The sequence below is a fragment of the Mesoplodon mirus genome, assembly GCF_964341445.2.
Source record: "Mesoplodon mirus genome assembly, chromosome: 5".
NCBI lineage: Eukaryota > Metazoa > Chordata > Mammalia > Artiodactyla > Ziphiidae > Mesoplodon > Mesoplodon mirus.
The window spans coordinates 142064122-142136210 of NC_138980.1; the positions used below are offsets into that span (position 1 = coordinate 142064122).

General features: G+C 40.2%; 2 protein-coding genes across 4 annotated transcripts; one reads left to right on the forward strand and one right to left on the reverse strand.

Moving 5' to 3' along the window:
• Positions 1–11650: 11650 nt before the first annotated feature.
• On the reverse strand, positions 11651–19996 carry GZMK (granzyme K). Its single transcript, XM_082622951.1, has 5 exons — positions 19889–19996; positions 19443–19590; positions 14553–14703; positions 13513–13782; positions 11651–12096 (listed from the first exon to the last, which is right to left on the reverse strand). Exons 1-5 carry the CDS (start codon positions 19950–19952, stop codon positions 11935–11937), a joined length of 795 nt encoding a protein of 264 aa, XP_082479077.1. The 5' UTR covers positions 19953–19996; the 3' UTR covers positions 11651–11934.
• Positions 19997–44987: 24991 nt separating this feature from the next.
• Positions 44988–53955, forward strand: ESM1 (endothelial cell specific molecule 1). Of its 3 annotated transcripts, none has more exons than XM_082620322.1 (3): positions 44988–45721; positions 48855–49004; positions 50786–51048. In XM_082620322.1, exons 1-3 carry the CDS (start codon positions 45421–45423, stop codon positions 50812–50814), a joined length of 480 nt encoding a protein of 159 aa, XP_082476448.1. In that variant the 5' UTR covers positions 44988–45420; the 3' UTR covers positions 50815–51048. The 3 variants fall into 3 exon arrangements, with proteins under 3 accessions (XP_082476448.1, XP_082476449.1, XP_082476447.1); XM_082620323.1 differs by lacking the exon at positions 50786–51048 and adding an exon at positions 50496–50779 and having other exon boundaries at positions 44989–45721; XM_082620321.1 differs by lacking the exon at positions 50786–51048 and adding an exon at positions 52417–53955 and having other exon boundaries at positions 44993–45721.
• The last annotated feature ends 18134 nt before the right edge of the window (positions 53956–72089 follow it).

Consider the following 72089-nt stretch of genomic DNA (forward strand, 5'->3'; position numbering starts at 1 on the left):
CAGAAACTAACATACCATTGTAAAGCAATTATACTCCAATAAAGATGTTAAAAAAAATAGTTAGCATAATTGGCTGAAGGAAACTCCTTAGGGGGAGTTGTGACTCATGCTTAGTAGTGAAGAAAGCTGCGTATCAGAGCATGGGTTTGTACTTGCCAGATCCCAAGGAAGGAGTTTATAGGACAAGTGGTCTCTGGAGTCAGATAATCTGAGACTGAATCCATGCTCTACAGCTTTCTAGCTGTGTGACCTTATACAAGTTATCAATCTCTGTATTGAATCTATAAAATGAAGATAATTATAGCAACATCATGGTGTCATTGTGAAAACGTAATGAGGCAGTACAAGTAAAACTCTTAGACCAAAGCCTGGGGCTGTTCAGTCAGTGTTGGCCATGACCTAAGACTGGATGCAAGTAGCAGTCATTGGGCATAAACAACAGGACCTACATAGGAGATCATTAGGTATCTTGGTAATTGCAAATAGGGCCTGCTTGCTGAAACTACTTGTTAGGATATTAAAAGTCTCCTTCAATCTAGAGCTGATACAGTGCCTGAACGTCTCAGCCCTGGTGAATGAAGTTAAAGACTATGTTACAATCAATTGTTATCTAGAAGTAGTAAGTGTAATCACATAACTCATTAACACTTCATCATCAATTCACTCATCATCTGAGAGAGCTAGTCAGTTAGCCAAGCCTTTATGGTAGGAAGCACAGTCAAGAACAGTATTGAGGGGGTCTGATGAGTACCTCCATAGAAGTTATGGCAGACACTGTTGGTGCCCCTATCCCCCTTGCTTTCACCTCTGTATACACTGAAGGCTGCTTGCTCAGAAACCTTGAACTCTATCTCAGGATGCTTTATTTTCTAGCTGTGGGAGTATGTTCGGCCCATGAGCAGGGCAAGCTGAAAGTGCAGGAATGTTAATGACCCTGGAGTGACTCTCTATCAATGATGGTGGGGGAGTTGGTGGCTAATATCCCAGCTTCCTATCCCCTTAAGTGGAATAACTCTGAGGTGTGTTCTATACTGTCTCCCAGTTTCCCCATGGGATCGAGTTCCAGTGCCCATAGTGGTAACAAGCATGAAAAGTACCCTTTACTGGCTTTTCATTCTCTCCCTTCTTATTCCTCCACTCTCCTATTGGCTTCTCGGTGTGCCTCATAACTAGGCTACCTGCACACTAAAATTCTGGTATCAGTTTCAATGTGTGTATGTGGAGGTCTCCCCATACCACCAAGCAATTTTCTGGTACCAGCTGGGGTGTGCTACAATTTAACTCAATTCTGATAGTATCTACCTATCAGGGATAGCATCAGGTTCCACAGGTTAAGGGCTCAGTCCCATAAGACTGCCCCCATTTCAGATGCCAATTGAAAGTCTAGGTTGTTACCTGTGTTTTTGACCTACTGGCTATAAACCAGAGTTTCCCATGACTCCCCTTGATTAATTTGTGGGAGCGGCTCATAGAACTCAGGAAACCCTTTTACTCACTAAATTATGGATTTATTACAAAGGATACTAAAGGATACGAATCAACAGTCAGATGAAGAGATACAGGGCGAGGTCCCGAACAAAGAAGCTTCTGTCCCCATGGAGTTTGGGCCTGGAATGCTGGCATGTGGAAGGGCTCTGGTTCACCAACCTGGAAGATCCTGAACCCCCTCCTTTTGGGTTTTTATGGAGGCTTCATTACATAGGCATGATTGATTAAATCATTGGCCATTGGTGATTGATTCAACCTCTAGCCCCTCTCCCCTCCCCAGAAATCAGGGAGCAGAACTGAAAGTTCCAACCCTCTATTAATGGTTGGTTCCCCTGGCAACCAGACCCCAAACCTTTGGTACTTTCCAAAAGTCATCTCATTAACACAAACTCAGTTGTGGTGGAAAGGGGATTGTTATGAATAACAAGACACCCATTTCAGCTTTATGACTCAGAAGCAATTTCAGGAGCTGAAGACAGGAAACCAAATATTATAAAAAAAGGATGCTCCCATAGCTCTTATCACTCAGGAAATTCCAAGGCTTTGGGGAGCTGTGAGCCAGGAACTGTGGACAAAGACCAAACATATATGAGAAATATATATTTGGTCATCTGAGTGACCAAATATATATTTCTTATAAACCACAATATCTCACATTGAAATCTATATTGCAGGATCTTCTTTGGCAGAAGCCCAAACCAAGACAGCAGCCTTCAAGTATTTGGTTGGGGTCCCCCATGCCTCTTGTTCTTTCTGCCTCTCTATTCCCCACATCTCCAGCTGCAATTCTTACCCCCAAATTTAGGGGTTATCTTTCTGAGGTACCTACTAATATTTCTATGGCAATCTTCCTGAGGAAAGTAAGGAATAGGTATTCAGAATTAATAGTATCACAGAACCCTCCTGATATAAGTGAGCCACATAGAATGACACTTGGGAAGGGGAAAAATGTCAAAAAACCACTTCTCTGTAGAGCTCAGGACTTCAACCTTCTTTGACAACCAATTCCTAAATGAAATCAGGATATTCAGGTTTGGGTGGAGGCAAGTTATCTGACCTCTCTTGCATCAATACCACCATCAATAAGATTTGCAGGTTGTATCCATTCTCAGACTTACTGACCCAGATGGTGTTATAATGATTACATCAAGTTCATCAGGCTCCTTTGAAAGTATAGTTTTATACAGAATTGGAAAATACTAACATTTCTAAATCCTTTAAGTATATGATGAACTGAAGAGAACATGCATCTTATGAAAATTAATGAAATAATTTACCACTTAAAGTTCAATATTGCTAAAAGCTAAGTGGTATTTAGATAATGATGACAAGGCCAAAACAAGTAACTTTGAAAGTAATCTTTTTCAGACCAGGAATACTAATTATTTTTATAACCTTTTTTCCCTTATTACAAAGTAAGGACAGTGCTTACCAAGTCTTATATAAAGAATAGCTCAGTGAAATTTCAAATTAATAATAATATTCAATGTTTATATAGTATTTTTTTTACCATAGTGCTCCAAGAATTATCAAATAATCATGGAACTTTCTAAGTCACCTACTTTACTCCCAGTACCATTTTACCCCTTGCCTTTATAAAAAATTTTTAAAAATGACTTCAAGCATATGATAATTATATTCTTAAATGGTTCCAGAAGTAGAGATTTATTAATTCATCATTCATTTTTTCAATCAATCATCCATCAATATAATAAATTCTTCCATGTATCCATCCATTCATCCACCCACTCATCCCTCTATTTACAACTTTTTATTAAGCAACCACCACATGCGAGGTCCTATGGTAAGTTCTGGCTATACAGTGGTGACCAAAACAGATCTGGGTCCCAGCTCTTATGGAGCTAGTAGTCTAGTGAATTCTACAGCATAAATTCTAATAAGATTTCTGTGATTATACTGTTTCTATCTAAAATAATTTGTGAAATATGCTTTTCTTAATTAAGAGTCAGACAGTTAATTTGAGGTATAATACTTTCAACTACACAGATGTAAAGGTAAGAACACTTGGAAAGAGAATGGAGACCTCGTCTAAATACAGCTGAGTTCAACAAACCCAGACCTGTATTCTGTGCAGGTTAATGTGGTTAGATCACACTATGAGGTATGCCAGAGTCCCTTGCTTGGCAAAGCAAGGCAGTGACCCATGGAAATCAATATATTAGCCCACTTCGGCTTTAATGTTGTTTTGTTGAGTTGGTTTTTGTTTTTGTTTGTTTGTTTGTTTGTTTGTTTTTAATGATTAAGAGAACAGAGGTTGCAGGCAAGGCTAAAGTTTGTGATGGTTCTATCCTAGAATTCCCATGTCAAGTTGGGGTTCACAAAGTTTTCCTCTGTTCCCTGGTCATGGAAGCTTCTAAAAGGGCAGATAAATAATCATTCCTGACTGACAGGGCAAGCTGAATCATCTCTTGCTGAAATGGAACGTTTCTTCCAGAGATGTATTGGCTCACACTGCTTAGTCTTAGATGTCTCTATGGTTAGGTTAGGTCCTGAGAGAGCTGAGTTCTCAAAAAGAGCAAATGAGTTCACCTTTATTTTCATTGACATGAATTTACTACAGAAATTGCTGTAACGTTTGTTCTTTTTATCTGGTCAGAGGTGGGTAGTACAGATCTGGTGATCTACCTTGGGAAATTGTTGACAAACTACTAGTGAATCAGGCCTCATCTGTGCAGGATAAGAGTGTTAGAACAAATTGTCCTGCAAGGATTCTGAATGACCCACACTTGACTTAGCTTTCTGTTCCCATGTTCCTGTTTCCATTAGAACAATTTTTGTCTTATAGTTGTTTTATACCTGTCTCCATTATGACTATTCTATGCATGTCACCTTTATAATAATTTTTGGAGCATAGTATATTTGTTTATTTGCATGTTCCTGTTTGCTCGCTAGTCCATGGGTTCCTATAGGGCAGGAATTGTCTTTTCTTCTTGGTATTTCCAGGGACCAGCACAGTGCTCAGTAAATAGAGGTGCTTGATAAGTGCTTGTTATATGAATGAATAAATGAATGACTGACTGAATGAATGAGGGAATCTCTCTGGATGCTTAATAGTGAGGACTCAGAAGTCTATCTGGATTGGTTGTTAATGTGGTCACTCTTTACACTGTTGGCTGGTCTGACCACATGTGGGTCTGCTTTGGTTTTCTACAACATTGCTAATATTCAGGGTATTACTATATCCAGCGTTCTTCCAATGGAATTGCTTTTGTAGTTTGGATGGAAAAACTGCTATATTATTTCAAATGATTGTGAAATAATAAAACAAATAATAACCTCAAATGCCAGAGAACATTATTTTCATGGAACTTTACAAAAAACAGTTCTACAAGATCCACTTACAAAATATACACAAAAGGAGAAAATAGTGTTACAGGCTACTGAGTACCATGTATTATTTTTATAATAGGAACAAGAATGTTTGCCATGCAGCAGTATGTGGTTAAGATAAAAATATCTTTTCAAGTTAAGTGAGGGCATTTTCTCCATGTTAAGCCACAGGATGAAACAATGAGAAGGAAGTGATTTATTGATTATAACATTTAAATGTTACTTTTCTGAATCAACTCTTATTTAAATAGGGCTTGGTAGAAAGCTAAAACCATTTGGGATTTTGGAGGATCTGGGCATAAGGGCATAAAGACTTATGCTTGCCATTGTTTGGAGCATACACGAGGGACAGAAATTTTAGATTTCTGATTTTATCTATTAGGATTGGGCAGGGATGTATATAACAGAAAGTTCCAAATAATAATGGATTAAACATATAAATGTTTGTTTTCTCTCATATAGAAGAAGTTATCAAGTAAGAGTACAGGATTAGTATAGAGATTCCCCTCTGCTTCATTGTCACTAACACTTGGCTTCTATTCAAGTTTGCCACATGGTTCCAGCATTTTTGCTGGAGTTCTAGCCATCACATCTACAATCCAGGCAGTAGGAAGGAAGAAGGGGAAAAGGGCACTTCTTCCTGCTGAATCAGCTCTCTTTAAAGGAACTTCCTGGTTAAAAGTTTATCAATTTTATTTATCTTTTCTAAGAACCAGGTTTTAGTTTCATTGATCCTTTGTATTTTTATTTTAGTCTCTATTTCATTTATTTCTGCTCTGATCGTCATGATTTCTATCCTTCTACTAACTTTAGGTTTTGTTTGTTCTTTCTCTAGCTGGTTTAGGTGTAAGGTTGGGTTGTTTATTTGAGATTTTTCTTGCTTCCTGAGGTAAGCTTCTATCACTATAAACTTCCCACTTAGAACTGCTTTTGTTGTGTCCCGTGGGTTTTGGATGGAAAAGCTTCTGCACAGCAAAGGAAATCATAAACAAAATGAAAAGACAACCTACAGAATGGGAGAAAATATATGCAAACAATGCTATCGACAAGGGATTAATTTCCAAAATATACAAACAGCTTATACAGCTTAATATAAAAAAAAACCCAATCAAAAAATGGGTAGAAGACCTAAACAGACCTTTCTCCAAAGAAAACATAAAGATGGCCAACAGGCAAATGATACTCCTAATCAGTAATTATTAGAGAAATGCAAATCAAAACCACAATGAGGTATTACCTCACACCAGTCAGAGTGGCCATCATTAAAAAGTCTACAGTTAATAAGTGCTGGAGAAGGTGTGGAGAAAAAGGAACCCCCCTACACTATTGGTGGGATTGTAAATTGGTGCAGCCACTATGAAGAACAGTATGGCGGTTCCTCAAAAAACTAGACTTACCATATGATTGAGCAATTCTGCTCCTGGGCATATATCCAGAAAAGACAAAAACTCTAATTTGAAAAGATACAGGCACCCCAATGTTCATAGCAGCACTATTTACAATAGCCAAGACATGGAAGCAACCTAAATGTCCATCCACAGATGAATGGATAAAGAATATCTGGTATATATATACAATGGAATATTACTCAGCCATAAAAAAGAATGAAATAATGCCATTTGCAGCAACATGGTTGGATCTAAAGATTATCATGGTAAGTGAGGTAAGTCAGACAGAGAAAGACAAATATCATATGATATCACTTATATTTGGAATCTAAAAAAATGATACAAATGAACTTTTTTACAAACCAGAAATAGACTCACAGACACAGAAAACAAACTTATGGTAATCAAAGGGGAAAGGAAGGGAGGGATAAATTAGGAGTTTGGGATTAACAGATACACACTGCGATATATAAAATAGATAAACAACAAGGACCTACTGTATAGCACAGGGAACTATATTCAGCGTCTTGTAATAACCTATAATGGAAAAGAATCTGGAAAAAAATCTATATATATATGTGTGTGTGTGTGAGCACGTGCACGTATGTATGTATAACTCAATCACTTTGCTGTACACCTGAAACTAACACAAATTGTAAATCAACTATACTTCAGTTTTTAAAAATTTAAATAAAAAAATAATAAAGGAACTTCCTGGAAGCTCCCAGCCAATGATTTTCACTTACATCTCCTTGACCATTACTAGCAGTGAGAGAGGCTGGAAAAGACCACCTTTTAGCTGTGTACATTTCTGACTCCAAATAAAATGTGAGTTTTGTTAGCAGGGAAGACAGAGATGGCTGTTGAGTAGCAAACCAGCAGGCCCTGCTATGAAGGAAACAGATAAAACACAGCTAAAAAAACCATAATACTTCTTGGAGTTATTGGATGATCAGAGTACCAATGGGAATATGCATGTATAAATACTCCAGATATGAGCTTATTTTATGCCCGTGACCAGAGCAGGGATGGCAGAGTACTCTTTAGGGGAAAGGCAGGTTGTTGATCTGTTGAAAAGTCTCATGAGGTAGTTAAAATTCATTATGTTGGTGAATTTATCAAGGTTCAGAGTTGACCTTCATTACTGTAGAGATTGAAACTTGATTTTTTTTTTATCACACTAGAGTAGATTTGAGTCTTAAAGAGAAATTCAAATTTCCCCAACTTAAAGGTAAAGAAAAAAAATCACAGATGTAGAGAAGCAAAACGTTTATTATTTTGCAATGAGAAATAACCGTCAGGGGGAGCAAAATGCTCACCGAAGTTTGCTTGGTGAGCATGGAATTAGAAAAAGACCAGATAAATCATCTGAATGTCTAAGGGAATCAGGCTAAAGGCAGGATGGGCTTGCTGTGGGACCAGAAGGCAGGTTTAAGGGCTCACTTCCCCTCTTTCCCTGTCAGCTCTTGTTGGACCTCTGCCTGTGTTGTCTCCTCTTCCTTGTATCCACAGATGTCCTCCCCGCCTTCTGACTGGGACACTCTTGAGAGTTGTTAACTTTCAAGCAGATTACAGCCTATCTTGTAAGCTTGGGAACTTCACTGTCTCTACCCCAATATGTATGGAGTTTAAATTTTAACTCTCAGAGGGTAGTTTAATTCTACTTACTTCTAGGTTCTCAGGAGATGTCTCAGTATAAGCCCTATAGACTGCCTCTAATAAGCTGTTATATAGACATTTATGGTTAAAACCAGAAAATGAACATGACCCTTTCATGGTAGAGGATAAAAGGTGATGAGGAGGGTTTGTAAATCTGGAGTTGACTGATATGACTTAGCAAAAAGACTGAAGAAGTTAACATTTGTAAACAGGAAGTCAGTGTGTGAAAGCCTGAAACCAGGGTTGAATCATCCAAGACTCAAGGAACCCAACTGTTCAGCCAGCATGACTTGGTACTCAAAGAACTCTTAAGACAGCGTATGGGCAGCTTTCATGTGTGTCTCAGTAAACTTGTGGTGTCTCAGTAATCTGTGGAAGTGTAAGCTTTTTGAGAGATCTGAGTACATTGTCCTTGGACAGTCTGCTTTCTCCCTCATCACGTGTGTGTCCTTTCCCAAACGGAGAGCTTAGTCAAAGAGGAAGAGGGGCCCTGATTGATTGAGAGCAGTTCTTTAGTGAGACACTTTCTGAAACAATCAAGCTCTGAAGCACTGTTGTTCTGATCATTTCAGGGTGAGCTGGGATTTATTTTGTGTAAAAACTATGAGAGAGACTAACTCTGCTACCTAGTTCTAGGCTGGTTTAGTTGCTCACCTGAATTAATATTGATCTATTTCAGGCATTATATTTGGACCTAATTGTTTTCAGTGCTGTCACGTTTTATTAAAACTGGATGGACGTAAAACATGGAGCCTTTTTCTGTGTCTGTGAGGAAGGAAAATATGCTCTGTCTACAGTCATGAAGAAGGGAGGAGGTGGGATAATTCAGAATGACAACAGTTCCCCTAAAACTTTGGAGCAGTTAAAAAAATTTTTTTAATTAAAAAAAATTTAAATTGAAGTATAGGAGCAGTTTTAAAATCTGGATATTTGCCTCATTTTTGACTCTCAACTTGTCTTTGAGGCCACAGATGGAATCAAATAAGCTCTCATAGACAGAACTCCCCAAACTAAAATGCTATATTATTTTAGGCTATTTTGGAAAGATTTTGGTATGTTTAATAAAATAGTACTTCCCTGAAAGGATCAGGGATAGTTTTCAATTTCAGCCTCCATCATCAGCTGCTTTTCAAAATAAACTGTTTATCTTCCAGTTTCAGAGTCACCAGACCTTCCATAGCTGTTGACAGAAGCTTCCTCTTTGGCAATCTGATCTGGTTGGACTATTGGATGTGAACAGCATGGAGTCTAAAATCAAAACACAACTCTCAGGTTTTAGTGACAAATTTTCAGGATACTCACCAACTGCAATCTGAAGAAATCTCAACAGTCCTTTTGTTACATTAAAGAGACTTGCAACAATATGTTCCATGGATTTGAAATTTAGATGAGATAATTATTTTTTTAATGGTGAGTCCAGAGTTTCTACAATTCCTCCCACCCCTTTTTTTCTTATGAAGTATAGTCTTGGATTTCTTGGTCATAATCAGTATATTTTTAATGAATCAAAATGACACAAAATGGAATATTTAAAGAAACTTTTATATTACTTTATTCTCAAAGCAGTTCTATACTTTTAATTAGGTTTTTTTTCTTTTTGTGTGTGGTACGTGGGCCTCTCACTGTTGTGGCCTCTCCCGTTGCGGAGCACAGGCTCTGGATGTGCAGGCTCAGTGGCCATGGCTCACGGGCCCAGCCGCTCCGCGGCATGTGGGATCTTCCCGGACCGGGGCACGAACCCGTGTCCCCTGCATCGGCAGGCAGACTCTCAACCACTGTGCCACCAGGGAAGCCCTAATTAGGTTGCTTTTTAACGCAGTGCTTCCATTTGGCTAAGTATTCATAGTAGAGTAGTGTTGGTTAATGGTTTCTAAAAGCCATGACAACAAACAAACAGACATAAAAGAATCCTTTTCTATATGAATGTAACAAAACTCAATGGTGGTACTTGGAAATAAGTGCTATTTTTCTCCTGAAACCCAAATTAAATATAAAGGCTGAGATGAACCTTTTGGTTTCTGACCATTGAAGGAGAAGCCTGAAATGATGCTCCCATCCTCCACCACCACCCACTCAAATTAGAAAGAGTTACCAATCTAATCACTGGGCCACCACAGTCAAGGACAGCTGAGACCCTCAAGTGCCCCTACTGAATTGCACTTTGGTCTTCTGTTGTCAGTTGACATTGAAGGATTTATAAAAAACAATGCCAAGAACTTACTGTTCATTTTTGTAATATGTTATTAAGGATGTTCATTATCAGTGGCTTTTGGATTTGAGTGTTTATCAGAATCAACTGTATTGCTTTTAAGCAATGCAGGTTTCCAGGCCCACCTCAAGCCTATTCAATCTGAATTTCTAGGCAAAGACTCAGAACAATCTATATTCCAGACAGTCTTCTCAGGTGATCCTGATGCTTTTGGTAGGGACATAGGAACCATGGCACAGTGTCCTTCTTAAGAGGATCATGGAAGAAAGTTCTGTTTAGTTTTAGTTCTAGCACCAGTGGCCCTACTTCTGGGAAAATAGTTTATTTTTATTTCCTGGATACTGTAACTCATGTAACTGATTCTGTTGATCTTTTTGCATTGTCTCATGTGAAGTAAAGAGCCAAATATGGCTCCTTCTAGCAAAAGTGTAGGGAGAAAATTATGGCACTTTAGGTATTAACAACATTCCTATCTTCATCTAATCTTTCTTACTCTCATTTCCTCCTTGCCTCAATTTCTTCACCAAATTATTATTTATTTTAATTAATTAGTTAATTAATTAAATGTATTTATTCATTTATTTGCCGTTTGACCCTCTTCACCCATTTTTTTTTTTTTTTTTCGGTACGCGGGCCTCTCACTCTTGTGGCCTCTCCCGTTGCGGAGCACAGGCTCCGGACGCGCAGGCTCAGCGGCCATGGCTCACGGGCCCAGCTGCTCCACGCCATGTGGAATCTTCCCGGACCGGGGCACGAACCCGTGCATCGGCAGGCGGACTCTCAACCACTGCGCCACCAGGGAAGCCCATCTTCACCCATTTTTCTCACTCCTCATCCCCCACCTCTGGCAACCACCAATCTAATCTGTTCTCTGTATCTAAGAGCTTTTTTCTTTTTTTTTAAAGACTCCACATATAAGAGAGATCATTTGGTATTTGTCCTTCTCTGTCTGACTTATTTCACTTAGCATAATGCCCTTGAGGTCCATCTATGTTTTTTGCAAATGGCAAGATTTCATTCTTTTTTGTGGTTGAATAATGTTCCTGTATGTGTGTGAGTGTGTGTGTGTGTGTATACACCAGTTTCTTTATTCATCATCCATCAATAGACACTTAAGTTGTTTCCATATCTTGGCTATTGTAAATAGTTCTGCATGAACATGGGGGTGCATATATCTTTTTGAGTTAGTGTTTTCATTTTCTTCAGACAAATATCCAGAAGTGAAATTGCTGGATCACGTTGTATTTCTGTCAATTTTTTGAGGAAAAATTGTTTTTAATTTCATATTTTGTTTTATTGCAGTTATTTTTGTATGTTGCTTTAAATCCTGTTTGGAACAAAATGTGACATAAAAAAATAATAAATACTATCTAAATATTTCTATAAACCTTGATGATTTTTTCTTAACTTGAGTTGGGGTGTTTGAATTTAGTGTTTCTTGTTTTAAAAATACAGCTTAGGATGATCCAGCAGAAATCACAACATAAACCTGATTAAAGGTGATGCCATTACTGTCTTGTTTAATCACCTTTTTGGGGGAGTGTGCGTGGAGTTGGGGGATATATCATTCCCTGTATCTTATTTCCATACAAGACAAGCAGATAGTCTTCTAAATTTTATTCAGAATAAGATCAGCAGAGTAGAAATACATCAGTGGTACATGTGAAAAAGAATTTGATTCCTTAACAAAATCAGTCCGAATGGGTCAGGAGTGCACCCTAACTGTGCTCCACTTTAGCTACATTCAACTACCTCTGAAGATAAGGTGGCCTGTGGAACATATTAAGAAACAAAAACGAAAACAAGCAACTGGTAGAGCCAAGAAAATCATGTGTAGTCTTAGTTTGCATGAGATGGGTCCAAGTTGCTTTTGATCCAAGCCTGGTATTTCCTGGTTAATAGGATGTAGATTCCAGGTTTCTTGGCATCACCACATTTACGACCTCCAGAGACTAGGGCATGGAAGGCACCTTTGCAGATCAAGGGGCCCCCTGAGTCACCCTGGAAAGAAGAAAACGGGCAGATACTTGGTAAGAAGCTGTTGAACTTTTCAACCATCAGCTGTTAGTTACTCAAAGGATTATTATCTGGGTCCTTGGTTTCTTTGTGTCCTGCAGAGTGCCTGATACAGCCCCTGATGCAGTATAGTTTCTCTGTGTCTCTGTCTCCATCCAGGAGCATGGTTCTGTCCATCTGTCTGTCAGCCTCTCTTTGTCCATGTCCCTGTCTCTGTCTAAGACTATGTATATTTACATCCTTTGGTAATCAGTGACTGCTGAACTTTATTCATGAAGAAATGGGTAGACATAAAGTTTGAAATAACCCACTGAAATAAAAGAAATTTTCAAAATTATGAATTCCATTTTGGTGCTCATGGATTTGAAATCAAGTTGCTTTTGAGACTGGTAGAAAAAAGCAATGTATTAAAGTAAATGTCTTGGTGGCAGGTACTCTATCTTCTCTATTATTTTTTTCTATCATCATATGATTGAACGTGGGGCTCTGCACATACCCAACACTTAGTAAATACTTGCTCAATGAACTGATTCTCGAGGACTCACTCTGACAACAAAACAATAGACAAAAATTCTGTCAAGGAAAGTGACAAGGTGATAGAGGGGGAAGCCTGGCCTTTCAGATAAGGAGCTAGCTTTCAAATCTAAAGAGCACTCTTTGCCTCTGCTGCCAATCACATCAAAAACTGCAGTACTTTGTGCTTGGTTGGCTGTGAAAATAGAGGCTGAGGGGCATGATGATCTTGGGGCACCGCAGTCACACATGATCTTTGTCATCATCATACCCTCCCCTTGATAATGCTTAATATAGTATAATGTGAATATTATATTTTTTAAAAAATTAGTAATCCATCTGTGCTAGGTAGCCTTCATCACCTGTAAACATGATCACCTACTTTTTTTTTTACTACCTTAGGAAACAGGAGATTTTGAAAAGCATGCCTGTTGTTCCTTTTAGTCAGTTAGCAGTTAGTCAATATTATTTAAGAAACACCTAATATACATTTGAGCTTTTTGCATTTGAGTTTTAGAAGCCTGTCTACTAGTTTAAAGGTGGTGATGGTGGGGGGTTGAGAAGTTATCTTCTAATCACCATTAGTGACCTCAGAGTTGGTAGGCTTTCTAAGGACAGTAATACCCCTCAGTAAAAGTTATCAGATCTAGTTAACTATCCTGATTAGCAAACACTTAATGAGTGTTTACTACCTGTTGTGCAAGTACTTATGACTCATTTGCATTGGTAGGTGAGAAAGCATAGAGAACACTGTGCAGGATCGGAGGGCACGTTTTTGGAGTTGTGATGTGATGTTCTCCACGTCTCTCCTCCTTGGTGTGGGGGTGCAGGTGGGGCCTGACTGTAGCTCAGCAGCCTGAAATGCCTGTTTGAGTGAGGGGTTCTTACCTGGCAGGAATCCTTCTGGCCTTTGGCATCTCCTGCACACACCATGTTTTTAGTTATAATAGGGTCGTGGTTGTAATAACTTCGGCTGTTGCAAACTTTTCGACTTATGACAGTAACAGTGACTTCTCGCAGGGTATCAGAGGGCCTTAAACATTCTGGGTCAATGGCTCCCCAGCCAATAACCTGGCATTTTGTTCCAGCTGTAATATCATTTTTGGCTCTTGGGTGGAGCAGTTGGACATGTTTGTTGAGTTTTGCGGCCGTGTGAAGCTGACAGATTGAAAAGAGAATAAATTATCATTTGTCCCCAGTAGTATTATTAGCCTGAGTGATGTATGTGTGGTCCCTCTGTGCTAGGAGGGCGTCCCTCTTCTTGAATCTACTTTGGTGGTAGCCCACAGCTGCATTTGTGGTTGTTGCTTTTCTGAACATGCTCTTCATTTCCCTTAGAGCTCAGTGATCCTTGGGGAGGGAGCTTACACAGAGCAGGAATTTTGCCCAGTCTCAAGCAAACTGGCCTTTGCTCTGCATTGGATGGTTTGCTGTGGAATAACATCCATAGGTCATGACTTTGAGGGCTGGGCTATTTCCTGCTAGATAGGACCCTTGAGTATGGTCTAGACTAAGTTTGGACTAGACTAAGTATGGTCTAGACTAAGTTGTAACTCACTTCTATATCCCTGAAGTCACTTGCTTGGCTCTGTTGTATAAGTGACTTGTATTTTTGACTTGCTAATGAGAAAAGTATTGGGGAAAATAGCTTGCAGCGTGGATCCTTGGTCCTGTTGGGATGTTCTCCTCCCACGTATGCGAGCATCAGAGCTGTTTTAACTTGTATGAACACAGCCCAGATGCATCTGTAATAACTTCTTGTTTCTCTCAAGGCAGTAAATGGAGTATAATGGGCCCTTATAAAATATGTCACAATCACCTCGAACAAGGGGAAAGTGCCAACAACATCCTTATGTGTAGATGATTTAACAACTGAACTGTGCTGTATAAGAATGTTGGAGAAACCGAAGGAATGCAATGCTACATACCTCAACCAGCATAATATCATTTGATTTAGGATCTGATGTAAATCTTGGGAATCGTATGAATCTTTTAATCTCAAATGTTTGTTTGGAGGCCTCTTTCTTTGAGAGAGAGTGTGCTCCTAAAACCACTTTGGAAGACTGGCCTTTGGCAAACCTAAAAAAAACAAAGAGAATAGACACCACAGAATGATTCTCAAATCTTCCAGTGAGGAGTAGAAATGGTGGAGGAGGCCATATACCTACAGGAATAAGGACCAGCTCCAAGATAACCTGTGTAGGATTAGGTGGAGTGACAGAGGTGTCGGAGGACCCAATCATGAATGGATAATAACAAGGGCCAAACCCATCCCACTCCAATTCCCCAGCCTTGCAAACGAATATCAGGACTTGTACCCTACTGTGGGGAAAAAAGAGTGAAATCCTAAGTGACTGAGATCAAGTTTACAATAAAGTTGTGTTAATTTATATAAAAATAAAGGCAATTATATTTCTCAAGTTTGTGAGTTATGATTTATATCCACAATTGTTAAGTTTTTTTTATTGAGGTAAAATATACATAACATGAAATTTATAACTTTAACCATTTTTAAATGGTTCTGAGGCATTAAATACATTTACATTGCTGTTCATCCATCACCACCACCATCAATATCCAGAAATTTTTCATCTTCCCAATGTTAAGTGTTTTAATAACTAAAAGGTAAAAAGGCACAACTCTACACTTGCTAATCTGGTATGTCTAAACCTCATCTCAGGGCAATATGGAGAAGTAAGATCCATTAGATGGCTTTCAACTATACTCATATGTTCAGTCCCCTCAGTTAGACAGATGATTTAGACAAGAAGGGAAAACTTTTCTCAAGGTGAAAAATCATTTGAAATTAAGACACTTTAGAGTTAGTAGTCATTGATAATTCCATTGTGGAGATCTAGAGGATAAAAACTAGTGAGTCAGATGAAGAAACAACAGTTTTTTTTTTTTAATCTCTAGTCATATACAATTTTAGTACCAGTATTTCAACAGTTGATCTGTTTTACTGTATGTTGAATAAAATTATATTTACATTTAGTCATGAAAATATAAATTTTTTTTTTGAGATCTTGACAACACCTTGGAGCCATTTGTATAATACAAAAATATCCCATTTTAATGTGTGTTCTCAGGAAACGACTTCAAATCCTTTTTTGGAACAAGGAAGGTGATAAAAAGAATTATATTTGTTTGCATGTAACTATTTCATTGTCAAGTGGAAAAGAGTCAGGGCAGATTACAATAAACGCACACATACCCAATAAACACACATATATACATATGAATAAAGATTAATAAAAATTAAAAAGAGCACAGAAACATACGGAAAAAGGAATAAGAGGTTGTTTCAGGTTTGGGGAACCAGTATATGGCTATGCTGGGGTGGGTTTGCGTATGGCAAGGCTGTGACTGCTGGGAATTACCGTTTTTTGGTTTCCACCAAAAGAGTTTATTCTGGTTTATTTTGGGAATCCCAGCTCTATTTGTTGAAAAGTTTGTCTATTGCAAAATCAGGATGGGGATGAAATTTCTCAAAGGATGTAGATTGGATTTCTCAGGATTGATTCAAACCCAAATTCAGCATACTCACTAAACCCAAAGCTTTGGAGGGGAAGGATGATATAAAATCCCTGGGATTACTGATATAATAGAAAAGATGGATTCATACATAAATAACTAACACAGGAAGGCTGGGAGATACAAATTCAGGACGTGGAAGATGAATTCTGACTAGGGGAAGGGTGCTGAGAAAATGTCTGTTTTTCCTTCATCTTTTACCAATTTCCTTGATTTGTTAATGGCTTTGAAGTGTTTTAGTTATTTTTGTTTCCACTGGGACATATGAATACCAAAAACAACCCAAGCAGACCATGAATGTTTTCTGAACTTTCCATTTCTAGATGTACTTCAGCTGTAATCTGTACTACAGAGGTCAATTTTTTTCTGCCCACAGGATACCTGGAATTACCTGAGTTCTGGGATCCCACCTCCTTACCTAAATCCAGGTATGAATTCCCACCGAGGAGAAGTAACAATACTAGTGTCTTTTTTGCACAGCACAGTGTTTCTCCACAGGTGGTCTTTGGACTACCTGCATCAGAATCATCTGGAGGTGTCTGGCTGCATGGCACCTCTATAAGCCCCGTGCCAAGCCCCTTCAAGCCTCTTATTTCCTCTGCCACTCTGCCTTGGCACTGAGCAGTGTTTCTGCTTAGACCCATTCCTCTGGGTGTGTTAGTGAAGGTAGGGTCCCTATTTTTGGAATTCTCTTGCCTAAGAGAGGAGGGAATTACCTGGCTCTCAGAGATGGGCTGTCATGGTTTTATCCCATCAACACGACTGGACCATGATATTTGTTCCTCAGTGATTACCATGGAAGGTACAGATATTAATATAACATTAGATGACATTTATTAAGTTACTGTAGTGTGCCAGGTTTTGTGCTAAGCATTTTACGTATTTTCCCTCATTTAAACCTCACAACAGCCCCGTGAAGGAGGTATTATGATTATCCCCATTTTGCAGATGAGGGAATTGATGATCAGATAAATTGACAAACTTGAGAAAGTCCCACCAATATTAAGCAGAGGCTCTGGGATGCAAATGCAGGGGGGATTAAAGCTTCTTTGGTTTGAACCTGGGGTCTGGACTGGTAACAATTCTACTCTGGGAACCTTGAGTGATTTGGGATGGAGTGAGGCCACGTGGAAGGGGCTGGGTTGGAGCGGGGTGGTTCCATCTATTCACTGGCTAGGCAGGTGAGAAGATGGGGGAGTGTTCAGTGGGAGAAGGCATTGGAGGAGACTAAGGAAGACAGTGGACAAGAGTTGGTGAGAGTTTTGCTTCTGATAAATTGAAATGCTGAAAATGTTATACAAGAGGATTTTTTACTGGTTTCCTTTTCTAATTGGCACGGCAACTAATAAAGGGGCCAAGAGACTAAGTGAGGAACTTAGTGTGGATGGGTAGTGAGAAGGGAACACCCCAGATTTGGCCCCCTTCACCATTTTGCTGAGAGAGGGGCCTGGAGTTAGTAAGCTATTCTCAGGATACTTGGGAGTCCATTTGTGGGAAGCCACCATTGAACTATTTCATAAATATTTTGGATTTCACAAAGCTTAATGTTTTTCCAAGCACCAATCTGCCTGCATTTTTACACCCAAGTGTCCTGTAGAGGAAATCTGATCCACATATTCTGCAGTTCTTTAAACTACAGCCATTTAAAATAATATTTAGCAATAGTGGTTTTTTTTTAATTCCAAGACCTCTTTTTCCCAATTTTTCAATTTGGGAATCTATTTCTACTAAGTCAGGTTCACTTGACAAAATTTAAAATTCAACTTAATAATACTATTTACCTTTGGATAGCAATTTATGGCTTGTGAAGGACTTCACATACTGTGCATTTAGCTTAGCAAAAACCAAAACCCCCAAAATCTCCTCCCCTCCAATTTATTTCCTTTTTTCTATCCAGCATTTGTTCAGCATTTATAATAAATCAAGCTCTGTGTCTGGGGAAGTTATAATCCATTTGAATGTGTAACCACAAGCATATTTGAAGATGTGCATATTCTGAATTGAATGAACATTTATTGATAGTCACCCTCTGCTTAGCTGGTCCCCAGGGGACAAGTGCCCTAGAAAAGACAGAACTGATGAGGACACAAGGGTGATTTCTGTGACAGCAAGGACCCTGCTTAAATGAAGTAGCCATGTTAAATCGGAAATTAGTGGCTGGCTCTTTAGAAATAAAACAGAAGTTCTCACAGTTTGCAGGCTTCAGAATTTCTAATTTGGGTTCAAACACTCTCATTAAAATGGGGCAACCAAACAAAATCCCCAAAATATGAGAAGCAAGTCAGTTCAGTTGTTCTATTTAGGTATATATATAAGTTGTTCCATATTTAGATATATGATGCCTAGAGAGTAAATGATTATGGCGAAGAGGTTCTTAAGTGAAGTGCTGTCATATTTGTAAGGAAAGGAGAAGGCCCCATCTTTTCTTAGCTTATTCAGGCAAGAAACATAAGGAAGAAACATACAAACAAAAACCACCCCCCAACCCGAAACAAACAAAACAACAAACGCCAAATTAGTTTTCTATTGCTTTTCCTTTTGTGATGGTAGCGGCATCCCAAGAAGGGTTTTGGACATTTTTAGCTGAAGTAAGAGAATCATAGAATGAGAGGTTATAGTCCGTCTTTAGAAAAGCTTTCATTTTAAGTATCCCAGAAAAAATAGCTCTCTCTCTCTCTCTTTTTCTTTGTAAATCATCTATACTTTTTTTTTTCACCTAGTTAGATTGTTGCCCCTTACAGCTGTGATTCCCAAACTGTGGGCCTCAGACCTCTGTGGTGGACATTGAGCAGAGGAGTTAAGGTAAAGGGTCTCAAAAATCTATTAGCAAAGCAGGCTCCTCATACAGATAACAGTAATAAGAGCTGCAACTTATTTGCAGCTTACTATGTGCTAAGCATGCTAGCATATTTAAATAGATACTATTTAATCCTCAAAACCCCATGAAGCAGTTATATACTACTATTATTATTTCCCATTTGTAAAATGGGGCGCAAACTCAGGTTGTCTGATTTCCCCTAACAAGGTCAGGAATACTGCCGCTTCAGTTCTAACTGTTGCTGTGTTCCCAGGCATTACATGAAGGACTTGAATTTGTCTGTTGGGTTGCCTAGATCTCCCAGAAAAGGAGAACCTGGGGCAGAATCGCGGATGTATGAGAGGGTAAATAAACTCCGCCAGTTGGTCAGTTATCACAGAAGCTAAGGGTAGATCAAATTCTCTCCTGGGAGAGGTGAGCTTCTCTTCTAGCCAACTTGAGGAAGCACAGTAAGCCTAATACTCACCGAGAGTGGCAGTGGGCTGCTGTGAGCACCCACTGTGGATGGATCAGCACTCCCCCGCAAATGTGATTGCCGCCATACTGCATGGAAGCCATAAATGGCCTGGAATGAGGTGACGCTTCTCTCCCTCCGATAATCTCCATGCTGAAACCTCCAAAAGAAAACCAAAAGATTTAATGCAAAAGATCTAAGGAGATTATTTCATGTAATTCTTCTTTTGACAGTCATTATATAATTTTTCAAAGATGAAAAAAAATCTTTCAGTCACCTAATCGTTATTATAATTTTACTGATGAACAGTAAATATACTGTTCAGTTCAGTAAGTATAATACATTACACTTTAGAGGGAGCTACATGGAAGTAAAAATTATTTTCATTTATAATGTAACAATACAATCACTAGAAAATCATTTAATTCTCACATATGGTAGGTATAGGAGATTCTTACACTCTGGAGTCATGTAAGTCCCGGCTATTAGGAAACATAGAAAAAAAGAAGAAGACTTAGTCATTTCAATGGCTTAGATTTAAGAAGCCCAGATGAAATATTGTGACTGTATTGGTGAAGGAAGAAGAGTCTGAAGACTGAGTTTCGATTTTGCAAATTTAACTTTCTCACCACAAGTGTTCTAGAGGTAAAGTTTTTCACACCTAAGATTAGAGGTATATATCAGTTTGGGGTGTTTCAGAATTGGGCTTTTAGCACTTTTTAGAGCAAGGTATGTGTGCCATAAAGTACTCATTTCTGTAGTTAACCATTTTCAATATCTGTATAAGTATTCATGTTATAAATGGTGAGAGAATACAAAATATGCAAGCCATAAGAACTTAATGAAGTTCAAAGATGTTCATTGCTCTAAAGTAATACTTACTATTTTTCCTGGCAGAAAATGATGCCTATCATATTTAGTTTCTCTCTATTTTTCATTTGGACATAGATTTATTATGTAGAGAGACGTGGAACCTTGCACAGATCACGGCTGCTTTACAATAAGGCTTAGCTAAAGCCTGAACATCATCCAGAGAAACCCATATGTTTTGTAGCAAATTATTCCTAGTCATGCCATTTTCTCTAAATTTGACCAAATTTGGTTAAATTTTCATTACATTTTTGGAAGATTTAATAATGTTATTAAAGGGGAACATTGGCAACATATTTCTAATTCTGAGTGTCTCTTTTACTCATTTTTAATTGAAAATGACCATGTGTTTATCCAGGGCCTTAATAATAATATCTTTTAAAAATCAAGGACTGCACTTTGTCACTCTCCCCAGGAACAGATGAAACACATTGCCAGGCCTTCTACTGTACTTTCTCCTTTACTGCAAAAGGTATTTGACTTAAGATTCTACGAGATTCTGTTTGTGCTGGGTGCTGATCAATAGTGCAAATGTCATAAAATGAGTATGGATAGACAAGTCAGGCACCATGCATGACCACAAACACTCTGCAGGAACACTGACCAAAATTTACCTTGAATTAACAAATCTTATTTTCCTTTTTCTAAGATATATGTGTCCTATCTTTTATTTTTTTTATAAAGGAGAATTGAAATACAGAGCTATTTTTCTTGGCAGATTGCAAAAGACTCCTACTAAATTGCTCTCTAACATAAGACTGTGGGAATAATAAAAAACAATATTATACTTGTATATTCTACATTATAATTTAATGTGTCTTAAATTAGTTCCAAAATTCTCTTTACATGATCATTTATATGTTTTCATGTCTTATGTCTGTGAGGAAGGCAGGACAAACTACTATTTTTATGTTGCAACTGAAGAAATAGGTTCAGAGAGGCTAAGTAATTTGCCTAAGGTTACACAGCATACAAGCTGGACCAAATCATTTGCCTGATCTGAAATAACTTGTATGTTAATAAATATACCACCGGAGCACAGAATCTGAGAAATATCCTGTTTGCACTTTACCAGGATACATCAACAGTAAAGCTCTTCTGCATGGTAAATAAGAAGAATTAACAAAACCAATGCAGAGTAGTGACTTCCTGTCTCATAGAGCTGTGGGTGAGACAAGGAGGAGCTGGATTAAGAAAAGCCACAAACTTAAAGCAGATTTGTTATTTCCAGCCAAAGGTCCTCGTTACTTTTCAAGTCATTGTTGTCACTGTTGGTGTGCCTTGATGGATTCCTCATGTGCCACTTCTGCAAGCTGTAAAGTGGGCTTGATGATGCCAGCTCCCCACTGTATTGCAGTGATGTTGGGAACATAAGAAAGATAATGTGTGACATGTGGAAGTGATCTGAGCTGTGAGGAAGAAATGAACTGTGTAAAAGACAAAGCTTCATTTTTGCCGGGGTGGCAGGGGGGCATGGTTAAAAAAAATCTCTCAGCTGCTTATTTCTGTGTAGTAAGGACTAATATCCACACAGATTTTTACAAATTGCTAGGCATTTTCAACTCTATTTCCTGGGAGGTGGCTGTCATTAGTCTTGTTTTGTGGATAAAGACTTGCTGGAGATTACTGACCTAGCAGGTGGCAGATCAGTTCTTAAACCCTTAGGTGCTGGCTCCAGGGTCCATGTGGCTTTCAACCTGACCACATGCCTGCCCTACTTTGAGAAGTTCTGGGGCTTAGATGCTCTAAGAGGCAAGCTGGCTGTGCAGAGGGAAAAAGGATTTAGCCATATACACTGCAATTAGACATGGTGAGATTTAATTCAATTGGGAGGCATTTTTTTTTTCTTTAGAATTTTTGGCTTTTTTTTCCCGGACGGTCTCATAACTCTTTCTTGTAGCTGACCTGGAAAATTCTGAGAATCCTGTTGGTTTATAGTAAGGAGTTATTTGGTTTGGGCTTTAAACTGATGCGGGGGTTAATGGTATCATTTGTTATAACATTCAGGATCCTGGATTTGAGAACAGTGGGCTGTGTAACATGATGAGCTCCACCATCTAACTTATTTCTTGGTGTCGGTTTTTGTTCTGTTGAGTCTGCTGCGGGGAGAGCCGCGTTTGCTTTGGACGAATTTTGCAGCAGCTGTGCTGGGCTGAGCAAGTGTGAGGCGGTGCTCCGAGCAGGACTGGTTCACAGGTCAGGGGCCTTGAGGTTCTCCTTTGCTGTGTTGTGTTCAGCTGTCCCTATTAGCTGTTCTTGGGGATGTTGATTTTGAGCTCCGGGTTTTTGTTTTCCTCCATCCCTACTCTCTCTCTTGACTCTTCTGTGTTTCGAGAGACCCATACAGAGCAGTTGTCTGGAAGCTCCAAAGGCCACGTGTGGTTCTCTCCGTTGGGCTTCCATCACATTCATTAGCCACGCCCTCTAAAGCCTTGTCACTCAAAGGATGGCTACCAGACCTGTGCCGGTGTGTGACCTGTTTATTACCCATCTAGGGCAAGATGAGGACTGAAATTGAGAGACAGAGTTTAGAGGCTGTTACAGTCATTTATCATGACTCGGTACTAATTTATTTTATTTAATGAAATGTAATTTATTGTCTGTCCAACCTAATCATATAATAAGGCATGCATTTTGTATGCCTTTTTAAATTTTTAATTTAATTTTCCTACTCATCTGTGTTTTATTGTATAAAAGTATCAGTCCACGATGAGTTGAAACAAAAACCAAACAAATGAACAAACAAACAAAATTTCAAAACGTACCTGGTCTACCCCATGGGTAGTTTGAGTACTGCTCTGTAGACACAACTGCAAAGCATGTCTATTTCAAGCCCTTCCCGTTTCTTCCCTTTTGACCTCCTTTGGAAAGTTTTCCAACACCAAGTTTTCCAAGACTCCCAGGGCTGTCCTGCACCAGGCACTTGAGATCAGAATTTGGCAGAATTCTACTGGGTCCTTCCTTTATGACCACCACCCTCTGGGCCTTGGTTTCTGTCCAGTAATGATTTAGCTAATCTGATAAATGCATCTGCTAAGAATTATGATGAAACTATGGCAGTTTTGAAAATTGGAGTAGGGAGGGTTATTGGGGTGCTGTATGATGACATTATGTCCAAAGGTGCCCAGAAGACAAATTCTACTTCAGATTACAGCCATTCCTTCCATGAGATTCCATAAAATGGATGAGCTTGAGAACAACTGCAAAGGAAAGCAAAGTATCCCTTGGCTCAGACCTGAAGCTTTGGACTTAACCTCAGTGTAGAGAAACTGGGTAAGCTGCATTGGAGCATATGGAGCCCTGTCTTTTCCTAAGCTACCTCATATTAAATACTTCAGAGAACTGCTCCATGATCTCCCTTTGGTGGCATGATGATGGTGATTAAAGTAGGATGGAGGGAAGTTTGTTTTATATTTCTCTGCCTTTTAATCAGAACATATTTTGCATATTAATTATCTTCCTTTATTAAATATGAGTATGTTTCCTACTCACCACTATTGAGTTAAGTAACACAATAGTCCTTTAACCTCCTCCTCCTTTACTCCTCTCCAAGTCAACTATGAAATAACTGCAGTGCTGAGAGGTACAATGGGTGAGTATGGATGGTATCTTGGCATAAGGAATAACCACACGAAAACAGCTTGAGAATTTGGCAGATGGGGATTTCCCAGTACACCTGGAGCTGGCTGCCTGGCCAGACACTGCCCTGATCTCAACTTTTTCTCCAGGCCTCAAGCTGCCCTTTTGTGACACCTCTCCTTTTTCTTTTCTTCTTCAGGGTGGCTTTTGATGTTCATTTTCACTGAGTTGAAATGTCATGGGAGGGAAAAGTCCCACATGGTGTGGTCCTGTGATGTCACTGGACATAAGGCAGATCGCTCACACTGTCTGCAGTGTTTGTCCTAAAAGATTTACACATGTGAAAATCCTTTCAACAGGGATGACTGCCAAAGGAAGGTTTGTAGCCCTGATCTCTCTCCCAGCAGACTTGTAGGGCCACTGGCCTTGCACAGAGGAATTGAGGACTTGGATGAACCTGGTGGGGCTTTGGGGAGAAAACTGGGGTCCATATGTAGTCAAGGGAAAGATGTCAGGGAAAGAACTTGGTGATAGAAACCAGAAGAAATGTGGAAGCAGGAAGGGAAAGGAAGGAAATAAATAAATATTGTAGAGGAAAGAAGAAAACAATCAACGGAGGATGGGAGGCCTTACAGTGAAACACTTCCGTTTATATTTGAATATCTCAGATACTGTGATGTGTTCCAGGCCAAATATATCATCTTTTTACAGTAGAAACACATCTGTTAAAAGGAATAATCTTATCACATTGAAAGCAATTAAGTTGTTTAAATGAATCAGATTGGTTTCATGAAATAAAGCAGGCAAACTAGTAGTTATTTCAGAGAGGATGATCGGATTCATTCATAAGGGAAACACAGTAAATGCTGTAGCCAAGCTGGAACTCAATAAATCAATTGATTCAGTATTCCTTAATTTTTCACTTACAATGAATTCAAGTAGAAATTGTCACACAGTTCTAAGTGTGTTAGAAATACTTTTCCCAAAGGTGAATGATTAACCAAACACCACACACACACACATACACACACACACATTTGCACATTCCCCTGCCCCACACCCACTGATCCCTAAATCCCTATCCTACTCTTTATCACAAATAAATTCCAGGTGGATCAAAGATTTTCTATGAAAAAAGTGAAAACATTATAAACATTAAATGAAATGGTAAGATAAAAGCAATGTTTCAGAGAGGAAGACATAAAGGAAACCACCAATACATAAGAGTATATAAAACTTTGACTTTTGTAAGGCAAAAAACACCAGAGGCAGTATCCAAAGACATATGATAAAACATTCCCCCCAAAGATAATATCTTTAGTATATGAAGAGCTCTTACAACTACATCAAAGAAAATAAGAGTAATAATAAATGAGCTTGATGATGAACAAATCAGTATAAGTATAAACAAAATAATGCTTTAGTTAAATTTCCTTATAAGGGGCCTAGCATATACATAATATTTTAAAAAAATATTGATGATTTTAGGATAGAAAATAAAGCACATTTCACATTTTTGCAAGTCTTAGTAAGTAAAAGTTTGATGCACTAATGGCAAAACGATAGCAAGTGCTGATAAAAAGACCACCAAGCTGAGAAGATATAAATCAACGAAAGCATAATCTACTACATTCACATTGTTGGTTGACAAGTCAGTGAATGAGTTTTGGCAACAATGTAATGATCGTGCTTTTTTCTTTTAGATCTTGAACTCTGTAAATCCTCTTTCCTTTCACAACTTCCTTAATTCACCTCTACTTCTCTCCAAAATCCAAAACACATTTTGTCTTCTCACCAGAATTTCAGATCGCTGGCCTTCTTGCAATTTACCCACATCCACTAGCTTTCTTCTGGACACATCTGACCTCTTTTCAGTCTGAACAAGATGGTCATGTTAACAAGGCCCACCTATCTGGAATTCCCTGGCGGTCCAGTGGTTAGGACTCTGCGCTTCCACTGCAGGGGTTTGACCCCTGGTTTGATCCCTGGTTGCAGAACTAAGATCCCGCATGCCTCAGGGCGTGGCCAAAGCAAACAAACAACAACAACAAAAAACCCAAACAAGGCCCACCTATCAACTCCAGGTATCATGCCTCCTTAACCTTCTACTGTGGAACTGCCCAAACTTACATCTCCCTTCCCGTTTGCTTTCTCAGATTCTAGCTTAAAGAATTCTGCTGCAGAAAATCACAGGACCCTAGTGGGCTAGCCCACCAGCTCAAGAGTAGAGAGTTCACTGTACTCTAGAAATCCTCTCACTTATCTCCTTCATTCTCTAGATCACTGACCACAATAGCCTTTCCAGACTCTATCTTTCCCAAGCCCCCCTTTCCCGCCATCACTTCACCTTCTACTTCAGACGTTGAAGGTGAACTCTCTCTTTTTATTTAACTACTCATCTTTTCTTCCTGGCCAAGCAGGAGCACCTCCACAGAGGGACACCTCTATTCTTCTCCTCATCTCCCAGGGTCTTTATTTCTTTATAAAGCAACTTAAATGTCTACATCTCCACTAGCTCATTCCTTCAATATCCATCCATCCATCCATCCGTCCGTCCACCCACCCATCCATCCATCCATCCATCCATCCGTCTCTACATTAATTTTGTATGCAAGCACACAGACCTATCTATTCATGAAAGATATTCACTTGAACATGTTTGATCCTCTGTTTATCTTTCCTTTCCTTTCCTAATCAGAGTTCTTTCTTTCATAATCAATTTCTTGCTCTCTTGTCATCCCAATAAATTGTTTTCATTTCTCACTGCTAAAACACGCTATCAGTGAAACTTGTGGGCTGTTCTCAATACTCATTCTCGTTGATTTATCTGCATCTTTTCTTTCTGCTGACCAGTTTTTCCTTGAAGCATCCTCTGTCCCTGACTCCTGTCATGCTCTCTGTTCTGACATGTTTTACCCCTTCAATCACTATTTGTCTCTTTACTGCCACTTCCTCTTCCTGTTCTCCAAATTCTCTCTATAAGTCTCTTCTATTCTCTTAAGCCCAGCCTGTTCCAAAGCAATTAAACAAAGTTAAATGTAGTTCTAGTCTTCAGAACTTCTCAGAGCCTTTAAATGCTAATGTGTATTGTTAATACCAAGAGGATATGTAGGGATATAGTATGCTCAGTGTCTCAGACTTGTTGGACTAGGGAACATTTATTTTCACAGAGCATATCAAGGGACATGGATTCCTTAGACCTCATGGTGGGAAACCTGTGTACAGTTTCCGATTTTCCACCTTGACCTTTCTTCATAATATTGCTCCAACAACTTTTTCTTCTACTCTCTAGACTTCTTACTCTCAAGAGGGAATAGATTATTTTCTATTTACCACCTCTAGGCCATCCAAGCACTTACCTTATTATTCAAGTGTTATAGGAAGTGCCACCTTCTCCATGAAGCATCTCCTAATCATTGCAGGTGGAGGTGATTTTTTCCTCTTCCCAAAACAAGGGGAACCCTTAGAAGTAATAGTTAACATCTTCATAGATGTTATTATGGTGTTTATCTTATTCAGTCTATTCATCTCCGAGATTGTCAACTTCTTGAGGACTGTGTTTATGCACTTTGTACCTGCAAGGAATGCTTTCAACTGCAAGTAATAGAAAACTCAACCCAGAGGGACTTAAACAACAAGGACATTAACTTTCTCATGTAACAAGAAGCTCAGGGGTAGCGGGGCACCAGGGCTGATGAATCCAGTGGCTCAGTGTTACTATCAGGACTCAGGTGTGCATCCTCAGTCCTCACGTTCACTAACCTCATGGTCCCAGGTGTCACATCTGGCTCCTACAAGGTTAAAAGGAAGGTTAAAGTACACAGCTCTTCCTGTAAGTGTATTTTATGATCTCACATCTTTTCTAGAAGCATGATGGCACCTCTCCACCCCCACATGTAGTTAGACGGAACAAGATCACATGCCTTCCCCAAACCAAGGGATTTTCCATTGGACTGGCTTAGACACATCTCCCAAGCTGGGATTTGGATCATCTTTGATGAAGAATAGAGACTTGAAAAAATAGGGGTTCCATGAGCAAGGTGGGAATGGTCAGAAGTAAATTTCTACCTTAATATCCTGTTCAGGTCCCCACAGAGTGCATTGCACATTCTGTAGATTTGCTGAGTGAGTAAAAGGATGGACAGTGGGCTTTGCCAAATAATGTGCTTAGTCAAGATTTTAGACCTCATTACCCATCTTCTACCTTTCCTGACTCTCTAGGAGGAAGATTCAAAATTTGAATTATAAGGAGGAATATTCATAGGTGAACATTTATAGTTATTAATTCTATATTTGAAATATTAAAGCTTTTGCACCCTCCTCCCACCTCCCGTACTCTTCACACCAGTAGTATCAGGAATGAGGAATATAATAGAACCATTTTGAGTAAATGTCTCCAAGGGAATTCACAATGATAAAATCAAAACATAAACATAAAATAGATTTTAAATTAAGATTTTCATAGTCTCCATCAACAAAATTATAACATTGGGAAGCTTCTCTTTCTTTTTCCTCATATTCAAGATAGCAATCATATTTCATTGTAAGTGATATGATGCCAGTAGTTGAATCAGTCTGTCTTTTAATTTAGTACTTCCTCCAGACATTCTTTGAACATGTGTCAACAGGAAAGAACATGTTTCAAAATCCTCTTCTGCTCATTTCTCCCTTAATAAACAAAATGAAGTTTGAAAATGTGTCTTTTGGTTCTCTCTATGCTTTCTAAAATTTGGCAAAACCCAGAATTATCAGAACTGGTCAAGACCACATTCTGAAGCAGGTAAAACTGACCATGGGGACTCTTTCATCTCCTCTCAGAATTCCTACTTCTCTTAACAGTCCTCATCTGCAAGGATTTATTGTCAGCAAATACCCACCAACATCTCATAGCTCAAGAATATTTTAAGGTGTTGCTACTTTACAGTGTATTCTCATTTTATTTAATGTTTCTTAAATAATTTTTAAAAAACCTCTAAAGATTCAGAAGAAGCATCTCTAATGATGAGCTATCAGGTATGGATTCAGGGATGGAGACAGTTTGGGTAGAGAATATTCCTTGTTCCAATTAAGTCACATCACATAGGCATCACCTACTCTGGGTACATAACAGGCTGGCTCCAGGAATGACATGTTTTTTTGTTTTTGTTTTTTGTATATTGTTGGGTAATTGAAAAGCCAGAAGTTCCTAAACTGCCGCTGCCAGGGTGTTGTTTAAAACAGTCACACTACAAATGCTAAGGCACAAGTATTTCTGCCCATGTGGGTAAGTGGGAAGAGAAATATTTGTGTGGGAAGTGTCCAGAGAAGTATTTTAAAGTTTGGACTTCAATCAGAGAGTGCTTTACTCACTTAAATATCCCTATGAAGGAGCAAAGAACACAAAGGGTGAGGGCTTCAGGAACAGCGTGGGCTTCTGGTTCACAGATGGCACCAACACACACACACACACACACACACACACACACACACACCATTTCTAGGTCTTATGTATCAAGGGTATAGGAAGCTGGGCAGTGGGGTAGCCCGGTATTAGGAAAGAAGGTCCTTCTCTAAGTGATGCTTCCCTTGTGTTACTCTCAGACACCTGCTGTAAGAACAAAGTCTCATGCATTCAGAAGTCTTAGAAAAGTGACAGGATCCAAGCCAGCAGGTTGCAGCCCCAGCTGACAGCATGCAAAGAAACCAACCCAAACCAAAGTCAAGGATGCTTGTTGTGGGATCTAAATCAAAGTGCAAGGTGTTGTATATGATGAGGAGATTTTAATAATTCATAGTTCAGGGAAGAAGGAAAACTCTCCTTGGAGACCTGTCAGCTTTCCATCCCAGACATCAAGAACACTGTTCACTGTTCATTCTTCAGGCTTTTATTCTCATATTGTTGTTCTGTGAAAGTGTCAGAAGAGATACAGACAGAGAAGAGACGGGTGATGAGAAAGATTGTGTGCATCCAAGTGGCCAATCCTCTAGGGGAAAATGGTCAGGAAAATTGATGTAAAATCTCTGGGTCAAAAACCAACATGTGGTAAACCTGTCTTTTATTTAAAAATAATTTCCTGGGGAAAGTCTCTTCATTCTCAAGTTTTAAAGTAGTAATAATAACCATTGGCAATAGTTGGCATCTTGAGCTATATTTTAAACTTATTAAATAAAGGTTACTCTTCCGATGGGAAAACAAGGAATAAAAGAAGTAGGCAGCCAGCATTTTGCCAAGTGTGTCAAGGCAAAGCCAAGACTCCATAGCAATTTAGCAATGAAGGATTAGTCCCTGCTGAAATTCACTTTACAGACCACGAATCAAGCCCTGGACACAAAACAAAAGCAATGTGGAACGTACACAGAAGGGTCATCAGAATGCGGACAGTGCAAGTAAGAGACAAGGGACAATTCAGACAAGTCTACAACAGGGATTATTCTGTTTTATCCAGTTCATTAGTGAACACAAAGTTTTTACCTGAACTCTCACCAGTAATATGATTTTAGTATGTATATATATGTTCATATATATATATATGTTCATCTATCTATCTATCTATCTATCTATCTATCTATCTATCTATCTATATGCTTTTAAAGGTAACTGTTTAGTAAACTTGATATAATGAGATACATCCTTTCACAGTCTAAAGTCTATAGGTAAAGAAAGGTAAAGAAATAGCCAGGTAGGGTTACTTACTCATAGGGCAGAACAAAACCCACCTGAGTTGGAAGTCATAATTCTGGTGCCCACAATGTACCTCTTTCAGGATGTTGTTTCAACAAAGCGTCTGCTGGGGTTACAAGTGTTAGAATCACAGGATGTTATTGCTGAAAGATATACCTGTTTCAATCAGGTTCTGTCAGGAAATAGAATCTGACCCAAGTGATTCAAATGAAGAGACTTTAATGAAGGGACAACTCACAGAGGTGCGGGCAAGGTAAAGGGCCCCAGGGATATGCAAGCTCAGGAGCCATTGCTGCTCCTCAGGGCCCAGCGAGAGCCGAGCAGCAGAGAGCGCGCCCAACAGGAGCTGTGGGCCTGGAGGGATGCAGCTTCGGCCACAGACGCAGGCCAGAGCAGGCAAGGAGGAGGGAAGAAATGCCACGGCTCCTCCCTCCTCTTCTGATCCTCTGTAGGTGCCTCCCATAGGCCAAGGCCAACCAGAAGTCAAAGGGCAAGGGAGCCAGGGTAACCTAGTCCACAGAGGGCATGGAGCAGGCAGGAAAGGGCAGAGACTGGATTTGGGGTGGGTGGGACGAGTGGCGAAAAACCACACAGCACCTAGAAATCTGTCCTTTGTGCTCTGACAGGAAACACCAAATTCTTCCTTTGTCTGGCCATAGACAGGGCCCAGGTGGGCAGCATGCATAGCAGGCATGTGACTATATAAAGCAGAGTACACCTGCTAGAGGTAAGAGTTCATTTGTTAGAGGTGAACAGGTTGGCTTCCCCAGAAAAGAGGTGGCCTCTTTCCGTGGAAACCTGGTGCCCCAGTGCTTACCGCATTCAGTCCCCGTCAGTCTCTGATCATGCCGGGAGAGGTGCTGGTGCTTCCCCAGCCACGAACACTTAGAGGGGAATTCTGCAGCTAGCTTGTGGCATCCCAGAGCCTGCAGCCCCCATAATGCCAGGAAAGACCAGCCTCTCCCAGGCATGAGTGCCCAAGCTGGTGGGACAAGGCTGGAGCTAAGGTACTGACATGACATGTCACTCTTGTGTCCAGTCTCTGATCACAGCAGGTAAGGAGCTGGTGCTTCCTAATCACGCAGCCCAAAGTCTAGCTCTGTTTGGCTCTCGGTGCACTGCTCTAGGATGGGTCATGGGGAAACTGTCCCCATCTCCCCAGTGAACTCTGCTCTGTCAGATCTGGTGCGTGTGTACAGCTTTGCCAGTTTCCATTGTTTACAAGAAACCCAGGCAGGAACCAACATAGTGTGGGTGGCAGCAAGCCTCCCACAGCAGACTTGGAGAATACCCTAGTTCCCCAGAATTCCAGCCAAAATCTCGTTTAACCAACTGCATGTCAGCTTATGAGACCAAGATGACTGTGCGGTACTCATCTACGTTGCTTTGCAAAAGGGGATGATCAGTGGGCTGCATCTTGAATGTTGTGTCTAGCAAGTGTGACATTACTGTGACACCTCACCTGTGGCTGGTGGGCAGACATCATTATAGGACAAAGAATTCAACAGGAAAAGCAAAACAGATGTGTCCATTACAAAACAGTTGTACAGTGCCCTTGAATATATTAGTAATATTTATTTGCAGTGCATTGCAAGTTGTTCAGTTATCTCCGTATTTATTTCTGATCTCTGCAAGTTATTCAGTTATGTCTTTAATCCCTTCAGCATAAGTAAGGTTTTGACTTCCATTCATTTTGTTTGGGGGAGGGTCTTGTGAGAAATTGGTTTTTTACTGTTCCACTGAAGCCCACTTTGTCAGGGATCCAAGTGGCTATAGCAACAAAATCTCCTGCTGACTCTTCCTCTAGACTCAGTCCCTGAAAATTAGTTGGAACAGATTACAGTGAGCCCTGCGAAATGCATCTTTTGGTTTCAGAGGGACAGTGAGCTGGAAGGTTCATCTGTTCTTTGATCCTCCGTGACTTCTCTGATCCTGTGAGTCCATGTGACTCATCTTCTTCCAGGTCTTGTTGTTTCACTGCCTTGGAAACTGTTGGATTATAATAAATAAGGCCCACTCCTGGCTGCCTTGACCTTCAGCCTTGAGGCTGGATTATGCAGACCCCAGAGCCCCCAGAGCCCTGGACCAATGCTGAGGGCTCTTTCCACGTGCATGAGGTCGTGTCTATAAAAATAAACCACTTTAATAATTTGGGTTTAAATTGACTTTTTATTGTATAAATCAAGATTCATCCACCCTGCCCTCCCAATAAGTAATGGAATCAAAGTGTTTAGTGGGTGGAGACATAACCTGAGCTTCTGTAACTTCCTGGAGACTTTCTCTATCCCTTCTTTTTCCACTGTGTACATCCACTTGGGTGCTCTGAGGAGACCAGAAATCACAGGGTCATGGAGAGCTGGGGCAGGAAGGGGCATCTGGTGGAGGTCCAGCCCAAGGTCTCAGTATATTTTGAGAGCTCACTACTTACCATGCGCTGGCTGAGTGTGTCCGTTTAACCCTAGGAAGTAGGTATTCTCATGTGTGTTTGCATCTGGGGAAATCAAGACTTAGAGATTTCCAATGTGTTCAGTTTGCTCTGTTAAAAAGTTGTGTACTCAGGATTCATATTCAAGTGATCTGACCCCAAATCATACTTTTTAAGGCACTGCTCTATATAGTGAAATAAATCTGCTCTTTCTACCTCCCTTTAATTCCTAACAGTGGAGCTAGGAGTCACAGGGAGTGGTAGGCGTGCAGCAGGAGGGGTTGGTGGGGGCAGAAAGGAAAGTGATCCGATAAACTCTTTCGCACTGCTGTGCTCGTGATGTAATGCTGGAGCTGTTTCTACCATTGTAGCTTCAGAAGAGGGTGAGGTGAAAAGAGCACGCCTGCAACCACGGCTGCCTGAGAACTCGGCAGGCTGGGAGGATGCTGGGGGCTGGGGACGGCTGTCTCAGTCACTGTCACTTGAGGGTTGGGGTTTGTGAGGCTCTCCCTGAAGTGTGCTTATTTCTTTTTAGAGCCTATGCCATTTCTCGAGCCCCTTGGATGTTCAGGACCTGAAGGAAGCATCGTGAAGACCACAACAATGATCATAAAATGGTTCCTGCTCACCGGAACTAGAGGGCCCCCTGCACGTCAAGAATTGTGTTCGGAGTGCAGAGATGCCAAGTTGGGTGAGGGGTCCATTCTGGCCTGGAGGAGCTCAGCGGGGGCATCATACAAACCCTGACATTTCCGCCTTGAGCGGTGAAGTGTTTTGATGGATGGAGAAAAGAGGGGGAGCAGGCTCAGCCCAGGTCACATTTGTCATCAACTGTGGACACATTTGCCTACAATCTGGTCATTTTTGTGTTCAGTGACGGGAAATACCTACTCAACTGTAAATACTACTGTTGTATAATTACTACAGGTCAAGATTAAAAACAGAAGTTTGTTTTATTTTTTAATTTTTTTAATTTTTTTAATTTTTTTAATTTTTTTAATTTTTTGCTTTATAACAAATTTAATCAGTTATACATATACATATGTTCCCATATCCCCTCCCTTTTGCATCTCCCTCCCACCCTCCCTATCCCACCGCTCCAGGCGGTCACAAAGCACCGAGCTGATCTCCCTGTGCTATGCGGCTGCTTCCCACTATCTATCTACCTTACGTTTGGTAGTGTATATATATCCATGCCGCTCTTTCACTTTGTCACAGCTTACCCTTCCCCCTCCCCATATCCTCAAGTCCATTCTCTAGTAGGTCTGTGTCTGTATTCCTGTCTTACCCCTATGTTCTTCATGACATTTTTTTTTCTTAAATTCCATATATATGTGTCAGCATAGAGTATTTGTCTTTCTCTTTCTGACTTACTTCACTCTCTATGACAGACTCTAGGTCCATCCACCTCATTACAAATAGCTCAATTTCATTTCTTTTTATGGCTGAGTAATATTCCATTGTATATATGTGCCACATCTTCTTTATCCATTCATCCGATGATGGACACTTAGATTGTTTCCATCTCTGGGCTATTGTAAATAGGGCTGCTATGAACATTTTGGTACATGTCTCTTTTTGAATTACGGTTTTCTCAGGGTATATGCCCAGTAGTGGGATTGCTGGGTCATATGGTAGTTCTATTTGTAGTTTTTTAAGGAACCTCCATACCGTTCTCCATAGCGGCTGTACCAATTCACATTCCCACCAGCAGTGCAAGAGTGTTCCCTTTTTTCCACACCCTCTCCAGCATTTATTGTTTCTAGATTTTTTGATGATGGCCATTCTGACTGGTGTGAGATGATATCTCATTGTAGTTTTGATTTGCATTTCTCTAATGAGTAAAGATGTTGAGCATTCTTTCCTGTGTTTGTTGGCAGTCTGTATATCTTCTGTGGAGAAATGTCTATTTAGGTCTTCTGCCCATTTTTGGATTGGGTTGTTTGTTTTTTTTGTTATTGAGCTGCATGAGCTGCTTATAAATTTTAGAGATTAATCCTTTGTCAGTTGCTTCATTTACAAATATTTTCTCCCATTCTGAGGGTTGTCTTTTGGTCTTGTTTATGGTTTCCTTTGCTGTGCAAAAGCTTTTAAGTTTCATTAGGTCCCATGTGTTTATTTTTGTCTTTATTTCCATTTCTCTAGGAGGTGGGTCAAAAAGGATCTTGCTGTGATTTATGTCATAGAGTGTTCTGCCTATGTTTTCCTCTAAGAGTTTGATAGTGTCTGGCCTTACATTTAGGTCTTTAATCCATTTTGAGCTTATTTTTGTGTATGGTGTTAGGGAGTGATCTAATCTCATACTTTTACATGTCCCTATCCAGTTTTCCCAGCACCACTTATTGAAGAGACTGTCCTTTCTCCACTGTACATTCCTGCCTCCTTTATCAAAGATAAGGTGACCATATGTCCGTGGGTTTATCTCTGGACTTTCTATCCTGTTCCATTGATCTATCTTTCTGTTTTTGTGCCAGTACCATACTGTCTTGATGACTGTAGCTTTGTAGTATAGTCTGAAGTCAGGGAGCCTGATTCCTCCAGCTCCATTTTTCGTTCTCAAGATTGCTTTGGCTATTCGGGGTCTTTTGTGTTTCCATACAAATTGTGCAATTTTTTGCTCTAGTTCTGTGAAAAATGCCAGTGGTAGTTTGATAGGGATTGCATTGAATCTGTAGATTGCTTTGGGTAGTAGAGTCATTTTCACAATGTTGATTCTTCCAATCCAAGAACATGGTACATCTCTCCATCTATTTGTATCATCTTTAACTTCTTTCATCAGTGTCTTATAATTTTCTGCATACAGGTCTTTCGTCTCCTTAGGTAGGTTTATTCCTAGATATTTTATTCTTTTTGTTGTAATGGTAAATGGGAGTGTTTCCTTGATTTCACTTTCAGATTTTTCATCATTAGTATATAGGAATGCCAGAGATTTCTGTGCATTAATTTTGTATCCTGCAACTTTACCAAATTCATTGATTAGCTCTAGTAGTTTTCTGGTAGCATCTTTAGGATTCTCTATGTATAGTATCATGTCATCTGCAAACAGTGACAGCTTTACTTCTTCTTTTCCGATTTGGATTCCTTTTATTTCCTTTTCTTCTCTGATTGCTGTGGCTAAAACTTCCAAAACTATGTTGAATAAGAGTGTAAAAACAGAAGTTTTAAAAAATATTTAGTTAAAAATAAATGATAAAACCCCAAGTTATTAACTGTTTCTTAACTCTGACTTCTTTGGCAGTTGAATAAACAACTTACCTGGAACCACTTTTTTTTTTTTTTTTTTTTTTTGCGGTACGCGGGCCTCTCACTGTTGTGGCCTCTCCCGTTGTGGAGCACAGGCTCCGGACGTGCAGGCTCAGTGGCCATGACTTGCAGGCCCAGCCGCTCCGCGGCATGTGGGATCTTCCCGGACTGGTGCACGAACCCATGTCCCCTGAATCGGCAGGCGGACTCTCAACCACTGCGCCACCAGGGAGGCCCTGGAACCACTTCTTAAATCAGACTTTCTCTAGCTCTAAGCTCTAAGCTCTGGTGTATTTAGGTCTTGAGACACGGTCTGGGGTCACATTTATTGCTTCAACCCCTTTCTCCTCTTTTCAGGTACTAAAGGTCTTTGATTACCTGTTTATTCTAGTTGCCCTGGCAGTGGGACTGTGTGTGGAGGGAAGCTGCACTTCGCATTCTGACGTTTTGAACGCTTCTGACTGAATGTGAAGCACTCTGATGATGTAGCCACCCCTCCGAGGAGAAGCCTGTCTTCCCGCAGCAGGTTTGTGTGGCTTTCCCATTGCAGGTGAACAGTTTTGAAAGCTCACCATGTAGACCTGTTCGACAGAGTGAACCCCTTACAGTGTTTGTTGCTGCTACTGTTGTGCTTATGAGGTGTGTGTGCCTGCGTGTGTGTCTGTGCGTTGGTCTTTTAACCAACTAGGAAGAGGTTATCAAGGCAAGCATGCCACATGTGTTTTCCCTTTCTCAACAGTTTTACTAACTGGTTCCTCTCAGGTCCCTTAAACAGTGCCTGCCAGATATTCCCTGGTAGGATCAGATACCCTACATTTTCTTGTTTTCAGTATAAGCTCTTGTCTGGATGTGGGATACTTAAAAGGTGATCATTCATGGCCTTATTTGAAGTTCCATTACTTAAGTTTATAAAATGAAGGCATTAATGCTAAAAAAACCAGCGTGGGTCAATGCTCCAAAGTTATCCATTTGTTATACTCTTGGTCCTTCCTAGACTAGCTTCCTAGACTAGACCACATGAAGGTTGAAATTTTGATCTTGAGAACACTTTGAATGCTGAAAGCCCAAAGTATATTGGATTCCTTTCATTCTTGGAGACATTGTTTGGTGTTTTATTCAGTGACTACTTCCTAAATATATTTACAAAGGAGACAGGCTCAGCGTGCTGTCTGGAAGTGGTGGTGTATACACAGGCTCATGATCCACTGTTAGAAATGTAAGCTCTGTGTGTGTGTGTGTGTGTGCACAGGCGCACACGTGCGTACTTTGGAACTGAGAGTGGGATATTAAACTTGGGATTTACAGCACATATATCTAACCCTGAAATACCTGATCAGGTTAGGATGATGTTTATCAGGCAGCTTGCAAGAGCTGGGTCTTTGATTTCATCATATAAGGTTCTAGTGGAAGATTAAAGACTGATGAAACACTTCATTCTGCTGCTAAGTAAACTATTGATGGTGGATCAATAAAAATAAAAGCAGGTCTATTTTTATTTAGACAAATACTGTATTTTATTGAATCTAAAATGTTATCAGTATATTATGTGCCATTATTTTATATACCACTGAGAAAGAAAAAAATTCTTCCAATTAGAAGAATTTGTGAAATTCTTCCAGTACTTTTTTATCACTAGTATTTTTATTTATACTTATTGAAAGTACTCTTTTAGGCTTATTTGGACATAGATTTCTATCATTTAGAACTTTTGAACATTCATAGGAGGAAAAATATAAATTCAGTAAATTGGTTAGAATATTCCTAAATGACTCCACATTCATATCTGGTCCTTCTGAATCACATGTCAATGTCATATCTTTTTGATAGATTATAGGCCCCTGGGCCACAGAGATGATTAGTAATGCAGCATTTCTTAAAAACTAGCTCCACTATTTGTCTTTGAGATTCTTTTCCAAGTGACTGGCACTCATCCTGCACGTTCTGATGTGCATATGTAAGCAATGATAATTACATCGTAATGGCTGTATCCCAACTTCAATCATTTTAATGTGTGAAGATGTATGTCTTAGAATCAGTAAAATATGCTAAAAAATTTGAAGTGCATAATATAGTTAAAAATTCTAGGTCAATCCCTCAAAGATGGGTTTTTCCTTTCAGAAATCTCCAGAGTAAATATCATGTACTAATTCTGCTAATATGAAGAGATGCGATTGGGAGAAACCATCAGTTTAGAAGTTTCTCAAATTTTTGAGTTTGTCGGAATCAAGTGGCTTACTTGTTAAAAATGTTGATTCCTAGGCCCACCCCTGACCCATCAAACTGGACTGCCTGCAGTGGCATTTTGACTAGCTCCCCTGAACATTCTGATGCTGGTGGTCTGGGGAACAGTGCTTTGAAGCACGCTGCACCAAGCCCTGTCTGAGGCACCCTTGGTGTACATTAAGCTCTCAGATTGTAAGCTTGGAAACTTCATGAGCTCCATGGCAGCCAAAAGAAAGCAAGGCACTTAAAACAAGATCACAATGTGGCCTTTCATTGAGAACATCCTAGGAATAAAGGAGCCAACATATTTCAACACCAGATTAGAGAGTGTGTCTGAAATTGCTATTTCCTTAAAAAATTCTAAATAAGAGGCTTGGGAGATATGCTTCATGTTTCTCCCCGTCTAGTGCTTACCTTTATATTTTTTCAAAAACATTATATCATTTATTCAACCCACATGTCATGTAAAGGCTAAGGCTCTTCATCACTAGACAAACTCTGATGAGTCTGGTGAGGGTGGTCCTGATTAATATTTTATTACATTATAAAAGGGGTCAGTTTAAGGTTAGGCAAAGGAAGTGCCACATTATTCGAGAAACAAAGTAGCAGAATCATTTCCTATGATCTTGTATTAATCAGAACCCCTAGTCTTTCCAAAATTCCTAGTGAAAATTCCAAGTGGCTTAGCAATAACTTCCAACATGACTTTTTAAACCTATGTTCTCTAATGTCAGATAGTTCTAATGTCTAAATGACTTCCAATGCCTAAGCTAATTCTTCAGTCATTTAGAAACTAGTCATTAAAAAAAACCTCTCTGGGCCTACAAGAGCAGTTTGTGGGCTGTTTAGTCATCTCACTCCAGATGGGGCGAGGCCGCAGGGAGAGGTGGTGGAGTCCTCTGAAGCCAGAATGTGGATGTTTACCCATCATTCTGTGAACTGAGTGAATGAAAAACTGCACCTTGAAGAAGGTGAGGGGAATGAGGCCTGGTATATAATTTGTCTGATAGAATAAGTAACAGTGTTTCACACCTGGTAACTTAGAGTTGACAACATGTTTTCACATTTACCTTATCTTTGATCTTCACAACATCTCTTTAAGAAAGGGCTGACAGTGTTTCTATCCCTTTATTTTGCTGGAAAAAAAAATGACATCATGTTAATCAGGAGGGCTGGTTGGTGTCTTGCACCAAGACCAATGGTGGAGCTAGACTCAAACCCAGGTCTCCTGGTTCCAAGTTCAGAGCTGCTTTTGGTACTCACCATTGCTTCTCGTCTGGTATCCGGGAAGTGCCCAGTGCTTCTGGATGTCGGTTCATATTTGGAGGCAGAAGAACACTGTATGACCTCTTGCAGATGGGTTCATAGACTCAGAACCCTGATTTGAGAAAGAGCTAGCTGTTAACAAAACTTGCCTGACTACTCACATTAGCATCTGCCAGGACTCGGGGTAAAGAGGAGACGCAGGCAGCCGGGAAGTGAGAGCTCTTCACATGTCCCCAAGTCTAGACTTTCTCACTTTGAGCCAGTTTGAGCCCACGGTGGAAGTTTCTAGATTTGGCCAGGGTTACAAAAACAACCAGATTCTGTGGCTGCTTTCTCAGGGGACTCCACTGGAATCAGAGCTATGGATATGGTGTTAAAGTTCTTTGAGGGCTGCCCAGAGATTCAGGGTCAAGGTTTGTCAGAGATGCTGTGGGTGTCCTGTGCTTATCTTCTCAGACTTTGCCACACTCACGGTTCTTACAGGGCTGTTTGCTGCGAGCAACTGTGATTGTCCCCCACCTGCCTACAGCCTTGACCTTCTTGTTAAGACAATCAGAGGACCCCATGCAGGCAAGAAGCCAAATTTAAAAAGTCCACTTCTCTTTACTCTTCCGAGCATGTACAGTTTTTGAAAATTTCCTGTAACATCAAATCCCTCTCTGCTATTAAAATTGTCTTTATTAAGAACTGAAACTTAAAGAACTGGAGAGATATTTCTTTTGGAAAAATGTTTACTACAAGACATAAGATCATTTTTAAGGAATGAAGCAAACCTTTAGAAATTTAGACTCTTCATAATAATAGTCATGATGCCCCTTTTGGTCTTCTTACATCATTACTGAGGTAGAGAGTAGAGATGAGGGGTTTAAGGTGACTTTCTTAAGGTCACATAGTTTGGTAGTGGCAGGGCTGTTTCTAGAACTCCTGCAAGCTATTTCCAGGGCCTGTGACAGCTGACCTGTGACTGCTGTAAAAGTCGGTTTGGCAGAGATATATTTCATCAGGGTCTATCGGCCATGAGGAGCTCCATGAACTCCTTCTCAGGGTGGATGTGGTGCTGCCAGACCCAAGGCTGGAAGGTCAAGAGGACAAAGGTGGTTAGCTGTGCAGGAGCTGACACGATGGGACCAATGTCTCTGTTCAGACCCCACTCCACCCTTAGCTGCTTCTGTTGTCTCTGAAACTTCTACCTCATTCCAACCTGTCCAAGAACCTGGGTCTCGCTTTGCTTGCCCTGGGGAACACAGTGGTGCCCACTGTAACTCACTATTCTCTGAAAATGGTTCTGGGAAACAGTTGATTATGTTTACATATTTATTAAGTATAAGCTCTTATTATATGCTAGACCTTGTCCTGGACACATGCAAAATTGCCATCAGCTGGTGTCAAAGCAGGAAGACTTTCAGATGGTACCAAAAGCAAAAACTAAAACTAAACTAAAAACAATGTCTCATACACCTAAATTTCTCTGCTTGCCCCTTGGAAATTTTCACCTTCAAGGCTGCCTTCGTAATTCAATTGAAATCAAACCTATCTGGTAAAGAAATTTGTGAGGAAGGCACAATACGCATGGTACCATTTGAATTGACCATGAGGGTTTGGAACGTTCTCAGAACCTCTCCCATTTTACCTATCTGGAAAAGATGCTTGATATTTGGTTACAAGCAATTATAATGGGCAAAATGAAATACAAAATACCAGTGCACATTACCTAGGCTTATTTTCTTGCTTGGCACAATATCAGGTTTAAGAAAAAAAATTACAATGATATTTTAAATGTGCAAGGTGAACTGGGTTGAATTGTTATGTGGTTTTATCGTGTCTCTGGCCCCCACTGCAGAAGGCCACGTGTTGTCCTTTGGATCCTGAGATGGTCTGTTTGACCCACCATAGCTTGAACTTGCATTTGCAGAGCTGTGAAAGCTTATGTGATTCCCCTTGGCCTCACTGACAACCGATGTACAGAACAGGTTAGAGATTTGCCAGTCCCAGCTCAAAGCAAGCCCGCCAAGGGGGACCTCAAGTCCTCATCATCACCAGCTCTGCCTTCACATCATTTTTTTTTCTGTGCAGATTAAAGTTGGCTGCTTGTTTACTCACGCTCTGATTTCCTAACTCCTTGTGGTCATAGCTAGCTTTCTTTGTAAGATAGGTTGATCTAAGCTCAAAGTTGGGAAAGATAAAAATACAACTAGACAAAAATCCATTAGGGACTGTGCGGGGACCAACAGTTTTTGTTGGGTCTTGGAAGGAATTGAAGGAGCCCCCAAAATGAGCTGTTAGGTACTATGTATTGAGATAGTTCCACCATTTATGAGCTCTGCTGAGCACATTTTCTTCACCCCTCTGTGTATTGTGTTTTGGTTTACTATTACTGTGGACTTGGTATCCTCAACTTATATCTTCTCTCTATGTCATTGTCATTTACCAGAGGTCTTATCAATTTTGAGAAATGCAGAAGATGGTGCCCACAAGCTCCTCTTCTTCTTCCCCTTAACACTTGGGATTTTGACATTCAAAGGCCTTTATTAGGGGCTTCCCTGGTGGCGCAGTGGTTGAGAGTCTGCCTGCCGATGCAGGGGACACGGGTTCGTGCCCTGGTCCGGGAGGATCCCACATGCCGCGGAGCGGCTGGGTCCGTGAGCCATGGCCGCTGAGCCTGCGTGTCCGGAGCCCATGCTCTGCAATGGGAAAGGCCACAACAGTGAGAGGCCCGTGTACCGCAAATAAAACAAACAAAAAAAACAACACAAAAAAGGCCTTTATTGTTTCTTCCTTAAATTCCTGTAAAAATCAGAAGGTTCTTACTTATTATTTTTCTTTATTCATTGCCAATTCTAAGGTGACTATATTTTTAAAATGAAGAGTAGCCATCAATTATTGAATGCATATTGCTTGACCGACACTTCCCATCCCGTATCTTATCAATCTTAACAATAACCCTATTAAGAAGGTATTAGTGGCCCCATTGTACACCACTGAGGAAATAGAGGCTTAGAGACATTAAATTAAGTTCCCTGAGGGAGTAAGTGGCAGAGCAGAGATCAGACCCAGCTCTGACAGAATCCAAAATTTATAGCAAGCCCAAACTAGTGTGCAGACTGGATCCAGTCTAGAAGAAATGAAGGCACAGATAATGTTTTCTAATTTGAATGAAATGCTGGCCAACATTTAAAAATTAGGAGATTACTTTCAAAAGTCTGGATTCTAGCTTCTCTTTGAAGAAATTAGAAGATTGGGCACAGTGCACTCATATTCCTGTATGGTAGCAGTCAGCCAGCCCTACGGAGTGGCTTCTTCCCTTAGAGAAGGTGTGTACTCTCAGGTGGACAAAATCCTCTCCTTCCTATTGCACGACACCTTGTGTAGCTCACCACCTCACCCAACTGGGTCACCTGCATGCCTTTGATTTTGCAGTCCTTATTCTAGTCTCTGGAGATGGTCTGTCTTTGGGTTGGAGTCCTGGCTTTATCATTTGCTAACTCTGTGACCTTGGACAAGTTGCTTAACTCCTTTAGTCCTCAGTTTTCTCATCTCTAAGATGGGGATAAGAACAGTACCTAGCTCTTGAGGTTGTTTTGAAAGTATGGTAATCCACATAAAGTGCTTAGCATGGTGTCTAGTACCTCATAAGCTTTCTATAATAGTTAGGTGTTATTATTGACCACTATTCCAATTAACCACTCTCCTCAGAAAGTTGGGTTCAGCAAAGTTTGAACAAGAAAACTTTCCCAGGGTCAGCCTAAATTGTGAACTAGGCCATCAGAACATTGGCCATGGAAGCATGATTATGTTGTAATAGGCAATAGAGTGTGTGGCTTTGACATGAGACTGACATGGTTCAAGTTCATCCTCTGACATTTTGGGGATCTTGGACAAATTATTTAACCTCTTTCTGACACATGTTCCTCATTCGTAAAATGGGTATGAGAATAATACCTACTTCACAAGGTTGGGTGAGGATCAAGTGAGTTAATACATGTAAAATGCTTTGGAACAGTGCTTGGTACATACCATGCACTCAGTGGATGATACCTGCTATTGAAAACAATGAATCAGAGTGTGCTGTTTGCTTCTGGGGAGATGAAGATAGAATATTTTAAATTGGATTGTCATGAAAAGTTTGGGAAATTTGGAGGCTAAGTTGCTTGCCTTCACTTCCCATCTCCTCAATTCCCTGCAGTTCGGTTTCCATTCCCTCCATCCTCCTAAAATTGCACATTTGAAGGCTAATCATCAAGTCACATCCAATGAACTCGACCTCATCTTCTAGAAGGGACAAGAACTTTAGAGATCAGCTAGCCTAATACTGTCAGTTCTCCAAAGGGAAGCAGAGGCTGAGAGAAGCCCTGTGGCTTGCCCATCGCTAACTTGTGACTGACCAAGAGCTATCAACTTCGTTGGTTGTATATTTACTAGACGACAGTGGGAATATGTCTATTTTCATAGGTGGTGGGGCTTGGACTCCAACATGTAGCTAGTGTAAGAACTCCCCTCTCTCTTTCAAACTTGCTCTTTCTGCCCCACAAACCTTGCTTAATGAGGCCTAGATCCAGTTAATATATTAAGAGGACTGCTCTGTCTTCCCCAGTGGGACCTAGGCCCTGTGACCCTCCATAGCTTGAAGACCTTGTTTCCTGATGGGTAATGTTTTCCCTTCCCTGTGACTTGCCTCTCTGGGCCACGGTCTGATTTGCCTGCTGGCTCATTTGTTTCCTTGGGCTGCCTGCCTTGTTTGGCGGTTTTTCGTGAGCGTTCTGATCGATGCCAGGAGGTGAGGGGAAAGGCTCCGAATGGGCTCAATCATTGGACAAGCAGACTTGGTGATGGATGAGCCTTCTCCCCAGTGAGTTTTGGGTCAGGACAAGTCCAACTGATAAATTTTTCCAGAACTGAGTAAGCCAGAAACAGTGTCAGCAGCATCTTACCACTTTTGTGGGTTTTGCATTGATTTTAAAGGAAATTCTCAGCGGCAGTTCCACATTTTACTAGAAATATAGCTACATCCATGATAAACTGAGATATATGCCATGTGAATTGTTTTAGAAATAACATTGGATGAGGGGTGAGAGGAAGGAAGAGAGGGTCTTTTAAAAAATCCCTTTCAAAATATTTTCTTTCTTCTAAGTATTGAAAAGGCCCACCATAACCCTTTCTTCTTCCAAATGATCTCATAGCTATTTATTGAAGGGAAATACCAAATGTTTATTTATTTTTTTAAAAGGAGCTTCTTCGGTCCTGATGATTCATGTCGATATAATTTTCCTCATGACTGCAGAGGCTCGTAGACAAAGCTATGCCCCAACTGATGTGCTGGTGTCCGAACAATTCCTGTCCTGGAGGAGGGTGTGCAGCCTTCTTTATTCCCCCTTAACAGACGTCCTTGAGCCCTTGAGACGGATGTGAGCGAGTGTTTTAGTCCTCATGCAAAACAACCATCTAAACATAACAGATGACATCAGCTCGGGCTTTTCAATTCCTGGATGGCAGCAGCGTGTTAATCCAGCCTTCATCCTGGATTTCATAAACTAAAACAAGAGAGCCTGGCAGGAGGACAGCGCTGCTGCTGGGTTGAGGAAATTGATGACGGGGAAGCATGCGGGCAACCCAGTGTATAAAACTCATAAACGTGTAGGCAGAGGCTCAGCTACCACTTTGGACGGCTTCTTCCCGCCAGCAAAGACCCCGCCGCGGGAAGCGGAGCCCGAGCCGCCGCGGGAAACATGAAGAGCCTCCTGCTGCTGGCCACGCTCCTGGTCCCCGCGCACCTGGCGGCGGCCTGGAGCACCAAGTACGCGGTCGATTGCCCGGAGCGTTGTGACACTAACGAGTGCAAAAGCAGCCTGCGCTGTAAGAGGACGGTGCTGGACGACTGTGGCTGCTGCCGGGTGTGCGCCGCTGGGCTGGGAGAAACTTGCTACCGCACGGTCTCAGGCATGGATGGCGTGAAGTGTGGCCCCGGGCTGAGGTGTCAGTTTTACAGTGAGGAGGATGATTTTGGTGACGAGTTTGGTATCTGCAAAGGTAAAGAGTGACCCCTTTCTTCTCCCCGCCCAGGGCACACGGAGGGCTTTTAGCCAGCGTGAGAGATGAGGAGCCTTTTCTCAAAATGCAAAGAGGGAAAATGCAGGTGGGTTAGGGACCAGGTCCCACACTGATGCTGTCAGAGAGAGAGAGAAAGATAACTCTGCAAATTGCAACTGAACCCAGTGTGCAAGAAAGTCCAGAAAGGAATACAGCATTTCACTCATTATGCCTAGGAGATTTTTTTTTTCAAGTTCCGATTGAAGACTGTGTTGCCTCCTTTTCTGGAAAACTTCAGGAACTTGACAGGTAATCTGTTATGGATGGTTTAGGTGTCCTCTCTTCTGCAGTCAGTGATTACAGAGGTCTGCACTGGATAACCTCTTGGAGTGGTGGCTAGCCCTGCGGTTTAGTGATTCTTTGATCTTAAAAGGGTCCACGGGATGGAGGGCACCTCTCAAGATCAAATATTTCTGATGAACACTAATGCACTTTGTGAAATAGGGCAGCTTAAGTCATCTAGCAAAATGACTCACATTCTTGGAGGAAGATACCCTGAAGTATAAAACAAACCTCATTCCACTCTATAAAAGATTTTGGTCATCTAGAAAAATGAGTGTAAGACCAGGAAAAATAACACCTAAAGAAAAACTAAAATTGGAGCTCTGTAAAGAAAGAGGTTCGCACTCTTACAGACTTAAAGAAAAACTTTATTAGGTTGAAATTATAGCTAAACAATGTAGTTAAACATTTGTAGAATTTATTTCAAACTTAGTGACTGTAGTTTACAATGTTTAACATGTTTAGAAACGAAAGAATGGTGATTTTAAAATATCCTGTGTATGGATACCTCATGATCTCATGTTAAGAACTATTATTAAGGTTCAACACATATGTTATAACCCCATTCATTAGTTTTACAGTACCAAGAAGCTTTTCTTTTTTATTTTTTATACATCTTTATTGGAGTATAATTACTTTACAATGCTGTGTTAGTTTCTGCTGTACAACAAAGTGAATCAGCTATAAAGAAGCTTTTAAAATGAAAGGGACTGAGAAGTTTCTAAATAATTCTTATTTTATGTGTTTAATACAACTGTAAGCTTTTATGAATGATGATCATCCAGTATTGAGCTAATCCCATTAATTCTTTTAGAAAAATATTTTATAAATCAATTAACTTTTAGGCCACAAAACATACTAAAGGTTAGGAAATAAATGCTTGAACTTTTAGGAGAATTTTATTTTTTGCTTAGCTTATTTTTGTTTATAACCAATAAAAGGTAGAATAGTGAGGAGACATTTTCTCTGGTGGACATTCACATACATTTCTTTCAGCTGAGTAGGATCTCTATTTTCTGTAAATTATAGGGCTTATCAGCCAAGAAAAAAGTACTTCACATAGGGAAGTTAGGGAGGAAGTGGTTAACACAATCATACTTATGATATAACAAGTATATGCTGTGGATTGCTTTTTCTCTTGGCATAAAAATTGACTCTATGTGTGATTGTAAATGTCCAATTACATATGGTTAAAGAAACAAGCTGTAAGGCATCTGGAGTCTTTAGCACTCCAATATTCACTGAATGATTGAGGTAGCTGTTAATAAGATATATTTTTAAAAGCTGTTTAGGATAGCTCTTGGACATCCTTCAGATTGCAAGTGAGTCTGGTTTCGAATATTTACTCTCTGCTGGAAATAGTGAGGCTGTGTGAACCTCAGCAGTTAGATACATTATATTTTGCTATAGGCAAACTCTCTACTTTAGCTTTTTTTTTTAAAAGAACACCCCTATGAAAACTGTATACTTTAGCTGCATATCTGGATGTTTTTAAAATATTCAGATGTTTGGCGTCGCGTTGCCCGGATAACAATATTTATTGAACACCTACTATCTGCCCAGCATTATTCAGTACATTGAGGGATACAATAGAAGCATAACTGAAAATTTGGCTAAAGTTTTAGTTTTCAATATCACTGGAGACACAGTCAGATCCCAATGCTGTGTGCTTTTCTGCCAGAGACTTTTTTCAGGATCCCTTTTAAGAACTATTCTTCCCAACAGAGAGGCCAATGTTTAAAACCAGGTGCTTCTCTAATCTGAAGGATGCAGAGTACAGCAGTCCTAAATCTCTTTAGAAAATATATTTCATTAATATCTATCTTGATCATTCTGTGGAATATTAGATTGCTAAAGACTTAGATGCCTCACAGCTTGTTTCTTCACCCATGTGTGATTGTACATTTACAAGGATATTCTTATGCCATGAGAATAAATATTCTGCTTGGCTGTTCAAGGCTAGCTAGTCTATTGAGATGCTATTTACATCATAAAACCCATGCATTTTTACTAGATGAGTTTGTTCTCTTTTTCTCAATATAGTATGTTTTAGTCTAAGTATGAAAACATCGAAGCTCTAAAAGCTTCCAGATTTGGTTAAGTATATGAATATATTCTCAGCTTTCTTGTCATTTAGCATATTGGATCTTAGCTCTGCAGAGGGTTTTAGTAGTGAATCCTCTTAACATGTGGAGGAGTTAGGTACATTTGTACCGCCATCTTGTTAGATAAGGAAGTTGATAAGAGTTGGAGCAGATTGAGGTTTAGCCACTTCGTGAAGAGCTAGGATGATCGCCCTCTTAGCCCCTGGTTAGTTTAAACCCTTTCCTGTACCTTTACAACAGTAAATTGTCTGTGATTTCAGGGGATTCAAATACAGCATCATATCTCTTAAATTCTGTGAGGAACTGATGCACATGTCTGTTCAATTGCCCACCTTCCCTGAGCTGTCACAGAGGTAGCCCATGAGACCTTGTCTTTTGGTATCTAAGCAGAAAGTAGACAGAATTAAGACTGGTTCAAGGATATTGGTTACGTGTATCTGTCTTCAGTTAAACTTCACAGCAAGACACTACAAGTGAGGCATCCATTATCTGGTCTTAGTGTGTGATTTCACATTTGTGACAAAGTTTCAATTTTCAAAGCCTGGGATTTTTGGAGAATTGGGTTTTATCTGATAGTCAATATTCATGAGGTTTGTTCAATTCCTGAGGCTGTGCACACGGGCTGTGAGGATGGACGCTTATGTACAACAAGCAGCTCCCTCTCTCAACCTTCCCTTTATCCTTAGACTGCCCGTATGGCACCTTCGGGATGGAATGCAAACAGACCTGCAGCTGTCAGTCGGGCATATGTGACAGGGTGACCGGCAAATGTCTGAAGTTTCCCTTCCAATATTCAGTAGCCAAGGCTGCCAACCAGAGATTTGTTTCTCACACAGGTAAGAATTGATTCCTGTATAAACATTGAAACATAGCCTCATTTTCAGTTTGAATAAGAAAAAATATGGATGAGTAGAATAAGAGGTTGGTTTAAATGATTTAGTTTCTTTTATTTTACTTAAGAGAAAGGTGGGAGGTTGTTGAAATTTGTTGCTTTTTTTCAAAGAAACCTCATTAATAATTTTGAAGATTATATAATTTTTGTAAAGTTTACCCAGTTTATATGGAGGATAAATATGATTGATTACAGAAAAAACATGTAATAAAAAATAACCGAGATATACAAAGTTGTTTAAATTCTTCAGTGATCTGTTTTACATACATACTAGACAAAGCTGCTTCTCTCCCAACTTCACATAGAAAGAGTACTCTGAGGAATTTATTGGATAAGGCTTAAGAGCCAACATAGAAAATATAAAACATTTCTTTTTTTAAACCAAATGGAAGTGTTTAAATGGAATAATTCCAAGCATGCCTTTTTGTGGATTTTGGAGAGAATAAGAGATAGTATCTATGATTAAAATTTGGGAATCATCGCTAAACCTTTGAATGAAAGTGTGTAATATTCGCATACTGCTTGTTAGTGCTTATGTACTTCTTACACAGGTTGTTAGAATGTGAGAAATACAGCCTATAAGACTATGCTATTAACCTATTTGGTTATCTTGTTGAATAAATTGTTAGTACAGTAAAGCTTTATTAAATTGGAAGTAGCTACATGTTTAAAATAACATGTAGCCAGAGCAACTGCTAGTATCAACAAACTGTATACTTTCCCCCCTCAGATACAAATAGTTGACAGTCCAAATCTATTTCAGTTTTTGTTTCTGGTTCTTTGCACTTCAAATTAAATAAGATTTGAAATATTGATAAATGTGCTTATTTCCCAGATTTACCTCCTTCTTACATGTGGGTTCAGTTAAGTACATCAAGATAAAGGGGAAATACTGTGTTTTTCAGTGAATTATTATTTTTAAGTATGGCTATGCCCTTAAACACTAATTTAAATTGAAAACCTGTTTTTAACCTATTAGGTGAATATCTACATGAATACTTGATCCGGATATTGAGATCAGTATTAACATTATAAATACTTATGACTTGCCCCTATAGTTCTTGAAAAGCAAAATGGAAGAAAATTGAATTTTAAGTTTGGAAAAAATTTTTTGTTGAGTTGAAATTCACCTAACATAAAATTAACCTTTTTAAAGTGAACAATTCAGTGGCATTTGGTACATTCACAGTGTTGGGAAGCCACCACCTCTATCAAGTTCCAGAACACTTTTCTCAGCTCCAGATAAAACCAGTACCCATCAAGCAGTTACTCCCACTCTTCAACCCCTAGCAACCACCAATCTACTTTCTGAAATGAGGAATTTTTTGAATGGTTTGATTGTCTTTAGTACAGGGAAACCTATTACCTCAGCACAGCTAGCTGCCTCAAACACTTGCAGCTTCTTTTGTCTTATTTTGCTTTCTTAAAACCGTAGGCTACAAAGAACATTGAAGGAGCAACTTTAGAATGCCTCTTCACTCGTTTAAGATTGCACCTGAATCTTTCCCACCAAGAGAGAATTAAATCCCTGGTGAATCTTTGTTGCTGTTTGGGATGAAGGTCTGGGGGGCTCTCGAGCTCCTCTGGAATATTCCTCAGTGATGGAACTCTGTTGTCTCACCTCCATCCTTCCTGCTGCACACGCAGGAGCACACCCTCTGCTCCTCTGGACCCTTGTGCAGTCTCTTTCCCTCGGGCCTGTCACCCTCTCTCGTTTGCTTGCAGATTCTGCAAAAATCTTGACCACTGTATAGATGCCTTGGAAACAGATACACTTGACCCTTGAACAACATGGATTTGAACTTTGTGGATCCACGTTTATGCATATTTTTTTCCCCAATAAACATAGTACCTGTATTTTCATGTTACAGATCTTTAGATTAACTAAGTGTGGGGAACAGTTTGTTTTCGATTAGGGATCACAATCCGTGGAGTCAAAGAACTAGGGTTTGAGTCCTGATTCTATCCAAACCGTTTCAGCTTCCTGCCCTTGGGTGAGTCATTTACCAATTCCTTTGTTTGGGGGCAGGTATAACAGTAGGTGGGTTTTCTACTGCATGGGGGTTGGCATCCCTAACACCAGCGTTGTTCAAGGTCAACTGTATTTTGCTGGATGAAGGTTACATTAAGGGTTACACAAAAAATATTTCTGTACCCAGATTAGGTATCAAGATTTTTATTAGAAATTTATGGAAAAAGCATTTTCTGACCTAAGGTGTTGCCTTTCCTGAGCTAAAGGTGCAACTAAGGATGACTATTAGTGTAACCTCGGTAAACCTTTAGTCAGGTTGAGGATGGAGCACAGAATATCCTAAAGACCTCGTGGGAAGGCTGCCCAGGAGCCCTTCCGTTCAGTTTTGCATTGTCCACGTGGGACTTCCTGGGCTTCAAGTGCTACTGTTTACAGGAGGGGGCTTGGGGCCTCTGTCCTGTCTTGGGCTTTATATCACCTCTGCAAAGCCTTTGTAAATGGCACCAAGGTTCCTCAGCACAGGGACCTTGGAGGTGCCTTTCATACCTTGATTGCATGAGGTTGTCTCCTCTAACTTTCTACCTGTTGGTCACAACATTCTTGGCAAATGGACTTCCTGGTTTCCCTTCTTCATTTGTTGTTGTTGTTTAGTAGTGAGCTCTCTACCTTTCCAAGACTGGGAATTCACAAGCAGCTTTTTTTTGGGGGGGGAGGGGGTGGGTGCGGGGTAGTGGTAAGATTTATTGAGTTTCATGAATTTACATACATTCCTTTAACTGCTGGGCCGTGCGTATCTTCATATAGCAGAATGTGCACTGCTAAAGCAAACACACCTCATTTTTCTTAGAAGCAGAAAGTTTCATTTAAAAAACTCTAAATATTACAAACTTTTATGTAGAGCAAGAACTATTTTTATAAAAGTTCTGCCCTTTGGTCTGCCTTCTGCATTCTGGAGCCACATCGATAAGCTAATTCCTCTTCCATATCAGATAGTATGAGAATCTTACTTAGAGATCTATACTTACAGCATTTGCTCATTCCGAAAGTATTTATTAAGTGCCTATTATGTTCCAGGCACTGTTGCAACAGTGGACAAAACAAAGTCCCTGCCTTCATGGAGCTGATACTCTAGTGGTGGAGTGAGATAATACAGGGAAACAAAGACAAATGCATATATAGAATAATGTCAGGTGATAATAGGAGAATGAAGAGAAATAATTCAAGGAGGTGCTAACTGATAGAGAGCAGGTGAACACAGCATAGACTCTTGGAATCTATTAAAGATTTCATTGTAAATCCATTGTAATACAAAAATAAGACAAAACCATACTTGATCTTGAAGTTATAAACATTTGGACATGATTTGTATTCCTTCTCATTTCAGAGCACGACATGGCATCTGGAGATGGCAATGCTGTGAGAGAAGAACTCATGAAGGAGAATGCTGCCCGGTCTCCTGTAATGAAGTGGTTAAATCCACGCTGATCCTGGGTGGGATTTCCAAGAGAAGACTCTATTTTAATGATCGTTCAACACAAAGCCAACACTTTAGGAATTGTCTGTATTATAGCATATGGACATGTAACTTTTGGAGACTAAGTGTGATTCAGGGTGGGTCTAGAAAAAAAAAAGTAGGCTACTAACAATCCATAAAATGCATATGACTGGAGACTTCTAGATATTTGTTAAATATTTGAATGCATATAGATTTGTTTAATATGTGTTTATAGTAATAGTGAAGAACTAAAAATGCAACTTAGATAATCTTAACCTGGAGGGAGATCAGCCAAAGAGAAAGCGAGCCAAACCTGAAGACCACAGTGAGTCCACGGTTCTTGACTTGATGTACATTAATGTTGGGATATGGGCTGGAGGAAGAGTTAGAAGCAAGAGAAGGTGGCGCTGGGGGTGGGAGAGTATGACATTTAGATATTCCTTGTGGTAGCCTCAGTAGAATTTAATTGTGCTTTTTTTTCACTTTGGGAAAAGTGAAAACAAAACAGTCCCTGAAGGAAGTGGGATGTTTGAAGCTTGCGGGAGTTTGAGTAGTAGCCTTGAATTGAAGCAGGTTTCAAAGGGCTGCTAATGTAGTTCCCAGTTTACCGCATCTGAAGGATGGTTCTGGGGCACAGGGCAAACACACACTTCCATAAATGGTTTTAAAGAATGCCACCTCAGATTGAGAGAGCAAGGAAGTATTTTGTTCACTTGGGGGAAGTGTGAAGGTAAATATTTATATATTTTTGTAAACAGTTGTTAGTACAAGTCATCCTCCATAACCATATTTATCACCCTCTTGAGAAAATAAACATAATGTTGTTGTTTAAAATAGTTAGAATAAAGGTATAACTCTATAAGGTTTTCAAACACCCAAGGCATGGTAAATTTATTATTAATAATTATAGTAATATTAACAGTAAAAAGTATATGAGAAACCTAGAAAAATTTAGTCACTATGGATTTATAAAATGTCAAAAACATGAGCAACAGAGGGAATTTATTTAAAAGTAAGTGCAGTGACATAGATGAGTTTTAAATTCAAAGTAGAAAAAGCTTTTTAGGAGGTTTGGAAGAGAGTCAATTTCAGCAGGAAATGTCAACTTTAAAATATATTTCATATTAATGTATTTTTTTCTTTAAACTTGGTTAATAAGTGGAATTATGAGTACACTTGGAAGGATCTTAGCACAAGCAAGACTGTTGTACTAGATTTTGTTAGGAAATATTTGCAGAAGTATTTTATTTGGAGTGAAGAATTATTTAAGAATTATTTCACTATTTACCTGTATTTTATTCTCAAAGATTGCCAACAGAGTTGTGAATGTGTGTGTGGCAGGGTCTTTGAATGCAAGCTGAATAAGCTGTTAGGATTTATTTTAAAAGGACAAGTTTATTATTGATCAATAAAACAAACAAGACAGCCTCTCCGAGTCCATTCATGACTTCGTTAATCATTAAAATATTTAAATGATTCATTCAATGAATAACTCTTTAATACATATCAAAGGACAGGCTCCTCATGTAAATTTTCTGCTACAGATAAGCATCTTCTGTCAAAATGTGAGACCAGAATATATATTTCTGCCTCACATTTTTGGTCAACCTATGCCTTAGAGCTTCCTGAAAAGTTGGTCCTTATACATTAACCTATTCCACAGAGGCAAAACAAAAACCAAAAACCAAAAACCAAAAAAACTTCTATTGATGTTTGACAGTGGTTAGAAACTTTTCAGTTAGGCAAAGACAAACCTTTCAGTGCCCATAAAAGAGTAGTAAAAAAAAAAAAAAAAGAGAGAGAGTAGTAGCATACAGCTTTGAAGCTTGAGGGTATCATATTCAAGAATAGTATTAAACCCAGAATTGTAAATCAACTATACTTCAATAAAATTTTAAAAAATGAATAGTATATGTTCACTCAGCCTTATATGCAAAGTATGGAACCATTTAAGTGAATCAATACAATACAATATGGAAAAAATAATGTTTGTTTTAGGAAAAACATCCAGTCGCCTGAATTAATTCTTTTTTTTTAAGAGGGGAGAAACTGGATATGAATGAGATAATGTTACATTAATACAAGATATAAATATTATTATTAAATGAAACAGAAAGCACTGAAAATCTTTACTTTCACTAGTGTGCAATGAAGTTTCAGAATACACTCTCAGGGGTTGGAGTTACTTAAAGATCTGCCATCTTGACCTGAAGCCCAGGACACAGTTTAGTTGCCCCTTTGGGGTAATGTAGATGGTGGAACATGAGCTAGACTAGGGCAGGGCTTGCCTCTGCTCCTGACCATGCAGCAACCACCTGTGTGACCATGGGCAATAAAGTCAAACAAAGGTGAGCTCATCCACTCTCAGTTGCTGGCATGTTTTCTAGCTTCCAGCTTCATGCTACTGGGGGCTTTTTTTTCTTCATTCCAAGCACTAGTACCTGTCTATCCTGAATTGCTCTGTCATCTTCTGACTCTATTCTTCATAGCAGTGGTCTCCAAAATCTTTGGATTCTGCATACTTTTTGATTACAATTTTTTGAGCATGCAATTTTAAACTATATACATAGTATGGTATTTGTACATTAGGCTCATTATAAAGCATACACTAAAACTAGAAATTTTTAAAAGGATAAGAAATAAATAGAAATAGAAGTTCTGAGATTTTCTTCCTACATCCCAAGGGGCCATCCTGGGAAACACCTGAGAAGCAAAAGAAAATGCCATAGGTCAGTGGTCTGGAATGAGGCCCAACCTCATTTGATATTAAAGAGAAACCAAGCTGGCACGTATTCCATACAATAAATACTTCTGGAATGAATGGATGGATGGATGAGTGGATGAGTGAAAGGATGGATGGGTAGCTAGGAGGATGGAAGGATAGATGGGAAGAGAGTTGGATGAGTAGATAGATGAATGAATGATTGGAGGGATGAATGAATGAAGCTGATGATAGGCCTTCTGTCTCCAGCAGAGTTGCAGTTACTGAGGGAGTAGATAGCCTCTCATTTCCTTTCATCCGCCAGCTCCTCTTTTTCCTTAATGGCTAACTTATTGTGCCTATTGGGATTGAAACAACCAGGGGTGTATGTTAGAGTCAATGAGTATGACAAATAGGGATGCCCAGAGCAACAGAGACAGGGAGTGCATCTCCCGCAGGCATTGCAGACATCACCGTGGTAGCAAAAAAATAAAGTAATTTCCTTGGTAGCCAGACTGGGTGGTCATTTTCTGTGACAGGCAATCTGGGAGGACTGTTGTTTCCATCCTACACTTTATTTCTTCCCTTTACCCTGAGCTCCCTAGGAGAAAAGAATCCATAGATTTAATTCAACATCACACAGATATTTAGAGGGTGAATTGATTATTTCTGATTACCCATCATTTAACGTTAGTCATTAAACTAAGGCTTATCTTTAAAAGGGTATGTACTATAGAGCAGCGGTTCTCAAATTTTAATGTGCATCAGAATCCTTGATAAAACACAAATTACTGATTTAGTATGTCTGAAGTGAGGCTCAAGGATTTTCCATTTTAACAAGTTTCCAGGTGATGCAGGTGCTGCTGGTCCAGGGACCGCACTTTGAGAATCACTGATATAGGAAAATCTAGATTTGCCTAGAAGGGAGATAAACTAAGGGGTATCAAAAGCAATCATTGTTGGCCTTACGAAAGAATGCACTGCAATATTTCTTAGCCACTTGGTTCATTTAATTTTTCGTTTGAAGATACTTAACTTTTTTTTTTTAAAGGGTGAATGCATTTTTTTTTTTAAAGAAGGTGTTGGGGGTAGGAGTTTATTAATTAATTTATTTATTTTTGCTGTGTTGGGTCTTCGTTTCTGTGCAAGGGCTTTCTCTAGCTGTGGCGAGCGGGAGCCGCTCTTCATCGCAGTGCGCGGGCCTCTCACTATCGCGGCCTCTCTTGTTGCGGGAGCACAGGCTCCAGACGCGCAGGCTCAGTAATTGTGGCTCATGGGCCTAGTTGCTCCGCGGCATGTGGGATCTTCCCAGACCAGGGCTCGAACGCGTGTCCCCTGCATTGGCAGGCAGATTCTCAACCACTGCGCCACCAGGGAAGCCCTACTTAACTATTTAAGTAGCTGAGAAGATTGAAATGTCAGAAATGTTAAGCTAAACTGTGGAGACTTGTGAGGTACAAGTAGAAGATTATAGGAGGAGAATAGAGGTGGGAGAACCAAAGACTTAAGAAATAATCAAGGACCCTGTGGCCTCAAGAAGAGTGACGAGTGGTGCCATGCGTCATGGAGTGATCAGGCAGACCTGAAGAGTCCCTGGTGGCCAGAGTCGAGCAGTGTCCATGAAGAGGTCAGGGTGGAAGTGTGAATGAAGTGCATTGCATGCAGGTGAGCACTGTTCCAGAAGGTCATCTGGGAAGGACAGAAGAGCAGTTAGTCTGCAACTGGAGAGGAGAACCCTAGTTACTAGCAGAGTATTTCTTTCTTTCTCCCCTCCTCTCCCCCAAGATTAGAGAGACACCGTTCTAAGCTAATGGTTGTCAGAAATGGAGATAAAGGCTTTCTGAAGTGATGGTATGGTTTGATGTGATTACATGAATCCAGTTTAGAAAATTCCACTTGTATAGATTTTTGAGACATAACTTTTACATAGTAGATATATTTATACACTTTTCAACCCCCTAGAAAATACAGCAGTGCATAGAAAGCTGAGATCCCGGGGTTGAGAAGAGAGGCCTAAAGAATTAGTCTAAATCTTTTATTTTACAGATAAAAACATCCCTAGGTCCAAATAATTTCACTGACAAAATGTTACGCTTCGTGGTGAAAACTCTGCTACTTATCATTGTAGCACTTTTAGCCATTGGTTTTTTGGAATGAAAACATTCAAGTCTTTAGTTTACCTACCCCATATTTAAAAATATGCACACGCACACACACACACAAACACGCATACACATATATATGAAAGTTTTAAAAAGTATACACCTTTTCATGAAAAAATTATGCTTTTATAAGCTTATTCTAAGGAAATAATCTTTTAAAGTGTTCAAAAATGTTTTTATACTAATTTTCCAGCTTTTACAGCATTGAAAAATTATAAATGATGTGAAAAGGTCGTGGATAGGGTATTGGATAAAGAAATGACAGTGGAGCCAAGAACAGACTCTGATTTAAACATTGAAAATGATGAGGTGCATAGAGTGATTTACATGTTCACTGCAAAGCAGAGGGCGACAATGTATTTAGTGCTAGGATTTGGTCAGGTAGTGTGGCTGATGGTGGAGCACAGAGGGTCTTCCTTGCCGAAACCACAATCAGGATGCAGAATCCTTTTAGATTTCCATGGCTCCCTCTCCCCAGCTGTTTTTTTTTTTTTTTAACATCTCTATTGGAGTATAATTGCTTTACAATGGTGTGTTAGTTTCTGCTGTATAACAAAGTGAACCAGCCATACATATACATATATCCCCATATCTCCTCCCTCTTGCGTTTCCCTCTCACCCTCCCTATCCCACCCCTCTAGATGGACACAAAGCACCGAGCTGATCTCCCTGTGCTATGAGGCTGCTTCCCACTAGCCATCTATTTTACATTTCGTAGTGTATATATGTCCATGCCACTCTCTCACTTCGTCCCAGCTTACCCTTCCCCCTCCCCGTGTCCTCAAGTCCATTCCCCAGCTGTTTTTTAAAGTGATACCTTTATCAGGTTTGCCTGAAACATTCACCTTAGTTTTCATAGAAGCAACAATCCTCTTTGTGTGCTGCTAGCTTATTCATCTTTTCATATTTAAATTATGTAAAAGTGATAACTGGCACAAACAAATTTGGGAAAAAATGCAACAGTCTCTTGGTATGTTTTTATTTCAACTGGTGGAAGTGCAAGTGTGCATCTGCATCCTAGAGGGAGACCTGCCTGCCTGCATCCTTCAGTGGACACGAGGGATGTCAATAGTCCTATGTTATCCAGAGAGAATGGAGTTGCATGTGATTTCCCTGAGAATATTAAGTGAACGTTGCTTGAGAGCACCTCGACTGTATATTAAGTGAAAAAAGCACACTACAATGTTATATGAATAATATTATCTTTGTGAAAAAAATATAAATGGATAAAAATTGAGATATTTACAGTGATGCTTATTTTATTCTTTACACCTTTAGGTATTTCTAGAATTTTGCAGTTAGTTTTATAATTGAGAAAAAGAAAAAATTTCTTTCCATTTTTGAAAATTTAAATTGTAGCAAATTTAAACAAGTGAAAACAAATTAGTGGTTTATTACATGCATGGTGAGCTAAGAACATCATCCTATATTTCAGTTGTTTTAGATGTACTTTGTTGTCCTGGCACTTTGTTAAATATAGAGATAGGGTTTCAAAGCAAGTAAATGTAGAGAATTGTGGTTTTCTTGCAAATACTAGAAAGGCTACAACACACATTAGCATACATTGCACCTCTCTTGTGGAACAAATCTTGGTCTAACAGAAGCAAAGCCAGTGAATGCTTAGAAAGTGTAGATAAAGGTCTCTGGATTATAAGTACACATTTTAAATTACAATATACCTTCGGCACCTATGCACAGAAATGCTATCTGCTTAAGCGGGTGGTCAGGCCACCAGGGTTTTTAAAGTATTTCCTGACACCTGTGAAGTTGGTAAATATTTCCTGTTTTTGTTGTGTCTAGAGAAAACAGGAATTAACAACTTGGAAGTGATTATTAAACAAACATTGTGAATGACTTCTACATAGGCAGTTCCCAGTATGAGATTTCATTTTCTTAAAATCTATCATAACATATTTCTCTTAAGGGAAAAAGTAATTGTCATAATAATCTGACAACTGACTGAATGGTGGAAGATAAACCTTATACCCAGGAGGAATGGCACCTATATTAGTGGCGGGATGTGTACTATGCACTTTCAGAATTTAAGTAGAAATCCAATTTATAAGTCTTCAAAAGTAAGCAAAATTGAGAAAGTAAGCAATGACTATCCTTTCGATGGCTTTGTGCTAACTATACATAGTTAACCTTTTTGAAAAATATTTTTGATTATCTTAAGTACTATGGAAGGACCCTGGAGTTTTTGATCAGACAGAGCCACGATTAATTCACTGCAATACTCACAGCTATTGACTTCAGTTGCGTTCTTTAACTGCACTGTTCCTTAGTGTCCTCTGTGTAAAGTGTAGGTAGTGGCTTATGTGCAAAATTATAAGGACCTTTGCACACCTTCTATGTATGTCATTTTATCCTACCCCCGTGTCTGCATATTCTAAGCTTATGAAATAATGCAGATAATTTAAGTGTTATTATATAAGCCACCCTCATTTTCTTTTTGGTATTTCAGATGTACCTTAAGTGCAGCAAGACTGAAATATTTAAAATATTTCACATGTTCTGTTGAAGATGAATAAATAAAGAGACTGAAGAAAATCAACTGACTTCTTAACAAACTTAAAGATGTCTGTAAAAGGTAAATAGCAATGAATAAAATTCACGTAATATCGTTTGAAACTCTCTCATAATTCTACAAAAGAAGTGACTATTTTTAAACAACAAATAATAGTGTTCTATTTAAATCTCCAAACAATTATTAGTATGCTCCTGAAAAAAAAAAAGATACAATGCTTCAGGAGAATGCAAGGGAGCCCTACAGATGTGGTACACTTCCCTGTGTATTATTTTTAGTTTTCTATTCCTGCCTTTTATTTTGGGACTTGGCCCGCTTCCTTTGTAGTTTCCCCTTAACTTGTTCATACCTTTCTTTCTTATATAATGCATTTTAAGCTGCATTATTTTTCACCTCTCAAAGGAAACTCAAGGAATGTTGACCAGTTCAGAAACCCCTGCTAGTCTTGGCAACAACAGATTTCTTGGTTTGGAAACAACCTTGGGCATTCAGGGTCATAGTGGACTTTCTAGTTATTTAATGAATCAGAGCTACAGAGGGATTGGAGACGAGAGCTTTGTAGATTTTGAACACCATTTCCATGAAATTATTTCCTGCCTTGCAGAAATTGGAGGAATCTGAAAATGGACTCTGTTTTCAATAGATTTATACAAAAGCAAAATCCAATTTAAAAAAGTAAGGAGAAAGTCCAGGAAGTCTAGTTTAGGGCTAGTTCACCTTTTGTCTATGAGAAGTTAGGCAATGTGGTTGGAGAAGCATTCATCCTGCACAATGTCAACGGAAGCAGAGTGAGGAGATGGAAAGTAATGGTCCCCGCCTTTAAAGAGCCCTATAGAGAAACTGTGGAGATGGGACAGACAAAACTGAAACACACAGGTGCACGATGGAATCCTGTGTGGTAGTTTATGGTTCTTGGGTGGCAAGCAAAACAAAACAAAACAGTGAAAAAACTGACTTTGGCCAACTTCAACAAAAGTGTATTTGGTAGGTTATGGGGTGTCTCATGAGATGGAAAAACAAAACACCTACTGAATCAATCAATTTGGAGGACACAGGGCAGCTTGGGAGGTGCAGGTGACAGGAGTGAATAGACATCCTTGCTGGAGCACTGCTTCTGGGACAGAGAGCTACAGTGGTTTTGTTCCTATTCTAGTGCTGCTTCTTTTTGGAATTCCTTTTTTTGTGTGTGGTATGCAGGCCTCTCACTGTTGTGGCCTCTCCCATTGCAGAGCACAGGCTCCGGACGTGCAGGCTCAGCGGCCATGGCTCACGGGCCCAGCCGCTCCGCAGCATGTGGGATCTTCCCAGACTGGGGCATGAACCCATGTCCCTTGCATCGGCAGGCGGACTCTCAACCACTGCATCACCAGCGAAGCCCTGGAATTCCTTTTAGGGGTATTACCCTCAGGCTTTGCGGCCTGTTTTAATGAAGAGCTCAGTGGTGACAAACATTCTTCCTTTGTAGGTGGATTTCATTTTTGGATATAGTCAAAGCCATTCAAAGCCCAGTCTGGCCAATGAAGTGTTGATTCATTTGGGCAGAACTGTTGTGGTAAAAAAAAAACAACCCAGTTGTGTAAGATAACAGGATAAGATAACAAGTAGGAATAGGATTGGGGCAGGAAAGAGTGCCTTGGGGAATCAAGATACTCACCCTGTGGTCTTAGGGTGTTAGGAATTAGGGGCCCACCCTAGGTCATTTGTGTTATTGGCACTCTTGGGAGAATTGGTGCACCAAGTGTTTTTGTGGGTTGTGTTTCTCAAGTGTCTTTGTGAGTCGGTTGAAGCTTCTCAATGAATGGAGCAGAGGCATGACCAGGTTCAGATGGGACCGGCCTGGGGGCAAGGGCTGTGGTGTCAGTGGCAGGAAGCAGTCACCCTTTGACCTGTCTCATAGTCTGACCATTAATTTCTTTCTTTTTTTTTTTTCTTAAATGACTTTATTTGCTGTCAAAGACAAAAACGTTATTACTCACAATTGCATTAAGGTTAAATTGTCTTTTTTAAAAATTCAGTTATTTAACATCAATGACTTTTTGTTCTTCATCTTGAAGTATATTTTTAAAAACCTCTTCCTTTCAATCCTACCTAAATAGCTACAACTTATGCTCAAACAGGAAAAACATATAATAAGCATACATATTGAAAGTGGGAATGATAAAATAAATGTGATAAAATGTTAACCTTTGAGGAATCCGGATGAAGGGTATATGGAAACATTTTTTCTATTCTTGAAACTTTTCTGTAAATCTGAAATTAGGTCAAAGTAAAGGTTAAAAAAGTGATCACTGATATTTTGATCAGCTTTCCCATGTTGTTTCCTTTACTGTCTTTTCCTCATTGTCTTTACAACAATTTGGTCAACATAACACCTATTAAAAACCTTGAAAAGCTGCTACTCTTAGGAAATGTGCTCAGGATGGTGACCACCCCCTTGCTTCTGAGGCCCTGAAAAGCACTACTTGTCCATCTCTGAGTTTGCATGGGGGCCTTGACACCCAGAAGTAACAGGAAAAGCCAGGGCTGCATCATCGAGGGACCAGAACACCTGCTTTTTGCAGGTGGAAGTGCAGCAGGGCTACGTCAAGACTGACTCTGACACCTGCAGTGAGTAAAGGCAATGACGGGCGGGAAGTGTCCACGCCTAAGGGAGATGATGTATCCGAGGCTGAGGAAGAGTTTCCCAGGGCAGATGCAAGATTCCTCTTAACCCTATGACCATTATCATTGTAAAGTACCACATCTGGTCAACATTATCTTCTTTTGTTTGTGCAATTATTTTTTAGGTGATAAAGGATTCACAGATCCAGCTATTCCACTTGGGTGGCTATCTGCAGAAAATGAAAACACTAACTTGAAAAATGATCTGCATCCCCAAGTTCATTGAAGCATTATTTACAATAGCCAGGACATGGAAGCAACTTAAATGTCCATTAATGAATGAATGGATAAAGAAGTGTGGTATATATGCAATGGAATATTATTCAGTCATGGAAAAGAAATAAATCTTGCCATTTGTGACAACATGGATTAACTGTGAGGGCATTATGTTAAGTGAAATAAGTCAGACATAGAAATACTGTATGAGCTCACTTACATGTGGGAATCTAAAAAATAACAAGAGAAAACCAAGCTCATAAACACAAAGGATGGACTGGCAGTTGCCAGAAGCAGAGGTGGGAGGGGGAGGGGGCAAAATGGGTGAAAGTGGTCAAAAGGTACAAACTTCCTGTTATAAAATAATGGGGATTAACGTACAGCATTGTGACTATAGTTAATGCTAGTATATGTATTTGAAAGTTGCTGAGAGAGTAAAAGTTCTCATCACAAGAAAAAAATGTGTAACTATGTATGGTGATGGATATTCATTAGACTTGTGATCGTTTCTCAATGTATACAAATTTTGAATCATTATGCTGTACACCTGAAACTAATATCATGTTATATGCCAATTATGCCTCAATTAAAAAAGAATTTATGAACTATGGTTAGTTGTTCCTATTTAAGCAAGATTAATATTCCGTTTTCAGAGAAACACTCTAATTGATGGGGAAATGATTATATTTATGTATTTCCATCTTCATAGGTTGGTGGCAGTCACTGAGACTGCTCTGGTATGTCAGGGTTGTAATTCTGAAATTCAGGATCAATGTGAATTTTGACTGCTTGATGGATGAAAACTCAGATGGGAAAAACTGGGCCAGATGTTTTCACCTCTTCTAGTGTCTGTTTTCTTTAAGTGCTGGCTCTGCTGCCCTCATTTAGTTTTCTATGTGTTTTGAAGTAAGGAGAAAAGGTCTGAGAGGGAGTTGGTTTCCTGGGGAAGAATGCATGTGAGGGCACTGGGGTAAATCTTCTCAGACAAGTTGTTTACTCTCTGACAGGGGAGCTGAAATGTGTGTGGCTTTGGGGGACATTTTATTTGTGTCTTTTGAAATGACACACCTTGGGGGTGTTAAAGTGAACTCTACTCATTATGTTGTGGGAAAAGTTTTTTCCTTAATGACTCGAAAACATGGGCTTGTTATTCTGAAAAAGCAGAGTACATCCTCATTCCACACAAACAATGTGACATGGACCTGGAGCCCGGCCAAGGTTTTCTATGAATAGAACTCAGCAAAGAGAGTGTTAGAAACACTTTGGATTTGCAGGACAATCCTGGATGCTTGATCCCAACAAAGGAGATGATCTACCTGCTCTTCAAAGGTAGAAATTAAGAGGATTCCCTCTTGTCCTTCTACACAGCACCGGACCAGGGCTTCCTGGTGAGCATAGTAAGCTGAGATAATGTTGGCGCCTGCCATCTGAGAGACATTTGCTTTCGAATTGTTCTTCCAGAAGTAACATGGATTTCGATGGAGAGAGTATACATAAATGATCTGCTTGGGGAGCGGTCGATGGTGTTGAACAGGGAAGTGCCAGCTGCTCCGGCCTGCACTGTGCTCTACTAATGCTGGCTTTGGTCTAGGCTTGTTTGATGACAAGGAAAACAAATCCAATCAAAGGGGTTCAAGTTCAAGTTAAAAAAAAAAAGGTGGGTGAGTGGGTGGCTGGTTTTTTTGGGTTTTTTTTTTGGCCATGCCTTGAGGCATGTGGGATCTTAGTTTCCCGAAACAGGGATCTAACCCATGCCCTTTGCAGTGGAAGCGTGGAGTCCTAACCACTGGACCACGAGGGAAGTCCGGGGGGCTATTTTAATGATATAGAAATCTTATAAAGTATGTCTGGCCCTGTGGGACTGGAGAGACATCTGGAATAGAGACAACTCCTCTCTCTCCCTCTGTGGTCACTTTGTTCCTCATCTTGTTTCACTGTTTATGCCTGGTGCACTCTTCTCTCTAAGTGGCTTCTTCTGTGTAACCATCATATCAATAATATCAATGGGAGCTTACACTTTTTTTTTTTTTTTGCAGTACGTGGGCCTCACACTGTTGTGGCCTCTCCCGTTGCGGAGCACAGGCTCTGGACGCGCAGGCTCAGCGGCCATGGCTCATGGGCCCAGCCGCTCCACGGCATGTGGGATCTTCCCGGACCGGGGCATGAACCCGTGTCCCCTGCATCGGCAGCCGGACTCTCAACCACTGCACCACCAGGGAAGCTCCGGTAGCTTACACTTTTGAGTGTTTATTCTGCACAAGCCTTGTTCTAAGAGTTTTATATATATTAATTTGTTTAGGCTTCACGACAACCCCATGAGGCAGGTACTATTTTTATACCCACTTACTAGATGAGTACTCTGAGGCATAGTGAGGTAGGGTAGCTTGCCCAGAGTTAGCAGCTAATATGTGGCAGAGCTGGGTCTCAAACTCAGTCATTTTGGCTCCGTTTTGGCTCCAGCTCTACTTTGACTTGCACAAGGTATTGCCATGTTTTGGCAGTAACTTTTTCCCCCAAATCTACATAACTTTTATTTCTAGAGCTCAAACTCATTGGTTGACTATAGAGCAGTCTCTGGGTACATAAGTACAGATTTTTGAAAGAAAAATTCTGCTTGGTCAACAGGCCAATTAATTCATCTTTTTGAAAAAATATCTATTGTAGCTCTTTCACTATGCATTCAAACTCTTTTTTGACGGTAAGTGACAGAAACCCAGTATCAAATCATTTAACTGAAAAAGGGAATTTATTAGTTCTCCTAACTGAGAAGCCCAGAAAGTAGGTCTGGCTAGTTTCAGGTCTGGCTTAATCCAGGCGCTATACTTATGTCATCAGGTTCTGTCTCACTCCCCATCTCTCAGAAGCAGGGGTCAGCGATTGCTGGTCTAATGTAGTGACTACAGAACTTCCCAATAGCCTGACCTTAGGAGAAAGAAACACTTAGGCGCCAGGAGACGTGAATCTGGTCTGTGTTGCACGCCCAGTGAGGGGTGTGAAATTGGGCAAGTAACTCAATCTCTCTGGGCCACAGTCTCCTCGTCTGGAAAATGAGGGTCTTGGTTCACTAACCTCTAGAGATCCCTTTCACTTTTAAAAGTCTACTATTCTATCTTAAAGATCTTAAATTATACTTTGTTCCTCTGAGCCACAATGATTGTCTTATTACTCAAAATGATTGAGAACAGAAGACTGAATCCAGCGAGGACGTGTGTGAGCAGGGAGACTCACGGGTATACGGCAGAGCTGGCTTCCCATACAATGCAATCCGATAACAGAGCTCTCACCTGCCCTCCAGTTTCTCCCACTGTCTAGCACAGTGCCTGAAACTCCAGTATTGATACAATTTAGGTTTTAGGTCAGAGACCCAAGTTATTTTGCACTATGCTTGCCCAGTTCTCTCTAATCACACTGACTTTAGTGCATCTTGTTCTCTTGTCTCTAATGCTCCCCTGACCCCCCTCCTTTGCTGATTTAACTCAGTCGTTCTTTAAATTACATTCTAATTGTCCACTTTTTTAAGGAAACTTTCCCTAGGTTCCTAGACTTGGCTAAATTACTCTCTGATATGCTCTCCAAGCATCATGCAGTTTCTCTGCAGGCATCTATGAGAGATGCAATTATCTAGCAATTAGGCACACTAAGTCTTTTCTTGAGACCATAAACTCCATGATGGTACAAACTACATCTAATTATTTTTTCTCACCATTTATCTCTAGGAAGTAGCACAGTGCTTGGCATATAGTAAGGAGTCAATAAATGTGTGTTAATTTTTTAGTTTTAAGCTGGTGTGCTTCATCAGGAAAAATTGCAGAGAGCAAAATTTCCCTTCTGTGCATTTCTCTTCAACTTACATTCTACAGGTGTGGTCTGTGGTTGACTAAGCAAGTGATAGGTGAGGGGAAAAGGACCCGGAACTCCCACCCTCTCACTTAGTCAAGAGATAGCAGGTGTGATCAGGCTTTTCTTCCTTGGCATTTACCCTCTCCATATAAACCCTTAACACCAAGCACCATGTAGAAACAAAGACTCTCTTAGGAGATGCTATGTCCAACCCTCACTTGGGAGGATGTGAAAACCACCCTGCCTCTGAAGTCCCCTACCCAGGGCATGCTAGCTAGTGTTCGGTGATCAAAGATAGAGCCTGGCTCTTGCTAACAGTGGCCATAAGTGGGGAAGCAGAGCCATCTTTCAATCCACACCTCTTTTCACTATGTAAGGAAGAACTGCAACCTCCATGGGTCCTTGACACCTGGACTGTGCCAGATAAAGGACAGACCCCAAAGCAGAATAGGATGGTGACATTTGGCTTTACCTCGTTTCCTTCCATTCTCCTCAAGATCCCGGAGGACTGACTGTATGGTACTGACAAATCTGCTGAGAGAGTCAAGAGATGGGGAGCTCGCTACAGTGGAGAGTGCAGACAGGCCAAAAGGACGAATACAGCTGTGCAGGTCTGCGCTGGAAGCTCCAGCACGCTGCCCAGAGACTCCTTCAGGAATGAAGGACTGACTCATCATTTGCTGGGAGTGCTGCCAGCAGGCAGATGCCCTCAGCTGCCAGCTTCCTTTCAGAATTGCCTCTGCTAAGGAGAGTCTTTCTGGGGGGGCTGCCTGCATACACAGACTAACCAACATGGGGATCTAAAGTCCCAGTCCCCTTGCCCCAGCATGAGGCAGCTCTGACTGGTCTTCCCAGCTTCAAAACCCCCAGCAGGCTCCCCTGAGTTTTCTGTGGAGAGAGCATCACAGGTCAGCTTTTCCCTCTGTCTAATCCTGTTCCCTTGGCCTCCCCCACCCCTCCCTCCCTTCCCTCCTGCAGGTGTTGCTCCAAGGATGCTCCCTAATAAATCACTGGCACATTCATCTCCATCTCAGAGTTGGCTTCCCAGGGAACTCAACCTGTGAAAAGCAGCCAGCCTAGAGGGTACTGGGGGTTTCCACACAACCTGCATTTGCTCACCAAGTTGTAGCCAGTGTGGTGCAACGGCTGCTTTTTTTGTGATCGTTTGCCCTGAGTGGGTGCCTTTTTTGGGTAACTCTTCTGCCTGCAGGGGGCGCCTTTGTGTAGTTCATCAGCTGGGAGTAACCACTTGTGTAATTTATCTGCCTAGTGGGTGTTCTTTTGCAATCTGCATTAAGCCACTAGAAAGTGTCTTTTGCCAACCCAAGCTTTCCATATTACCAGTGTGCAGGCCTGTTGCTTAAGTTTGGATAAACTACAAAAAAGATAAAAATATTTCTGGGAAAAAAATCAAGGAGGAAGTGAAATATAGTGTCTTGAATTTGAGGAAAAAAATAAACTAAAAGGAAATTCCATAGGTAGTTCATCAGAGCTCAGGTCCTTGGGATTTTATTAATCTGAAGGGGAAAAATGCAAAACGGAAATCGCTCTTCAGAATTAAAGGCGACTCTTGAGGTGGCAGGAAAATGGCTGTGGAGTCCATTGCTATTTGCTATTTAGGCGCAATCAAAAAATATTTTTCAGGGCTGTGTGGCACCTCCTGGGTATTGCAATAGCTCACCACAATACCATGGGCTCTTGGCAAACAATAGGCAGGAACCAGAGAAAAGTCACCACAATTCCATCAGGACTACTTAAATTTAATTTTAGGCCAAGTAAAAGAAACTCTAGATGGAACATCCAAAGTGTTCACAGGGTAAAAATAGAAAAATTCCTTTGTAAAGAGGACTTGAGACAGTGAGATAGGTTTGAAGATTTGCTTTGAATTATTTGGTTGTGTTACCTCCCTGAAGAGAATGCAAGCTCTTTAAAGACAGGGTAAGTAATTTTGTATCCTTGATAAATGTGGTCCAACATTTCACACATACTAGTACAATAAGAACAATAGTTAGGAATGAATGAATGAATGAATGAATGAATCCAGCCCCTACTGATCCACCCTGGTCTTTTCATTAGATGCCTTTTCACTGATTTAGTCATGCAATAAATTTACTAGCTTCCCTCCATGAACCAGATCCTAGATCTACAGAGGGAGAGGACAGACTATTATAGAGAGAGGATAATACAGTGGGCTGGGCTTCCCTGGTGGCGCAGTGGTTGAGAGTCCGCCTGCCGATGCAGGGGACACGGGTTTGTGCCCCGGTCTGGGAAGATCCCACATGCTGCGGAGCGGCTAGGCCCGTGAGCCATGGCTGCTGGGCCTGCGCGTCCAGAGCCTGTGCTCCGCAACAGGAGAGGCCACAGCAGTGAGAAGCCCATGTAATGCAAAAAAAAAAAAAAAAAATACAGTGGGCTAACCTCTGAAGTGAGGTGTTTCCAGGTCTACAAGGGACTCAAGGAAGCATCTCAGAGAAGGAGACCTGAGATATGTAGGGGGTTGATGAGGCACAATGTAGGTCAATGAAATTTGAGGCAGAGGGAACAGCATATGCAAAGGCATGGAGATTTGTGAGATCATAGTACATCTGGGGAATATTAAGTAATTCCATATGGTTAATGGTTGTAAGGGATGGAGGAATTTAAGACAAAGTTGTAGAAGTAGGTTCAAGGCAGATTGCGCCAGGTCTTCAGTGCTGTATACAGGAGGTTGATTTTTCTCCTGTAGCAAACAAGTACAAACTGTACACAATTTTGTGCTCAATTGTATAATGATGAATTCAATTGTATACTGGTGTAATGGACACAGAATGAAGGTGAAGAAGTGTTCTCTTAGCTTTGTCAAGGTAGATATAGCCCAGTAATGAAACAATGAGGATGATGCGTACCAGCGGCAGGAAGTTTGAGCTGTCAGGCTGTTTATTATGGGATGGGATGACCTCATACCCAGACCTGGATAAACACAAATAGTACCCTTACATGTATAGAGAACTTTCAGTCCTCAAAGCTCCTCTAAATATGACACCATTTCGATCCTTACATAAGGCTGTGACATGGGCAGGGGCAGAGATGTCCTAGACTCTCCAGTGGGGAGTTAAACAGTATATCTAAAATCACACAACAATTTATGGCAGATACCTCCTCTCTGTAGAAATTTACGGTTGCCAGAAGTGATCCATCTACTGGGAAGGCAGAGGTCTGCAGGTGGGCCTTTCCACACTATTAGTTAATAATCTCTGTGGAAATGTGGCCCTGGACGAGCAGACCCTCTGAGGAACACACCTAAACAGGAGATGTGTCAGGGTAAGGTGACCCGACATTCAGAGTGCTGAAGATGTATGGGTTCAGGGTGCTTCATGACCCCAGATTTGACTGTTACTGGTACTCTGGCTACTCATCTGCAGCCCATGTTAAATTTTATTGGATCTGAGCAAAGTAATACAGAGTCTTCTCTAGCAAGATTCCCTAATAGGGAGATGGAGAGTGCGTAGCCAGCCATAGTAAAGAAAGCAGTAACTCTGGGGAGGAATAAAATGCTTCATGAAAAAGGAAGCAGGTGTCATTGGCTCCAAAGTCTGTAGTTAGATTTAGAGTTCGTTTGCTTGTTTGTTTTAGCACTTTGCACAAATATGAGGGTAAGCAAAGTGAAAAAAACCTAAAAAATTTAAATATGTTTGGGATCAAATATTAAGACAAAGATTTTTTGCATTACTTTTGAGTGTTTTTTATTTTTCAAATGGAGTATTTGCCAAAGGAATGATTGCAGTTTTAAAAGTTTGGACCAAAGATCCATAGATAGGCATATTTCAAATTTCCTATCCTACAGTTTAAATGGAGAATCTTGGCATATGTTTTTGCGGCTCTCCAAACCAGTCATTAACTTTACATTTATTATGTTCAGCCTAGTATTTAGTCCATACAGAATATATTGCCAGGACAGTTTTTTATTTTATCTTGGATGTTTATTTTTTTTGAAAATAGAGTATACTTATAACTTAATAGTCAAGAACCAAAATTACTGTAAAACCACATTGCCACCACCATCTTAAAAATGTCTCCAGAGATAGCAAAAACTTTTAACAGAATAAAAACACATTAAAATTTTACAATTATGGTTATCTTTCACAATTTAAAATGAGTTCCCATTTTATATGGTTTTTTTTCAATAGAGGTAAAATTTAAAAGGAATATGTTACTTTAAAACTAAAGTAAATGCATTTTTTTTGCTCTTGAATATAAAAGTAATAAAAGACTTCTGTCAAAATGGCTCAATAAGTTCACGTTTGAGTAATCCCTTCTGTGCCAAACATGTATATTGAGAAAATAAAAAAGACATAGCCAGGGCTTCCCTGGTGGCGCAGTGGTTGAGAGTCCGCCTGCCAATGCAGGGGACACGGGTTCGTGCCCTGGTCCGGGAAGATCCTACGTGCCGCGGAGCGGCTGGGCCCATGAGCCATGGCCGCTGAGCCTGTGCGTCCGGAGCCTGTGCCCCGCAATGGGAGAGGCCACAACAGTGAGAGGCCCGTGTACGGCAAAAAAAAAGACATAACCGGATTAGAAAACAAGATAAATACCCTCATGAACAATCCTCATGAAATGGAAGACGCTTGAATGGGGTGAGCAGGGCTAAAGCTATGAGCTTGCTGAGCTCTGGGTTGGAGCTGGAGATTTAGCTTCTGCAAGGACAATGGGGACAAAAAAGCAATTTGAAAGACAGGGGACAGAATTCAGACTCCCTTGAAATGAAAAGATAGGGTGGGCCTTGGCAAATATGAAAGGGGGTTGAAACCTCTACCAGAAGTTGTGATTTAAGGAAGTTTCTCAACTAGGGAAATCCTGCTGATGTAGTCCTATGAACCGAGATGCCCTTTGGCTGGGTGGATGGATCTGCAGTCTCTCCAACGCCGTCTCTGTGCAAGCTCTGTGCCTGGCAAGGTTCAGTGGAGGGCCAGTGGCACCTGAGGGAGTCAACTCCAAAACGACTAAATAGGGAAAGGAGCGTGGAGAAGGAAGAGAGTGAAAAATCCACAAAAACAGATTCCTAAAACTTTTCACTCAAAATTATGCCTGCACATCAGAGTTCCAAAATACATGCTAAGAAAAACATCTAATAAAAATCAACAGTTGGAGCATGAATTTTCTTTTTTTTCTTAAATTATTTATTTATTTATTTTTGGCTGCGTTGGGTCTTCGTTGCTGCGCGTGGGCTTTCTCTAGTTGTGTTGCTGTGCATGGGCTTCTCATTGCGATGGCTTCTCCTGTTGTGGGGCACCGGCTCTAGGCACGCGGGCTCAGTAGTTGTGGCTCACGGGCTTAGTTGCTCCATGGCATGTGGGATCTTCCCGGACCAGGGCTTGAACCTGTGTCCCCTGCATTGGCAGGCAGATTCTTAACCACTGCGCAACCAGGTACGTCCCTATGAATTTTCTAAAAATGAAGTTAATTTTATAAAACCTGA

Coding starts and splice junctions, on each gene's coding strand:
- GZMK (XM_082622951.1), bottom strand. CDS start 19,952: ATGACTAAGTCTTCTTCTTTTTTTCTATGTTTCCTAATAGCCGGGACT. Junction 19,591..19,888: donor GACTTACATGACTCCAGAGT/GTAAGAATCTCC, acceptor TTTCTTTTGGAG/GTTTCAGCATGGAGATTATC. Junction 12,097..13,512: donor GCCAGAAGGATTCCTGCCAG/GTAAGAACCCCT, acceptor TCTTCTTTCCAG/GGTGACTCAGGGGGCCCCTT.
- ESM1 (XM_082620321.1), top strand. CDS start 45,421: ATGAAGAGCCTCCTGCTGCTGGCCACGCTCCTGGTCCCCGCGCACCTG. Junction 45,722..48,854: donor CGAGTTTGGTATCTGCAAAG/GTAAAGAGTGAC, acceptor CTTTATCCTTAG/ACTGCCCGTATGGCACCTTC. Junction 49,005..52,416: donor GAGATTTGTTTCTCACACAG/GTAAGAATTGAT, acceptor TTCTCATTTCAG/AGCACGACATGGCATCTGGA.